Consider the following 72,089-nt stretch of genomic DNA (forward strand, 5'->3'; position numbering starts at 1 on the left):
GGATACACACCAGTATAGCTTTGTAAAAGGCATATCCTACCTATTCAATGTAACTGAGTTTGTCCAAAGTATAATTGAGGCCATGGGTAAAAGGCATACAGTCCATGACGCCTGTCTGCCTGCATGCCTGCACCTTACTAATGTGTTTAACACTATCCCCCATGCTTGCACTACTAACAAACTCTCCAGCTCAACATTTACCCTTACATCGTTTGATGGGCTGTCCTACAGAATCATACAATTAAAGTGATGAGTATTCGCTGTAGAAAGGAAAATGTCACTAGTGCTGTCCACTGTGCTTTGTCCTAAAGTACCTCCTCTTTAGCATATATTTCAGTGACATGAAAGGTGATGTCAACAAACAATAACAACCAAGTTGACTGATGCCTAAAAACTGAGGGTGTGTCTTAAATCTCAGCCTGATACTTAACATTTCTAGCAAGAGCTGGACAATACAAATGGTTGGTGTGTTACTCATGAGATTATCCACAACTTGAAAGAATGCAACATGGTTTCCTTTAGTAAATTGTGGCTCACCACTGCATGTTATATTGATAACATTCCATTTAAATCTGATGTGGTCATCGGAGACCTCACCTGATAAAATCTTCTTTGACTACTACACCTCTGCTGTGCTTAGATAATCATTCGACCTTTCGCTAGTTGTAGTATGTCTTCAAGGTCCAAAGCAGTTATGGTCCCAATTTATGGCCTTATTAAGGCCATCTAAGTATATAATGCTGCCTAGGGCTAAACCTCTTTAAGCACCTAAGCCAACTAAAGACACCTCACTAAAATGGTCTCAGGTTTCCTTTCTCCCAGCTACTCTGATAGAATAAATCTTTCTTCCTCTAGTCCTCTAGTCAGTCTCATATATGATCCTGCACACTGAGCTCTGCTTAGCCCTCCATGCTGTGAATGTTCCAGCAATCTGTGATCACCTTTAACTAAACAGAAGCAGTGGTAAAGCAAACACCCATTATAGAGACCAAAACCTATAGTGTCACACAAATAATAACAGTTGGTCTCACGGATATTTAACCCATGTATCCCCATTTCTTGACCATTTTTATTTTGTTTCATATTAAGCGGAATACTTAATAGACAACCTTTAAAACCAGCATGGTTAAGTGGGTGGGTAATCATTTTTTTTTTATGTGGGATATGTGAGGGAAATCTACTTAATGGTAAACATTATTCATTTCTCAGCAATGTAATTATTGAGGCTTTTGATGCTTGTATTAGTCATAGGTTTACTAAGAACCCTTTAGCCTATGTGACATAGCTTTCACTCTAGCAACTAAAACTAATGACAGCACTTTTATATTTATGAGAATGGTCTGAATTTGGTCTCAAAACAAAAACAGTTACTGATTTGATTTCATTGAGGACATTTAAATCCCATGCATCCAAACAGTTGAATAATTTAGTTAGATGAATGCTAACCTTATCTGTATGTAGCATGAATATGGGGAGATGTAGCCAATAATGTTATCTGTGAGCAGCTTAAAAATAGGGTTATGTAGCTATCTAGTCCAGCAGCCTTTCAAGCTTTTAGGTTAATTGTTACTTCTACTAACCTCTTCCTTAGCTATTTCCTGAACCAGTTTATTTTTTTAGCAAAGCTGAAAGGAGAAGTCCTTTTGAGCTCTTCAGATAATTATGTATTGAATAATCTAAAATTTTACTATTACTTTTATTATAACTGTCATTAAATATCTTCTTAAATAATATTAAAACTTCACTAATGCCCTCAGTTTATTTGCTTCCTATGTTAATTTTTGAATAACATTTTTTGGTTTATCTGTTTTTCAACATGTCTAATACATCAAATCAGGAGGTAACTTTTTGTTAAAATGAGATCACATTTCCTTTAAATCTTGTAAGCATTTTAAATGCCCCTTATTGGATAATATGTAAAATACCCTCTCTCTCTCTTTCTTTCCAACTCTCTCTCTCTCTCTCTCTCTCTATATATATATATATATATATATATATATATATAGGTCTAGTGTTTTCAATGAAATTACCTTTAATCGAATTTTACTTACCCCATTCCATTTCTATGAAGCTGCATTCCACTGAACGCACAGGCTGCCAAAATCCTTTCTTTGTGAAAGGAACCACTTGGCCACCATGGTGAACTTTGCCCTCTCTTCAGTGTAGTGTGATCTCGGAGTTGATATATTTAAGTACGGGTAGTGAGGGATGAAGCCCCCCACTTTGGTGGGTTTACTTTGGCTACATTTAGGTTTATTCCCATGGTGGCAAAGTGGTTCCTTTTACAGGGAAAGGATGTCGGCAGTCCATGTGTTCTGTGGAATCCAGTTTCATATAAATGGGATTGGGTAAATAAAATTTGGTTAACTCATTCACTCCAATGGAACTCAGCAAGTTTGCACTGTAACTTCCAACGGGCAGAGTCTAAGCCTTTTGTCAGAATCAAATTATGTCCTCACATTTCAAACAAATGTTCATATCTTTGGAACCACAGTGGTTTATGAAAGAAGTATAAATGGCAAATTCTTCAGCACAAGCTATTATTATCATGGTAGTAATCTTTAGGTTCTAGGTCTTAAAATGAATTTTATAAGTAACAATAAACACAGTGGGCTGGATTCACGAAGGCATGCACGGAGTCTAAGACTAGAGTAAGACTCCATGCAGCCAACATGTCTGCCGAGCGATCCAGGAACAGCCGGCAGGGGCGTGCAAGAGAGCTCCTAAAACGACTTTTACAAGGACAGGGTTAGTTTATGCAAATTACCTCATTTGCTGCTGAAAGCTATGCAAATGAGGTAAATTTGAGCCAGGAGACACTAACCTGTCCGAGCAAGAGTAGTGTTATTTGCAGAAATGTACTCAGTTGGCAACTGAGTACCGTTCTGCAAATAGCAAAATGGAGCCATGACAGCTCCAAATAAAGGATGCATCCAGTTGAGGAAGCATGCCAATGTCCAAATATATGGCCATTGGCATTTTTTTCTGTTGCAAAATAAAAAAAATAATATTTTTTTTTACCTTGATCTCCGATGTTTAAGTGTAGCACAGCGCCGCACAAACGTGCTGTGCTCTAAAATCCAGAAAAACAAAAAATAAAAGCCGCAAATAGGGAATTTATTCAAAATATTCATCTGCCATGCAAGTGAATGGCAGGCTGAAGATAACATGGCTATTGAGTAGAGGTTGCTAAGGGGGGAAGCTCAGTCTGAGAGATGTAACCAAGCATTAGTAGGCAATCCTATGCAAATGAGGATAAGGATAGTGAATCCCAATATTTCCTGCTATGTGAACCATGTCCCTAGAGTGTAAGAGTAGGAAAAGGGGAGTAACAGAGTAGAAGATGGGTGACATCATGGGGGGGTATGTATCAAAAAGACTGTAATCTTATTGGAGCAGAGTGGCATGTGCTTGCTGTGGGTTACTCAGGACTAAAAGAGGTATGTCTACAGTTGTCTAAACTGAAATCAAGAAACTGAAGGTGTATGCCGTGGCTATCACTAAAGTTTCTTGCAAAGCTGCTGACATTGTGTGCATGTGTGTGCGCGCGTGTAAACCCGTCTAAGCTTGTGTGCATGGGTGTGCACCCGTGTAAGCCTATGTTAGGCCGTCTAAGCTAGTATACACGAAAGTGCACCCGCCTAAGCCTGTGCAAGCTTGTGTAAGCCTGCGTGCACTCGTGTGCACTCGTGTGCATGTGTTTGCGCTTGTTTGTGAGGCGCTGCCCCCTGTGGAAACAGAAGGGGAAAAGGAAGGAAAAGAAGTAGTAGAACATTAACCAAGGAGAACTAGCAGAGCTGCCAGGTGAAATCAATCAGAATCATCCAATTACACAGGCAGTACAGTAGCCCGCCCAGCCCAGCACCTAAAACTCTGCAAACAACATTCCCCCATGTTTTTCTCAGAAACATTGCAACACTGCAGTCAACAATGAGAAGTGAAAACTTAAAAAGCTTAAACTGAGACATAAAAATGTTAGGGGCTGCCATTGCTGTTATAATGCAACATGTGCAAGATGCTGAGGGTGGTGCCATTGCGAATGTTGCTGAGCAACCCACAGTGAGGAGACGGAAAAGAGTGTACAGACCCAGGATAACCTACCAGGGGCTACATGAGCTGGAGATAGTGGAGCGCTATAGAGTGGACAGAGAGCTCCTGCAGCAAATTGTTGAGCTGTGCAGGCCACGCCTCACACACAGAACCAACAGAGGGGAACCCATCCCAGTTGAAACCAAGGTATGTGCTGGCCTAAGAATACTAGCAACAGGTACCTTCCAGAGACCAACTGGTGATATGATGGGGATTTCACAGGCATCAGCATCAAGGGTACTGCACCAGTTCCTGAATGCCATGTCAGCACATGTCAGTGATCATTTATATTTCCCCAATTCCTGTGAGGTATTGGCCAGCAATATGCATCTCTTCCAGAAAATAGCGGAATACCATGAGGTAGCGGGTGCAATTGACTGCACACACATACACATCAAAGCTCCAGCTGGTGAGCAGGGTAGGGCCTACATCAACCGCAAGGGCTTCCACTCCATCAACTGCCAGTTCGTGTGCGATGCCCAGGGCATAATACTGAATGTGTGTGCTGGCTGCCCTGGAAGCTACCATGATTCCCATATCTGGCATCTGTCTCAGCTGTACCAGACATTTGCAAATGTGGACATCCCTGGCGGTCACCTAGTGGGGGATGCTGGATACGCACTGGAGCCGTGGCTGATGACACCCATCAGAAATGCACACACACCTGAACAAGAACTCCATAATGAGGCACATGCACAAACATGAAATGTAATCAAGCGTGTGTTTGGGATGCTCAAGTCATGGTTCCGGTGCCTGGACACCTTTGGTGGAGCTTTGCAGTACTCACCAACTACATGTACCCAAATTGTTATGGTATGTGCCTTGCTACACAATATGATCCTGCAAAAACAGCTGCAGCAGGAACAGCATGGGGCAGGGCCAAACAGCCCCCCACCATTGCCAAGGCCTGCACAGGCACATCATGACTTGGAGGAGGAACAACCTGAGCCTGCCCCAGTAGGCAGAAGTAGGCATGCCCAGTATGCCTTATCCATGGCAAAGAGGCAACACATAGCACATACACTGGCTCAGTAGGAACCCTGGAAATGATACCTCTCACTGACTCGCACATAAAATAAAAGGGATGCCCAACTTTACACTACCTGTTTCCAAACATGTATAGGGAGTGTAGTATGTGCATCCGACATAGGCAGCCCTGCAGCACCACCTGAGGCATGATTGCCATGTTTTAAGCAATATAAAGCAGTGCTAAGCAGCTTTTACCAATATCTAGTATATGTAAACAAAATTGCTCGTGCAATGTTGGCCAAGGTCGGCCAAAGTTGAGCAAAGTCAGTTAAACATGCTCATATCTGCTTTACTGTTCCTTAAGCAGTCTGGCCTGATCAGCATGAAAATAAATAGCAGTGACAGGGCTTGAACCCAGAATATGGTGCACTATAATCACAGTACTGAACCACTAAACCATAATAGCTTTACAGTGGTACAGACAGAGCAGGACAATTGTACACAAATACAAACACAAAGCAATGCTGTATCTTGCCCCAATGAGGCAATTGGGTAACCTCACCCACACGCCTATGCAGACAGAGAACATCAGGCCAGGTGTTGTGATGTGGGTTGTGTAGGCTATGAAGTCGCAAGCTAATATATGTGGCAATGGACGCTAAGATCTGTAGTACAGTAGTATGCCTCAAGCGAGTATGATAGGCAACAGTACAGACTGTAATGGTGTCCTGTACATAGCAGTGCAGGCACAGCAAATGTGTATAAGTGTCAGGTGAAACCCAAATCCTGTGTACACCCACAGTAACAATCCTGTGTGCCCACGGGTAGAAATGTACAAAGAATAGCTGTCCCCTGTATGTAGAAATGCTGATAGGTCTATGCAAAGTGTCTCATCGAAGCCCTGCAGGCACAGCATGATCCCTGTTGATCTATGACACAAAGGTGAGCCCTGCTGTAAAAAGACACCTTGATTTACTATACACATATAGTATAAATGTGTATACTGTGTATGTTCACACACTCCAACAAATGTAGTGGATTTCATTCAGCATCACACTGAAAGGTCATACTGGGCATGCTCACACACAAAGAAACGAAGCAAATGTCAGGCAGGAAGATACTGAAAGGTCATACTGGGCATGCTCACACACTTAGGCTAAATACGGATGTGATAATAAGGGATCCATGGACAAATGTGTATAGTCATCTCTACTTCCAGAAACATATTCACAAAGTGGTCTGAAAATCCTGCTATGTGTACACACAAACTGCCAAAGTCTGTGCATGTAGGTCAAAGGAGGTTGCCACTACTTAGAATTCATCAGACCTGTCAGAGAGTACCACAACACACTTGCGAGGAATCTGACTAGGCACGTTCATCAACTAGAAAGACCAATGAAGAACCTTAAAAAGAGGATTACTGGCCTCAAATAGTTGCCCCATGCAACAAGAATGAATGTAACCCAAGCAGTACTCTGTTGCATACTGTCTACGCAGGAGATCTCTGCCCAACAGACAGGTCCATGTCATGGTTACACTCAGATCTGTTCTGAGTTACAGCTCAATGGCACTAAATGTACAGAGCCAACTGATATTGGCAACATCCTGGCAGATAGGATCAGTGTTAACTTTACCCCCACCCCCCCTCACTCATGAAAGAGCACGTCTATAATGGAAGACTGCAAAGTTGCTGTCATCACAGCTGCACAGGTAAAAAAACACTCCCAAAGCCAGTATCACAGCAGCCATGGGACTAGATAACTTCCCAGGCTGTGTAGTATCTACTTCCCTGAAGTAAACATTAACATGGAAGTTCGGTGGCTAATGAAATTTCCAGAGGACTGCAAACTAGGAGCCATCATTGTAAACACTAAAGATGTGGACATCCTGCAAAAGGGCCTCACTGAGACAGATGTCTGTTGTCCAAGCCATGGACTGTAGCTCAATGCCAAAAGGTGCATTATCATCACCTTTGTTAAAATCTCTGTAGCCAAGAACTACAACATAGGTGGTACTATACCTCACACTGTAAGTGTGACAAGAGACCCTGGGTCACAGGTGGACAGTGGATACAACTGTGATAAGCACATTCCCACAGTAGTCAGGAAACCCTCTTATGTGGCACACCTCATCACAAAATGTGTCTCATGCAGAATAAAAGAGGACATTGCTCCCCTCTACTCACCACTCACTAGAACTATAAAAGAGTACAATGCCACTGTTGCTATGTACCTCACAAGACAACTACAACAACTGGAAAGCCAGCAGCAATACCTCACAAAGAGCATTAGTGGCCTGAAATACATGCCATACACAGACCATCACAAAATGCTCCATCCGTACTCCCTTGCATATCGCCTACTCAGAGGTGTTCACTGCCTAACATACAAAGCTATATCAAACATACAGCTGTTGAATATGATCCACGTAAAACACTCACAATCACCCTGACCTTTGGACCCAAGACCATGAGTGAAATACAAAGGGAAGTGGTGTAGCCATTTACCTTATGGATATCCACACCTCCAGGTTACTGGCACAGCATGAGGCCTTGGAGACCATGCAAGTGCAACTAGCATTGGGCAAAGCTGCCCATCAGATTGTAGCCTGCTACAGATCATGTACCTTGTCTCAGGAACCTCACTCAGTATTCTGGAGAACAATGGCAAATATAAAGGTCCTATCAAACACCATTATATGAGGAGATTACAACTACCCAAACATTGAATGGGTGAATTACTCGTATACAACGTCCTTTGCCCAATGTGTCCTAGAGTTAAGAAACTCTAACACCCTAGAACAGCTGGTCAGCATGGCCACTAGAGGTGACAACATACTGGACATGATCATCACGAACATGGGGTACCAGTGTTCCACAACAGAGATAAACCCCTCACTGGTGATATCAGATCATTAAGTAATCACGCTGGACATCCACATCCCGCCCCCACACCCAGTTAATGAAACCACTGTGAAGACATTTTCAAAAGCAAACTGCACACTTCCCAAGACCAAAGTGGAAAGTTCCAAAGCACTCTTGCTATAGGATAATGGTATATAATCTGCCAAATCATTTACATGTGCATCCTATGAGCATCTACAGGGATGCATGGATCGAGACATCACAAATAAAACCAAGATGCACTTCTCCAAAAATAAGAAAACAATCTGGTGGTCGTCACCCATAAATAAGCTAGACAACAGAAGTAGGAAACTAACACCTGATAGAACCAACTTCACTAAAGGAAAGGCATCACTGATCATTATTAGGATGAAACAATGATCACTCATAAAATAATCCAAGGACAGTTTCTAAAGACCAATTGCCAAGGAATGTAAGAATAACAACCACAAAGCCTTCAGTAGCTATACCAGACATGTAGGTGTCAACTTCAAAATATGCTGTCAGCTACTGAAAAAAGTAATGACATACACCAAACCAACTTTCATTGCCCACACCCAGGAAGACAAGTTCAGTGTAAACACCCCCCAATCACCCCCAAAAGGGCCTGTGTCCATCACAGAAGGATGCAGAGACCCAGACATCATAGACATGCAGATAAAGACAGCCCTCACCAAAGCTAAGAACATAGCATCAATGTGACTGTAAGTTGTCCCAGGCTGCGTCTTACACTAGGCCCATAAGGAACTACACTCACCTACATTCACTGTCCAGACTCAAGCGTACCAAAGGCTATGTACCCAAAGAATGGCATACACTAACAGTCATCCAGCTCCACAAAGGGTGTGCCAAAACAGAACCTGGAAACCATTGCCCAACATGTGTACTCAGCCTGGTCTACAGAGCTATTGAGTAAATCATCATGGAACCCATACACTGAGACTTTGGAGATCTCCAGACACTGGACTCTACACAACTTTGCCTTGTTAAAGGCAGAGCCTGGCTCCCAAACCTAGTTGCCTTATTTAAAACAGTTACCATGAACATAGATGGAGGTGAAAGTAGTCCACACAGCCCACCTGGACCTCACTAAGGGCTTACCACACCATTCCCCACTCTGTCATCATGAACAAGTGTACCAGCTTGAACATGAACAGCTATGTCACAGGATGGGTGGCCAAGTGTCTAACAGATCAAACACACATGTTCATAGCTGCGGGTGTCATGTCCAACTCTAAGCCAGTCACAAATGGCATCACACAGGTCTTGGTCCTGGGACCCCATCTGTTCAGTCGATACTGCTCAGAGGTACAGGCAAGCACGGCAGGTGTAAGGCTGAACAGGTTTGCAGATGACTGGAAACTGTGGTCCATAACTGACTGTACAGCTGACACAGACATCCTCCAGAAGTGTCTTACAGAGACAGATACCTGGTGTCAAAACAATGCCCTCAAGCTGAATGGCAAAGAATGCATAGTCATCCCCTTTGGGTAATACAAAGTGCACACAAATTACCACATAGGTGGTAATCCAGCATGTATGGAGAAAGTCATTATGGCCCTGGGGACACAGGTAGATAGTAAACTCACCTTTGATGATCACATGGCCAAAGTGTTTAGACATTCCTTCAATGTAGCCCATCTAATGTCACCTAATGTAACACACTTCATGTAGTCTGATGATATCACCATCCTACAAATATACCTGTCAAAAAGAAATCACCTAGTAATATGTATAGCGTGTCGTGTTAATGTGTGCTCCTCTAGTATCATGAAGTAGTTAGGTAGGGGCTTGAATTCTGCACCGAACAACTGTGTGTATGTTCTTCTTGGGAAGGAGCAACCTTTTAGGAGAGTAGTGAAACACCTCAAAAGTGGTAATCTAACCTTTGTCAAGTCTGATGATGTCACCATCCTACAAATACATCTGTGGAAAAAAGAGCTCCCAGTAATTTGTATACTGCATCATGTTAATGTGTACTCTTTTAGTATCAAGAAGTAGTAAGGTAGGGGTTTGAATCCTGCACCGGACAACTGTGTGTTTTCCTTGGGAAGGAGAAACCTTTTTGGAGAGTAGTGAAACACCTCAAAAGTGGTAATCTAACCTTTGTCAAGTCTGATGATGTCACCATCCTACAAATATACCTGTGGAAAACAGAACTCCCAGTAATCTATATAGCGCGTCGTGTTAATGTGTAACTCTCTAGTATCATGAAGTAATTGGGTAGGGGTTTGAATTCTGCACCAAACAACTATGTGTGTGTGTATGTTCTCCTTGGAAAGGCACAACCCTTTTAGGAGAGTAGTGAAACACCTCAAAAGTGGTAATCTAACCTTTGTCAAGTCTGATGATGTCGCCATCCTACAAATATACCTGTGGAAAAGAGAGCTCCCAGTAATGTGCATAGCGTGTTGTGTTAATGCGTTCTCCTCTAGTATCATGAAGTAGTTAAGTAGGGGTTTGAATCCAGCACTTGGTGAGTATGTGTGGTGTATGTGTGTGACACTGTTGGTCAATGTGCTGTGGGTTTTGCTTTTACCACTGAATGACATATCAGTATGCATTGCACATGTGAGCTAGCTGTGTGTCAAATACATATCTGTACATGTTACCTCAATGATTGCATGTGGGGGAACCCTGCTTTCTCCAAGAACACAGCTGTCATCCTTGCCAGACTGTGCTGCTGCTTCCCAGACCTTAGGTCACATCTGTATGCTTGTGACAAGGCCAGCCACTGCAGTGATCCCTGGCCTAGGTCATCTGTGTCACACAAAGTCATTACGGTTCCTTTTGGAATGTGTGAGTGAGGGTCTATGGCCGAGGTATATGTCAGACCTGTTCAAACGCAGCAAAGTCTGTCCATGATGACTATTCATAACAGGTGTAGAACAAACTATGTGGATATGCATGCAGATCCCTTATTGCTTATGTGATCCACCAAGGGATTCCAAAATACCTTTGGAAATGTAATTATCAAAGGAGAGATGACATAACACTTGGTTGCATGTACACATCGGTACCTGTTCATCATGTTGGTGGCTACTACCTCTGTGGTACTGTGGGGATAATATGTTCCTTAATGGTGGATGACTGCTTAGTTTGGCTTATAGCTTTACAGCTTGGGTTTGACAACAAACATCTGTCTGTATGATACCCTTGTGGAGGATGTGTGTGTCATCTGGAGAATGCATTATAAGCCACAATATGCATTACCAGATGTGGACGGACATATCCCTACTGTGATTGCTTGTACCTAAGAGAGCTATATGCCAAAGAGGAGTGGTCTCAGTAATGGGTGCAGGTGAATACCAGTGGTTACCGGCATTGTGTAGTACCTGAAGGATCCAAATGTTGCTGTGTGTCCTACATCTGTGTGTCGCTTGTCAAGACATCATCTAACGATTGGTTATGGTCAGGCTGTTGAAGTGATGTATATCACCAGAATGCAAAACAATGACAGATAGTAACAGTATCACCCACAGCACAGTGTCAAACCATGTCATACACATATGTGTAGTCAGGTTCCGGAAAGTGTGTAGTACAATGCATACTGGCCACCAATAGAAACTATGGAGTGTTACTGTGTAATACAGAGCATGTCACCCTGGCCATGTGTCTACTATGCACGTACATGCAGACAGTGCACCTCACCATGTTCGCAATTGTACACCTGCAAATCTGTGCTACACACATCCCACACATACTGTCCACTCTCTAACACATGCTGCCAATACTGCACACATCAGCCAAGTGGCATATGGCCGGGCAATACACAATTGGAACCAACACTGGTGTAAACAACACTACAATGACAATCATAGCTTTAATGCATCATGCCTGCTCAGCTACACCTTCAAGCATATCATTACACTCTACAGCTGACAACATGCTAACATTGCTATACTGCTATATAGACACCCTGTGCATCAGCACCATGGTAGCCTGTTCCTGCATCGATGTTACAGATGGCAGGAGGTGGCACAGGTTTCATCATATGCACAGGGTATGTTGTTGGTTTGCCAGAGGCCTACAGTGAGCCATCCAATTAACATGTATGTGTGTGTGTGTGTGTGTGTGTGTGTGTGTGTGTGTGTGTGTGTGTGTGTGTGTGTGTGTGTGTGTGTGTGTGTGTGTGTGTGTGTGTGTGAGGGGGCAAGAATACTGGAATGGGCCAATGTTGTTGTAATGTGTGTGGGTATGTGTTAGCCCTAGGTGTCTGGAGAATGTGTGTGTGTCTGCATGCATACAGTTCCACCATGTGGCTGCCATATATTGGTATTTGTGAGACAGCCACAGACTGTACCTGCGAGGCTTTACAGATCACCATCTCTGGCCACGGATACGGTACCTGTGCCTGGCAGGGGTGCTACTGACACTATCAGGTACTAAGCCAGACTGGGTAGTATCTCCAGAGGTGGATGGATGTACACTGGACACAGGTCCCTGCTGGGACTGTCCAGAGCCACATGCACATGGTCTTCTAGGTCATTCTATGGACAGCCCACCCCAACATTGCTGAGGCTGGTACTGGCACTACAGGAGCGGCTGTGGCTTGAGGGACATCTGCGGCAACTGCCAGCTATTAATGTTGCTGGCATATGTCCACATCGACATCTCAACTGTCCCGCACTGTCCTGACACATGGACATGACATTGCGGAGGATATCTAATGTGTCTCCCCAACATCTATCAGTGACCTCGGTGTAATGATGGATGGCACCTGTTAGGTCACGGATACTGTCAATGACGGTGGTGTTATGTGCCCTCTGTGCCCTTAGTCCCTGTCTGGTGTACCGTTCCATACGTGCCTGTGCCTCCATGACAGCCTGGAACATGCGTGACGTTGTCAGACCTGTGACACATCTGCCAGTGGCATGATGAGCAGCAGTGTTCCTACGAGAACCCCTGGACATCTACCTATGTGGTACCCTTCCAGACATTTGGGTATGGCTGCTGTGTTGGGATGCATGTGCCATGGATACCACACTGTCCTGGCCAATGCCAACTGCATGCTGCCCCTCAGCTATGGGCATTAGTGATGGATGTATTGGCAGTATGACTGTATGCATGGATGGGGTGGACAGCTGCGTACTGTCGATTGGTGGCAAACGACAGACCCTGGCAAACATGCCTGTGCCTCAAAACACTTATCTTCATTATCACTATGTGGCTTAGTGACATCAGTTTCCCTGCTGCAGTGAACCAGCCCTAACACAGCACCTGTGGGAGGGAGACAGGAAACACACTTTACGACCTGTACATGATGTCGGCACACATGCACACATGCACACATGAACACATGAACACATGCACACATGCACACATGAACACATGCACACATGAACACATAAACACATGAACACATGCCCACATGCACACATGAACACATGCACGCATGCACACATGAACACATGAACACATGAACACATGGACACATGAACACATGCACACATGCACACAAATACACTCCTCACTACAGCAGATACCCACACACACCACCAGCAATCCAAAACATACTTAATAGTGATTGAAGGTGGGTTACAGTATCACAAGGAAAACAGTCATATCACACGTTTCAGCATGCAGAAAGTTTGTTGCTGAAGACCATGCAGTGCAAGTGTAGACAGCCCGTGTTAATAACAGTATACATGACTTTGATGCATGTGTGTTGTTGCTCAGTGATTGGCCTCACCCTGGAACACAATGTGTACATGGACACAACATTGCTGTGCAAGTATTAAAAGGTCTGCAATGTCCTGTGCACCATCACTCACAGGTATACATACCATGGCTGGATGTGTATCTTGTATGTCACATAGATATCCATTTCTGATTACAGTGTCTGTGTCTGTAGCAGATAATTGTGGACACAAGTTTAGCACATGCATGCTATGTATACACACAGGATGAGTGATGCATGTATATGTGATGGAATACCATTGCTCAACATGGCCATTGTACAGTGGGTATGGTGAGTGTAGGACATATTGTGTACATGCCAGTGCCAGCCATGACATGGCATGCTACAACATGACTGCAACATTAAACATCACAAATACCCAATGTGTGTCATGTGACCTATAAACTCAATAGCATTACAAGACATATATGTGTCACTTTGTACAAATGGTGATTGCTATGCATATTGTGTATAGGTGAATATGTTTGCACACACACAACATTGAGGTGCATACCAAAGACTACCACGTGTAGTACTGTGGTCACTGTAACTGGATGGGGTGTAGTACCATGAGCCATCATCATCATGCATCATGTGGTTACTCAAGGCTACTAATGTGTGCCAGACTGCCACCTATCATGCTGTACCTGCACTTCAGTACTGTGGCTACAGTCACAATTACACAGCCACTTGTTACATGGGTTTGTAAGGTGCCCAATAGGGAGCATTGCTTAACATGAAATGTGTTATGTGTTGAAGAGTGTCGCACAGCCCCATGATAGGCCTCAACCCCTCAGGTGTATTATGTGTGCTGTGTGGATGACATGTGGGATACTGAAGTGTGACCTTACAGCGGGTGTCTGGATGCGCTATGTGTAGCATGTTAAGGTGCACTGCATATGACAAAGTTGTGTATGTTGTGTACATGTGTATCAACTATGCCTATCCAATGTCCAATACGTTGTTGCTTCAGTGCCACAACTGTGGCATTGCTACTGTGAGTTTACTAAACTACAGTAGTACAACAGTCGACAGTCACAGGCGTACAGATTATATTCGAAATATCAGTATTGCACAACACTATGCAGCACAACTGCTAAACACACAGTACACATCTCACATATGCATAATCTACCAATACAGGTAACAGTAGTCTACAGATAGGGCATGTTACCTGCACGCTCCATTTCAACATGCTGGGTGGCTCCGGCCTCCATGATAACACATGTATGTTGCCGTTCCTGTTGTTGGCCAGGAGCCACCATGCTTATGAGCAGCTCCTCCACTCTGGTGAGGGGGAGATGAATGGCTACCCCACCACTTGTGGCAAGCTGTTGTCGACGGATATCAGACGCACGGTGCCAGACATGTCTAATTAAATCACTGCAGTGATGGCGTACCTGCTCATATGTCCGGTTATGCATGCCTATGTCATTTACCCGACGAACAAGATCTTGCCACAGTGCAGTCCACTCATGCTGGTTCTGGTTGGTTCTAGAGAACAGCAGGGTGTAATGCTGCACCAGGTTGCTGTGTATTTCCGCTTCCTCTGCAGCTGTATAACACGGGTTTCGTTGGTGGGCCATGCCCCTGGAAGACAATTAAACAAGATGTGTGAGCAAGTCATGTGGCAGACTTAACATTCTTAAGTACAGATATAGCATCCAATTGGTTGTCAGAGGATACACATGTTCAATACCATATATTAGTGCTCAGGCCACAACTGGCTGACAGTGCCTGGCACGCTCTATATATCAAACCATGTTCTACACAGCAGCAAAGAGAAGCCAGTATGTAAGACTATACACCAGTACATGGCACACTGTATGTGACACAATGCACCACCTAGCCACAGGAGGTATATATCAAGCTAATGCATAAAGAAAGATGCCATCCATTGCAATGAATGTAAAGTACAGTTACAGTATTACCAGTATACCACCCTAGTCATTGATGCAAAACCCTGCCTAACATATGTGCACAGTTGTTAATATAGGTGGCATACTGCTGTACTAGACTGTACATGTTGCTAGATACACACGTATACCCTGTAACACACATATGATTGAGGGCATGGTACAGGCATAATTACACACACATCAGACATACATGCAACACACAAATGTATGCCAAGCCAGATGAGCTTTACCTGTGTACCATACAGTACTGTGTGTCACTACTTACAAAACCTTATGCCTGAGGTATGTAATCTGTGAGGACTACAGGGAACACATAAAACAGTGTTTCCAAGCAATGTGAACATACACCATACTGTACTGTTTAGGCCTACAGCTTCAGGTAGTACTACAGTTCATATGGGAGTTGGATTCACCAGCAGTACCACTCACTAAGCATACATGTATTACTTTAGCCTACAATGGGACACCACAGTCGACAACAAGGGACTACGTCACACCATATGCCATACTACTTTTTCTGCCTAGCAATAGCATACACACCTTTTGCTGGGATCACAGCTAGGACACAAACTACCATGACAGAAACAATTTCACACTAAGCTATCACACCTTTACAGACATTGCACACATTCACCAACACATTCACCATCACACTCAGTCAACCTCACAATTATTGCACTAAGTACATGTGTGTGTGCATCGTGTCATAGGTAGGTAATACGCTATTGGCCCTTGGGCCTACAGCAGCCTAGCCATATGCTACCCCGGCCTTTGATACACATGTAATTTAATTTCACTTGCCCCTGTCAACCAGAACCACAGAGGTGATTCCCAGGGTGTATTTTCTATCTCCCAACCAATCATCAGGAGTATTTATGACAACTGCTAATGAGGAGCTTTGATTGCTTTTGATAGGTGGTTTGTTCCAGAATATGGCATGTCTCTGAGATAGGAATCTATCCCTCCAGCATGTGCTGTTTAGTGAGCTGACAAGGTGTAGGGCCCTAGAGCATGTATCTGGGAGGGATTGTAATATGTTTACGTGGAGGATGTCCAACAGCTATGGGTGTGACATAGCTCTGTATGTTAGGCAGAGGTCACCTCTGGGTAGGCGGTATGCAACACAGTCTAGTTGTGGTTTTGTGAGTTGGTCTACATAGGGCATCTGTTTGAGGCTGGTATTTCTCTTTGTGACGTATGTCTGTGGCCTTTCCAGTTGCTGTAGTTGTCATGAGAGGTACATACCACATGGGGCATTGTACTCTATAATGGGTTTTAAGTGTGATGAGTAGAGTGGAACACTGACCTATATTTCCCTAGGTGACACACCTTTTGTGATGACATGTGCCACGTAGACAGAATACATGACTAGTGTGGTACTGTGATTATCAAAGGGGAGGCTACTGTCCACCTGTGTCCTATGTTCCCTTATCACACTTTTGGTGTTAGGTAGACTACCAGCTATGTGGTAGTTAATGGGTACAGTGTTTTGGCAAGAAGGGATGGCACTGCAGTGTCAACACTGAGGTTCAGTCCATGCCTTGGTCACCAGGCACCTGTCACAGCAAGTATGCCCCATGTGTGTCTCTCTCTCTCTCTCTATACATATATATACAGATATATATATATATATATGGGTCCATATGAATTGATTGACAACTTAAAAACATCGACAGTGACTTCACCGACAGGTCAAATAACGCGACACATCGAACACAGGTAACGGATGCAAATTCGCTACTCATGCCTACCATGGTTTAGTAAGTGTGGCAGTGTCATGCAACCATGGTAGGCATGAGTAGCGAATTTGCATCCGTTACCTGGTGAACGTCTGTGTTTTGCGATGTTGGTTATTTGACTTGTCGGTGAAGTCACTGTCGATGTTTTAAGTTGTCGATCAATTCATATGGACCTATATATATATATATATATATATATATATATATATAGTTATATATATAGTTATATATATATATATATATATCTATATATATATATATATATATATAGATATACATACATACATATAAACATCCATTACTGTACATATACATGTACATATAGGCACATATACAGTCCACTTTTCATGGTGGGAATATCAATTCTAGATTCATAGATTAGTACTAAGCTAACTGCCCTTGTGAGCCATTTTAAGCCTAGCCAGTTGTCCCTTGTGAGACTTAAACCCTGTACCTTGTGTTTGTAAGGCAAACACCTTAACCATTAGGCCACCCTCCCAATCCCAAATGGGCAGTTGTGAGATATACAGTTATGTAATAATATTGCACAGTGTTGTGCAGACTGCATTACAGGTGTCCTTAGCCCATGTAGCTTTAGCAGGCCTCACTTGCTGCAACACTGCAAAACTGACGAAACATACCCACAGCATTTAACTACCACATGTCATATACTGTTTTCTTTTACACACACTACAACCTACATAGAAATATGCACATAACAACCTTCAACAACATACACACACACACACACACACATATATATATATATATATATATATATATATATATATATATATATATATATATATATATATATATATATACATACACCCTTCACAAACAGTTGCAGTTTGTCCCTTGCCCTATGCACATATACAGATACATATAGATACGTACTGCTGCCACATATGGATGTGGATGATTCACAGTGTGTAGAGTACTCTTCAAAAACATCTACTACATGCCAGCAAATACATATGTGTTACAAACCTTTCCTTTGTATTTTCTCTTTCGTCTGTTTTTAAAGGAAATTATTATTTTTTTTTTTTTGGGGGGGGGGGGTTCTCTGTTGATGTTGCTCTTTTTTTTCTGTGTCTGTCTGTTTCTGTCTCTTTGTCTGTGTCTCTGTCTCTCTCTCTTTGTTGCTGCAATGAGATTATTGCATGTGTGGACAGTAAGTACAGCTTGCTTTTCTAGGTATCTGCACATGTGCATGTGATGGCCTCTGCACCAATTGGTGCCCACCATTTACTAATTGCATGCAGCCTGCTGTGTGGTAATTGCAGTACTCACTGTCATAGCAGCCCACTGCTATAAACTGCAAAGTTAGGTAGGCGCAGCCCTTTCAGCTTTCCAAAGTGGGGCCTATGCTTATTTGCTGTGGACACCGTTGTGTCAGTCAGAAGGTTGGTATACTTCTTATATCTGAAGCTAGGATTGTAGCCAGTGATTTGCATGTTGTACTCAAACCTGAATGTTGCTGCTTCTAGTACACACTTGTCAGCGTAGAATTTTAGTCACAACTCCAAATGCTTACACAAGATACATGGGAGTATGTACTTTCTTTTCGAATTAGACAACTAACTGCCATACAAAAGTAATTATTGCAATGTATTCTTCTGGCACATGAACTGTTTGTGAACTACTGTACTGTAAATATTAATTAACTCATTTCTGAACAGTTTGTGATTTATTTGTGTTGACATTAGCACAGGCTGCTCAAGACAACTGGACAAATTTCAGTACTGAGTATGCCTACCTACATCCTTGGTAGAGCCTGAATACACAGGTATATTGTTCTTTTGGGTAGGGGTGCAGAAGTACAGAGAGCATTATATATTATTGTGTGATGTTTATCTTGCTGAACATACAGGGTTGCTGTGTACCTGTTAGTCTGTCAAGGCAAGTAGTCTGCGTAGCTCCCACCTGTGGACATATCCAGATGGTAGCCGAAAGTTAGCCTATTATTCTTTGTGTGTGCACCACACTGTTCTTTTCAGCACTGGAACAATGGCATTGTCACAGTTGGTTGCTACCAGTACATGGCTGCATCCTTTGATATTTCTGTGTTGTACTCCTACATAAGGGTATGCTTGTGGGACTCGTTCCAAAGCTATTTGCAAAGTGTGTAACAGCAGAAAAACTGAAATTCAAATATGCCAGTGTTTATCCTGCTCTGATACTGTGTGCGGTTTGTAAAGTGCTACTGTAACATTATTTCCTGCCAGCATGGCTGGTTCTCTTTTCACAGTCATGTCATGCAATTCCATAACAACTGCTGGTAAAGATCCACAGAACAAGATTTGTGTTATGGCATTCCTATTTTCCCCTTTACATTCACTCATTGTAATGCATGATATATTTATTACATCACCAACTTGTTGTATGTCTACTTTGGCTTAGTGGTACTTCATGCAGTGTAGTGTGTCCGGGGTTCGAGAATAACAGAGGTGTTTTATTTTGCTGCTCAGCAGAACAAGGGCTCTGCCATGCAGAGTGACTAAGGCACTTTTAAGCAGTTGTAAGCAGGTCTGTGTGAAGCTTAGCAATACTTAGCTAAGCACACACATGCGCACACTCACTCAAACCTGCTAACTACTGCTTAAAAGTGCTTACTCCCACTAACCCCCACGTTCATTTCTTTGAAAGAAAAGAAAATGGGGAGATAGGAAAGTGGTGAAAAAGGGGGCACAAAGAGGGAAAGACAGTAGGGAAACCAGCTCGGGATGTGCAGGACGGGCGTAGGGAAGGTCCATAGCTGCCCATTTCTTTACCAGCAACAGCTGTGCATATGTTAGAAATTTGGAGTGAAATTTGAAACCTTCCACCCCTGAGAGAGGGGTGAGGACAAAAAAGTATGTTGTACTGCCAATTATAATTATCAGCTTACATGTGCAGCGGACATGTGTGCAAAATGGGCAGCTATGTATGGGACGTAATTTTTTTGTGGGAACAGATTGCCCTTTTTTTTTATTTTTCAGGTGAGAGTGGAATGTGAGGTAGAGGAAGTAGGTATATTTGGGAAGGTAGGTTGGGGAGGTAAACAGATAAGACAAACGACACATACAGGGCAGAATATGACACACGGGGTGGGTGAACACAATTGACGGGGAAGGATTTTTGGAAATTGCAAGCCCATGAGCTCACAGATGGTACGAGTGGAACTGAGATCCCCACCCATGGGCAGTCACCACTGCACCTTCACAGCCTGGAGGGTGGCTGTGCTGGGGGCTGAGTAGGAGGGGCAGGCTCACCCATGAGTCGTGCCACTCTTGCCTCGAGCTGGCATAGGGGATCAGCGACTGAACACTGGATCTCCCTACGCACCACAGCCTGGACCCTTCGGAGGGTGACAGGTGTCCCTTCTCTGCCCACACTTGCACGGGGAGATGAGCCCCATCCCCTGCAGTGCTTCCACCCAAAGGTGGCACAGGACCAATGCAGGAGGGGAGCAAGGGCTGGGCACCAGACCTGCTGGGGCCAGGTGCAATCGCCAGCTGAGGAGGGACAGGTGGGTCTGCTGGGACCGGCCTTCTCATACATCCTGTGTTTAGGTGTATTCAATTACAACATAGACAACAGCATTCCAAATTATTTGTAACAGCATGCAGTAATATTCCCATTAACCCAACACACCAGGGTTCCAACAGTTGAACAGCAAGCATAACACATGCATATATTGAACAACAGTGGACATTCCAACAGCATGCAGGAATGACTGGTGGCAACAGATCACCAAGATTGTGGTGTTTGAACAGGGCACATGCATCAAAGTAAATGCAGATATTTATAGAACAATAGGACATATTTCCCAACAAATGTTTTGAGATTAGACATACCCATTGAGTTGTGGAATTGCATTGTTTATGCACATACAGTAGGGTGTAAAAAGATATCTCCATTAACATCTTATAAGTACTTATAGTTTACACAACATTCCTATTGACTGCAGGTGTATATCCCCTACATGTATTATTACACTTGCCAACATGCATTAGGTTGTGTAATGGGTTTGGCTAGTTCATTATATACCTTACCTATATCTGACATACTAACTGTCCAGGATGCAGATGTTACTGCTACATAGTTATATATTTTATTTATATTTATATATCTACCTATCTGGATGTGTTCACGTGACATTTTCAGTTATATTTCTACAGCCCCCTACATTTCTAACAGCACACTCACATTTCTGGGGAACACATTAACAAGCTACTCATATGCCAGATTTACCTATGCATGCCAGGCATTAACCAACTGTTGAGGACTGTATATATGCTTCACAGCTACTGGCACTTCCTTCATCCACTTTATATGGGACTGCCCAACTGTGGGTTGACAGCGCTTAATACAACAGTACTATGTATATAATGCAAAAGTACAACAACATTTCAAAGTAAGTGACACAGACACACTCCAAATATTATACCTTTATTAATTATATTACACACTTTTCTAGAGGCTCTCTCATTTATTTGATATTACAGTGCATGCAGAAGACTTATTCAAGATGTATTATACCTTTATTAATAGGTTACAACACTCTTTTTCAGGCTTGCTCACTTATTTTATATAACAGTACATGCAGAGATATTATTCAGGACTTATTTTACCTTTATTAATGGGTTACAACACTCTTTTTCTGGCTCTCTGACTTATTTTATATAACAGTACATGCAGAGAAATTATTCAGGGCATTTTATGGCTTGATTATTGGGCTACAACACTTTTTTTCAGGCTCTTTCACTTATTTTATATAACAATATATGCAGAATAATTACTAACCTGCCTGGTGGCACAGCTTTAGCAGCCTATCTGCATAGGCTTGCTGATTCACAGCATGGACACCTGCAGCTGTGAAGTAAATGAAGGGATATTGAGACATACCTATCCATTATATAGACTACAATAGCATGTCTTACATACTTCATGCCATGGCTACCTACTCAGTAGTGGGGCATCTTGCATGTCACGGGCCTCCTGTATCCATCGGTTCAGTAGGGCCTGCTTTCGTCACTTCAGGTCTGCATGGTGGTGATGGACCTGCTCACCAGTCCGAGGGACACCTGTGGCACTGGTGAGATCATGAGCTAACCAGTTCCAAGCCTCTGCTTTGTACTCCGTCCCTTGAAATTGGCCCTGCAGGAGTCTTGACTCATGATGATGGACAAGGAGCCAAACCATGTATTTTGACTCCTCTATGCCCCAGCGTTGCACTCTAAAGTGAGTACCCTCTCCAGCACCAGCCATTCTGACTGCAGATGAGAGCTACAATCAGTTATGGTGTGTATTCCCGCCTATGGAGCTTAAATATGCCCCATTTCCCGCAGTTATTTGTGATGGGCCATTTTTGAAAATTCTCAGCTCACAGCAAACCTGCTTAGCAATGGTTAAACTTCCATTTATAAGTATATGTATGTTAACAGTGTATGTTTATGCTATGCTGTTATGGTTTAGTGGTTCAGTGCTTTGATTATGGTACACAGTGTCCTGGGTTCAAGTCTTGTCATTGCTTTTTATTATGACTGTCCAGGCAGGCTAGGGGGTGTGACTGTGTTTAGGCAACTTTGCTCTACATTGCTCCATGTTGCCCATGGTGCACTGGTTAGCGCAGTGCGCAGCTCTCCGCAAACCTATTGTGCTAAGTAAAGTGCTGCTTAGCTATGGGCAACTATATTGCACTATGTAAAGCGCTGCTTAGCTATGGGCAACTTTATTGTGCTAGGTAAAGCTCTGCTTAGCTATGGGCAACTATATTGCACTAGGTAAAGCGCTGCTTAGCTATGGGCAATTATATGTCAATATCCTTAATGCTGCTCACCTTCTTATATTTATATATATACATTTTGTTCACTAATACATAGGCCATTTCAATGCTTTTTACTAAAATTTCATTCATATATGTCAGGAATTATTTTATATACTAATTTAAAACATAAAATAGACAAGGGAGTGGTGGGACTAGAACCGGGAATGCCTCCTCTTTGTGCGAAGGCTCTACCACTATGCTATTACTATTTGGCTTACTTTGCATAAACATTTCTTATTATGCTCTTCGATGTTGAAATTGCTAACTGTAGCTAAGCAATGGGCACACCCGCGCAAACACGCGCAAATATGGGCAACTATATCAGGAATTATAAAAAAAAAAATAGTTTACATTTTACAATTAAAAAGGGGTTTAGTATGTGGTGATGTGTAGTGTTTGCTATGTGTATATTTCAGCGGACTCGCTCATTGCACTTGTCATCGCTCGGATGTAATGAGTTAAAGGCAATTTAGTTTAAAGAAAGTAGACATATATATATAGATATATATATATATATATATATATATATATATATATATATATATATATACATATATCACATGCAAACACACACACACACACACACACACATATATATATATATATATATATATATATATAAAATATATGGAGACAGAGATAAAAAATAAATGCTCCCTGATTTTGTGCAAAGCAGATCTTTATCTTTATTTGACTATACATATAGTAATACCGCATTAACTGCACACACAGTTGTTGTGTATCCACAAAATTTAATGGCTGACAGAAATCTTTCACACACTGTGTTTATTTGTTAGACTTTTGAACTGACTATTCTTTTTCAAATCATTACACTCTTCTTCATGAGGAGTTTGCCTAAGCAGATGTCAACGGAGTGCAGTGTTTTGTTGCCTATTTTTTATTTATATTTATTTGTTTGTCTTTTGTTGACTGAGTTAGTACCTGTAGGCTCTTTTCAGCTACTAGACCAAGGTGGTATCTCTACTATTAGTGAAAATTTGGTCAGGGCATCAGAGAGCTTCCCATACTCTTTACACTTGGTGCCTTGGGATCTTTTACATCTATCACCAACTCAAGCAAATAGACCCTCGGTTTAACATCTGCTAAGGAAGACACACTCAGGAGTGCAACACTCCCTTATGGGGCACTGCAGTGTCAACAATCAATCTACCGGTATAGGGTGAGCTCATGGATTTTACATATCTCTATGGTTTTGCTCAACATTAAATCATTGTCACAAAGCAAAATCTTTCTCGCTGTAGCATTATTAACACCACACACAAACCTGTCCTTCATTAACTCATCATTCAAATCACCAAATCTGTACATTTTAGCCTTATTTCTGAAGTCAATTATATAAGCTGCAAAACTTTCACCTAGCCTTTGGTCTCTTGTATAGAATAGGTGCCTCTCTAATGTAACATTTGTCTGGAGGTTGGACATTTCTCTAAATTTATGTTTCAAGCAGTCAGGGTCCACCTTTGTTTCAGCCAAAAGTATGGTGGTTTTCCCCCTCTCCTGAATATACTGCTGATGCAAATGAATGCTCTCTCTCAATGGCAATCAGTTTCATTTTAGATTTTCTTTCCTTTCCTCTTCTTTTCTCTTCATTTCACTTCCTTTTCTCCTCAGTATTAGCCAGATATGTTACTGTGCTGGTTACATGCAGTAAATTATTGCACATATTATAAACATCCTATTCTGAATAAATAGCAAATCCTCATTTTATTATATCATTGCAGCTATCCATACATGGATAGCAAACCTGTTTACCTCTGAGCAAACTAGGTTAGCATGATTGTGCGGAATGCCACAATGATTACCAAGGCTTATCATACAGCAATGTATATGGTCCAAAAACATTATAGGACAGTGTATACAGTGCAGAGTGTTGTGGAATCCCATTCCAGGAATTCTGTACAAAAGTTGTGTAAATTATCTGTAAGGGTACATGGTCTGCCATTTAAAATAAGCAGTCTAGGAAAGTGTGTGTATTATATAGGGACACACAGATGAATTGCAGGAATGAACACATGGAAAGAGGACAAATGAGACATCGTAATGTGCAGCAGATGAAGGCATGTATATGGATGACAGTTGCAGCAGGAACACTAATCACATATCAACATGGTACAGAATGGGCTGCACAGTGAAAATGTGTATTATGTGACTGTAAGACAAGGTGACATACAATGTAGAAGATGTCTTTGTGATATAACTATCCTAACATGAACAATGGAAAGGATATCTATCAAGGAAGTTATATACAATTGGAGTTGGATGTATATTGTGAAGCTGTGCAATCTGATTTGCCTGAATATGACAGTAAAGTTAGCAGAGGTCTCCAACAAGTGGGACACAGTTACAAGCTCATGAACAACAGTAAACAGAAGCAGGCACAATCATGGACAATATCAGAATAATACCACCAATAATCCCATGTCTCTGAAACAACATACGTGATTCTGAGTGATCATAGATGATTCTGCATGAACACACTTGCACAACAAATATGACATTTGCTGGAGGTCTTAGGAAGGACACCACTATACCTGTATGTGAAAACAGTTTTTGTACTTACTTTTCTCACTGGCATTGAGAAAAACAACTCTTGTACTCACTTTCCTCACTTATCTAGAGGAAAATAGTTTTTTATTCAGGCATGTCAAAGGGTCAGCTCCCAGTGTTCTCCTCTGTCTATCTGATGAATCCGGGCATCTTGAGGCAATGTAGAAATTGTCTCATGTACACAGACAACCCTCTCCTCCTACCATCCAACACTTCAACCTGTGAGAGATGCACTTATCTAGCCAAACTGGAGGTAAAGCTCTCACCAACCAAGACCGAACCTGATAGTCATGAGGAGAAGGTAAACATTTGCACCACACCACACTCATCATATAGTCTCACTACGTCTACACCACCAAAATCCACACATAGAAACTCAAAACATTCATGGAGGCTCTCAATAATAATCTGCCTAAGCAACAGAGACCTCCAAAGCAAAAACACAAGCAACCTCCATCCCCCAACACAACCCAAATGACACATAGCCCACAGATTCAGTGTGCCACTCAAACACAGCCAATAAGGCAAAGCAACATACCCAACACACTAGTCATAGGTGACTCTATAGTCAGGCACACTGACGTCCCACTCACCAGACTAAACAAGGAGAAGGTTACTGTTAGCTGCCTGTCAGGTGCCAGGATCTGCCACATAACCCACGCACTCAGGTCACTCCACAACAAGTACAAATATGACTCTGTCATTGTCCATGTTGGTGTGAATGACCTGAGACATACTTCCCTGGACTACATGCAAAGAGACATGGAAGAGCTCTGCAATCTTGTAGCCCAGGCAGGTATGACCCTAGCCCTGAGTAGCATTCTGCCATCGCCCAGAATGATACCACAGTACAAGGACAAAATGATTGATTTCAACAATTGGCTAAGCTTCTGGTGTCATTCAAACGGGATCCAGTATCTGTCTGCATGGGATGACATGGTCGACAGACCACAATGTTTTGCCACAGATGGCCTGCACCTGTCGCCCCTAGGATTCCGGATACTGGCTAAGGCTCTTGCTGCCCCTATAGTGCCTTTTTTAGGCAGGGTTCAAGTAAAAAATTCACCACCATAACAGGAACAAGCAAGCAAAAACTGAGGGTAATGCTACTCAATGCTAGAAGTCTAAATTTCAAAATGCACTCACTCGAGGCACTCCTTAAAATGGAGAACATCAATATCTGTGCAGAGACTGAGGACTGGTTCAAGGCTCCAGACAGCACCCCTGCACTACCAGGCTATAACTCATACCACACTTTTTGGCCATCTAACCTGGACCGAAACACCAAAGGTGGGGGTGTGTCCATATTCATTAAGGATATCCACACCTCCAGGCTAGTTGCTCAGCATAATGCATCCGAGGTTATCCAAGTGCAACTAACTCTGGGCAAAACTGCAATCCAAATTGTAGCTTGCTACAGATCCCCCACCATGCCACAGGATTCCCACTCCTCTTTTCTTGACATACTGGAAAATATTAGGGTTCAACCAAACACCCTAATAATGGGCAACTTCAACTACCCCACCATTAACTGGGAAAACTACTCATGTACTAACTCCTTAGCGCAACGCTTTCTGGAATTCATAAACTCCAATGCCCTAGATCAACTTATCCACACCCCCACCAGGGGCAACATTATCCTAGACCTAGTCATTACCAGTATGAGTGACCGGTGTTCCACACCTGAAGTCAACTCCTCGTTGGTCCGATCTGAACATAAGCTAATCACCCTTGATATCCACATCCCACCCCCCCCCCATTAAGGAAACCACAGTAAGAAATTTCTCCAAAGCCAACTTCATGCTTCTTAAGACATAAGTAGTGAACTTCATGACACCCATGCAGATGGACAATACAGTTACAACTGCTGAATCCTACACAAATGTGCTCTATAATCACCTACATGAGTGCATGGATCATGCTATCCCAAACAGAACCAAGATGCTGTCCTCCAAAAAAAGGAAGCCAATCTGGTGGTCCCCTGCCATAAACAAACTGTACAACAGAAGGAAGAAACTGTTGCAAAAGAGAGTAAAATCCCATGAGTGGAGGAGCTCCCTGGTCAGCCTCAGTAAGAAGCTGAGATCCCTTATAAGATCCTCCAAAGCTAGCTACGAAAGTAAATTGCCACTAATTCCAAGGACAACCACAAAGCATTCTATAGCTATGTCAAGAATCTCAATGGCAACACCCAGATCTGCTCTGAGTTACAGCACAAAGGCATGAAAATTACAGAACCAACTGATATTGCCAACATCCTGGCAGATAGGTTCAGTGCTAACTTTACCCCCCCCCCACCCCCTGAAGGGCCCATATCTATACAGGAAGAATGCAGAGTCCCTGTAATCAGAACTACGCAGGTGAAAGCTGCACACTCTAAAGGCAAAAACACAGCATCCATGGGACTGGACAACATCCCAGGCTGCGTTTTACACAAACTTCAGAATGAACTGGCTCCCCACTTAAGCACCATGTTCAATAATAGCCTCGCATCAGGCTTTGTGCCCACTGAATGGTGCACTGCAACAGTTATCCCACTCCACAAAGGAGGAGCCACCACTGATCCCAGGAACTATAGACCTATTAGCCTGACAAGCCTGGTCTGCAAAGTCATGGAACGTATCATCATGGAACTCATAAACACAGACATTGGTAACCTCCAAACTCTGGATCCTACCCAGTTCGGGTTTGTGAAAGGCACATCATGCTTTCTGAACCTGATCGACTTCTTTGAGGCAGTCACCAAAGCCGTAGATGAGGGTAAAGTGATTCACACAGCCTATCTTGACCTCGCCAAGGCTTTCGACACCATCCCGCATTCTGGAATTATAGCTAAACTCAATAAACTAGGCATAAATCCCTACATCACAAGATGGGTTGCCAATTGGCTCACTGACAGAACCCACACTGTAAAAGTTGCAGACTCCAAATCTGACGTCAAACCAGTGACAATTGGAGTACCACAGGGTTCCATCCTGGGACCGCTCCTGTTTGGTATCTACTTCTCTGAAGTACAGGCTAACACAGAAGGCCTCTGGCTAATGAAGTTCACAGATGACTGCAAACTAGGAGCCATAGTCAAGTCCCCAAATGATGTGAACATCCTACAGAAGGGCCTCTCTGAGACAGATGCCTGGTGTCAGAGCTATGGCCTCAAGCTCAATGCCAAATAGTGCAGTGTCATCCCCTTTGGTAAAAACTCTGTACCCATGAGCTACCACATAGGCAGCAATCTACTTAACACCGAATGAGTGATAAGAGACCTTGGGACCCAGGTGGACAGTAGTCTCTCCTTTGATAGTCACATCTCCACAGTAGTCAGGAAGTCCTTCTACATGGCACACCTCATCATAAAAGGGTTCTCGTCCAGGTAAAAAGAGGTCATCGTTACCCTCTACTCATCACTCATTAGTCCCATTATAGAGTACAACACCCCTTTTGGAATGTACCTCACAAGACATCTGCAGCAGCTGGAAAGGCCACAGAAGTACCTCACAAAGAGGATTACTGGACTCAAACAAATGCCCTACACTGACCACCTCAAAAAACTCCAGCTTTACTCCGTAGCATATCGCCTACTCAGAGGTGATCTCTGCCTAACATATAAAGCTATGTTAAACCCAGAGCTGTTGGACATGCTACACCTAAAGAAATCCCAATCCCTCCGAGCTACACACTCTAGGGACCTAAACCTAGTCACCACAATAAACAGGACATGCTGGAGGGATAGATTCCTATCCCAGAGACTTCCCATACTCTGGAACAGGCTACCCATCTATATCAAGCAAAGTTCTTCATTAGCACTCTTCAAGAAAAATCTTGATGAGTGGATGGGAAATAGGAAATACACTCCAGGGATCACTAACTTTCTTGGGTGGCGTAAGCCAGGGAACCTTGTTAGCTAGGCTTGCGTAAGCCCTTGGGCCAATAGCCTAGTACCTACCTATGAACCTATGTGACATTCTGATCAATACAGGCTAGCCAACTGGTGTACATGGCATATATATATACATATATATATATATATATATATATATATATATATATATATATATATATATATATATATATATGCGACGCCCCTGCACTGGCCCAGTAATCAAGGAGCCACAATCCTCAGGACGTGCACACACTGGTTTCTCTCTCTCAAACATATAAATTAAACTATCAAAATTATCCCCCTCTGTAAATTGTGGAAGAAATTTACTGACCTGTATTGCTTCTGGGGTTCAGTTACTCTCTTCCCCATTACCTCCATGACTCTGGCAAAGAGTCAGCATCTACTTTTCATGTTGCCTCTGCCTCTCCTTCTCCTCAGCTTCCAGGCATAGCAGTTTCTCCCTTTCCTCAGTCTCTAGACACCTCAGTTTATCTGCTGTCTCTATTTCCAAATGCTTGGCCTCTAGCTCATGTCTCTTTAACTCGAGATGGATTTTTAAGTCCTTTGTGGAAAGGTTGAGCTGTCCATTTTCTGACAGTTGTACATCCCCACAGCCAGTCTGATCATCCTCCTCGTTGCTATTCTCTGATACAGCTGTGACTAAAGCTGCAATCATGTCTGCCTTAGTCATGTTGGCATGCACCAGTCCTTTAGCTTGGCACATCTCAGCCAAGTGGTCCTTGTCAGCTTGCCATACTCCTCTGCTGACATGCTTGCCTGCTCTCCCTGACTAACTAAGCTAACAAAAAATAAATAAATAAAACAATTGTGATATGTACTCTGAATGTTCACTGCGTGGCTGAGTGCAAACACCTTCAGTGGCCACTGTACACAAGCTACAGGAATTCAATATCCATACCACTACAAGCCAACTAATATGTGATGTGGCTAACTCACCACCATTAACCAATTAATATGTGATGTGGCTATCCCACCACTGCTACCAATTAATATATGATACGTCTGCACTGGCCCAGTAATCAAGGAGCCTCAATCCTCATCACTAGCACTAGTGAGGGATGTGCACAATGGGAGGATAACAAGTACACACAAAGTAAAGTACAATTTCCCTTAAAAGCACACAGAGAACACAATCAGTCTGGGGCTGGTTTCTCCCTCTCTCTCCAGATCCCTAATAAGACCCCCACTGGCACAGCTGTAGGGTTAAGATCTCAGCTGAGTGGTCAAGCCAAAACCTATAGCACCCTCTCTGCCCAACCAGTGCTTCATGTCCCTGCCCAAGACACACACACACACACACACACACACACACACACACACTGAGATTTGATTTATATGCAAACACACAGACACTTCTGGGGAAGGCTGGCACAGGTTCACTAGCTATGCCTCCTTCTGCCCAGACAATACAGTAGTAATCACTGCCACCAACCACCCTTACTTATCAACTACTTTAAGGCCCTTCTCAAAGGGTGACCAATTCTGCTGTGTAATGTTACTGTTATCCAAATGGAAAGTGTGACCAAACCTTTAAGGCTATTCAAGAGTGGCCTGTACATTGTCCCCAAATACATATGCAAATACTCTAAGAGATTAAATATCTCTAAACAAATGAGCCACAATTAAAAGGTTTAAATATATTTAATAATAAATAATAAAAGAACACAACAATACTCAACAACTCAATACAGTGACAACAGAGTTCAGAATCACAGGAAATATTTTAAAACAACATTGCAGGGCAGTCTCACATAAATACAGAAAACATCAAGACTGATCTTACTATTTTTCTATCTTTAAGAGAAATACTATGGTATAATTCTTACTTACAGAACAAGGCAAATACAGATGAGAAGTGCTGAAGATGAATGTGTTCACATCCAAGACAAGATACAGAATGCACTGACTCACTCTCTGAGATAGTTCTTAAAATTACTATCACACATTTTTGCTGGGTTATCTCAGATTACATTGTTCTTGTCATCTCTGCCTTAGTTTCCAGGCTAACAGGAACTTAAAATATAATACCTCTGTTTTAAAAATACTTATTTTTCAGAAGTTGCCTGGAACTGGAAGTCATAAAACCAGTTAAATACGTTTACCATTGAAACATGTAATTATTTCTGGACAATAGAAAGAATTTTTAGCTGCAGACATTCGGTCTCTCTTTGCTGTATTAACTAACTTCATAGCTCATTGTAAAACGCTTTACTGATTTTCCCAGAGTTTGCAAGTTAACTCTGTATGCTCCAACTTTTGCCATGAAAACATATATTTGCATAGGCATATAGTCCATAAACATTTCTGGTCTTCTCCAGCAGAGTGCACTGTGGTTACATTTTTGAAGCTCAGCACATGACATACACTTTACTTACATCTGTAAGACAAGCCCATGGATCATATTTACAAATGACATAGGATTATTTAAAAAATTCTAGCTAGCTGGGCTGGCAGTGTCACATTTTTATATAAACCATATTAATATTTTCAAGTGACATATAATTATTTACAAATTTCCAGCTAGTTGGGCTGGCACCTGATCACTGGACTCGAGATATTGGTCACTTCACACATTTCAACATATTTAGATGCCACATATGTGATCCAGCATTTACCCACTTGGTGATATAGGTATCAGTGGCCTCATCTGACAGTGTTGAGTGAATATCTCAGTGTGGATGTGTCTCAAATGGCTTGGCCTGATCAAGTTACACAGGATGATAGTGTCATCATGCATGCCTTAGATTACTTCTTTAAAGACATCTAACAGATGTAACATAGATGGAGATAGCATTAACTACTGACACATTTGTTGCACATAGCCAGGATATTACTAGTGTCCATTTAGAAAAGGTCCACAATTACATGTTGGTCTAACTCACAGATGAGGAGAGTCAGGATGTGTCTATACATACGTGCATCAGATGCTGTCCCGTCCCCCACCTCAGATGGATGCATGTTGATGTACACCCTTCTATTTGAGTATATCCCATCTGGAGGGTGTGTTGAAGTGTGTATATAATCGTGTCAGGTAGGCATATATTCAGAATTATGCTATAGGTGATCTGTGATGTTGTCATGGCCTACTGATTCTGTGTGACAGGCCTGGATGAAGGTAAGACAGTGCACACTGCCTACTTTGATCTGGCCTAGGGGTTGGACACAATTCACAACTCAGGTATCACTGAGAAACTCTCCCAGCTAGGGATTAACAATTATGTCACTAGATGATTAACCAAATGGCTCACTGACAGAGCAGATACTGTGAAAGTTGGTGAATCAACCTCTTCCAGTAAAGCTCCCACCACTGGCGTACACCAAGGATCTGTGTTGGGCCCTTTACTGTTTCAGGTTAAACTATACAGCCTTTGGCTTCCCAATTTTGCAGATTTTTTACATATTGGGTGCAATCACTGAGTCCAGAAATGTTGTTAACATATTACAAGAGGGGCTTGCATGGACAAATGACTGTTGCCATAGCCACATGGTCTACAAATAAACGTGAAAATATACCATTGTTTTTGCCTTCAGCAAAGTGGTATTCCCCAATAATTACAACATTGACAACACTCCCATATGCTCAAATCCAGTGATGCAAGACCTAAGAACACATGCAGATATCATTCTCATGTTTGACCACCAAGTTTCCACAATGGTATGGAAAGTCTACGTTGTGCACACCATAAGTCAGCCCATCGTATCCAGATCTGAGGATATTATATATAACATCACCATACTTGAACATCATCAGTACACTAATAGAGTATAATGTTCCCTTTTGCATGTACCTCACCAGACACCTGCAGCAGCTGGAGAGAACACAGGGGTTTCTCACCAAAAAATACAGGTCCTACAAACTATGTCATGACATATATGGATAGACTGAAAGCCCTGTCACTGTAATCTGTATCGTATAAGAGAAGGTGACTTGTGCCTGGCCTACAGACCAGTCTCTGACTTTGTCCTGATGGGAATACTGCACATCCACAAATCTGCTATAGCTGATGATATCAGCAGAGTCTGGTGAGAGGAAGATGGCAATAGCAGTTTCCCACATGCTGGTGTAAAATGCCCTCTGTAATGTCAAGCAACTGTAAAGATATTAAAGTTCTGCATGTAACCAGACTGAAGAGTGTGAAGAATGTAGTATATGGTGGTTGTGTTTCCAATGTGCATGCATGCCTCAAGAGACAGGTTTACAAACTATATGCAAACAGGTGTCAACATTACTACCAGTATTGGAAAATCTGAATGTGTATTGTTATTTTAAAGATGTACATGGTATATAAGATAACATTTGTTATTTATTTATGTAGTGTAGATGATTTATTTGTGAACATGTACTGAGAGAGCAAGGTTGCAATGCATGGGGGGAGGTAACACATGGCTGCATTGTAAATAAGTGTCTTTTTCTTAGATAGCACCTTCATTTTGTTTGTGTTTCTATGTGTAGTTTCATGTTATAAACATTAAATGGACAGTAAACAGAAGTAATACATGCTGTTGTCCACATTGTATAGTGCACCGTCGAGCAGCAGATTTGTGTGATGGTTGGCAAACTGCTTACACATGTGAGATACACATTTATACCACTTTCCCTGTTTGCTCATAGTTAAGCAGTATGCAAATTTGCTAAAATTCTGAGAGTTTTTAGTATTGAGGGTATGAAACACACCTGCTGCTTAGCTAATGCTGTAGTAGAAGATGTAAATGCACTGATACATTTCTTTTTGATCCCAGATGATATAGAATTTGAATCCAGGTGTATGCAATACTTTTAAATAAGTAGTGATAATGCAATGAAATTATTCTTTATACTGACAGTGTGTTTAAGTGCCATTGGACAGCGGTAACTGCAACACAGAAGATACATTCACCATCACTTGGCATTGGTGCGTGATGCCTAACTCCACACAAACACAGAGGCCAAAAAATAAAGGGCTCCATTGTTTTTTGGTACTTATGTATGTTGTGTATATTTCTATTTTTTTACCAGATTATAGGTGTTACAATGGGGTAGATAATAAAGTGGTGAAATGGGAGTCAAGTAGGTGGAAGAACAAAGTGAAAGCAACATAGGAATTTGCAGGAAGGAGGTAGGGAAGAACCATAGCTATCCATTTATACAACAGTGTAAAATGAAAGTATGTACAGAAAGAAGGGTGACAACAATGCAATCATGTTGTGTAGTCAATTTGACCAAAGCAAGTGTGTCAAGAAGACATGTTTGCGACAAGGCAAACTGTGTATGGGATGATGTTTTTTTTGTGGGGACAGGTGCCCTTTTTTTTAACTTCAGTAAGAGAGGAATGCCGGGTAAGTGGCTAAGTAACGTTGGTATTTCCAGTTCGGGTAAGTTGGGCAGGTGAGGAAGCAAATGCAAAAAACAGGACAAGACAAGACACAGAGATGATGAGGAACACAAAAGGTTGGGGGGCACCATGATTGAGATGAGGGAAGGGTCAACGCAAGCCCATGTCTGTCAAACATGAGGAAAGTGAGAATCTGGTCATCACCATCCTCTTACTCCACTGGCAGCTGGAGTGCTTATTGTCTTCTCCTCCTATGGATCATGAGGGAGAGCAGCCTCTCCATCTGGTGTAGCTGTACACCAATGGTGCTGTGCATGACCCTATGCACCAACCCTGGCATCTCCTGGCATGTGATGAAATCACCACCTCCATCACTACTCCCAGAAGGTACCACAGCACCAGCTGCAAGGGTAGTACTATATGATGTCAAAGGTAGTGAAGGGGCAGCAGAGGCAGTACTGCCAGGTTGGGTCCCAGATATGCTGGTCATTGGTGGTGGAGCCGGTGTTGCAAGGGCAGGCTGAGCCACTGGGTTTGGAATGCCTCCCTGTGCTGTGATCCATTTAGTGATTTGTTACAGATGGATGACTTGGAGAGATTTTGACAACACATAATAGCAAATAAAAAAAAAACAGATAAGGGTTGGGGTGAGAGGAAAAAGAGATAAAATTATTATCATCATATGTGACATACATCTATTTTATCCAAAGTTTTATATTTAAGTATATTTCCTAACAGCTACAAACTATATGTATGGATTGCTCCAAATAATCCTTGCAATGTACAGATATTGCACATATGCTTGGTCCAATTATACAGTTTACAGTTAACAGCAGGGCATCTATGCCATTTGTGTAGAATTTAATTTATGTAATATTATTAAAGAATTGCAGTATTGCGTAGTTGTTACTTGTGGTATTTGAACCCACATCCTATGACTACAGTCTTACACTTGACTCCTAAAGTTGGTTTGCACTACAGACTGATGCATGCATGCCTGCTTTTATGGTTAAGATATATCAGCATGGGCTTAACTATTTACTACTATTTCAGAATTAGCTGTGAAATGAAAAGAAAAGAACAGAAGAGCGTTATGTATATCAGTTTTGCCAATATTTAGCTTTCTATGTATTATAAATTCTCTTTAATAGTGCACTTACACAATTGTGGGATGTTGCTAGATCAAAACTCATCCAGCCACTGGATGAGTGTATTTCTCTGGCACCTTTTTTTTTGTTGAAGTGGTGCCTACACTGTTCTCCAGTGTGTGGGGTACCAGTTGCATTGGATACAGCCTTAGCCAGACTATTCCAAGCCTCAGACTTGTACTGAGATCCAGAATAGTCCTGCTGCAGATCCCTTTGGCTGTGGTGCTTTACCAGGAGTCCAGTAAATATTCTGGACTCCTAAACACACCACCTATGCACCCTAAATTGGGCACCTTCCCCTCTAACACCAGACATGTTTAATCCAAGCAGTGTGATAGCAAATAATGATTTCATGCCAATTCCTGTTATCTTGCTTACTGGTAGTGTGCAAACTACAGCAGTAATGTCACACAACCATTTATGACTATTGCTTGCAGAAATGCAGCTCTGTCTTATCCCTCTGAGCTTGGTGCCCATTCTAGTCTTATCTGACTAGCAATTATGAGATATGTGGTCTGTAAGCATTCTGTATCATTGTCCTTATAATGTGTAAGGATATTAAATGGCAAAAATATACAGTTGTCATGAAATGAAGGGAGGGTTGGATGTTGCCGAATAGAAACTGTGAAATGCGTGCTGCTTACATATATTTGAAACCTTGATACAATTATTTCTACAGTTTGTAAGTCTAACTTGGCTGATACACCCGCTGGAGGTAAGGGAGTCTTAATTGATGTGTTTTCTTTCTCCCTACCAAATATTCACAGTTGCAATCCATTAGCAACAAACACTGAGGGAGTGCCTGTACTATGTTTACATGTACTACATAGATCCAAATATTTGGGACTCAGTAATTATAATTGAGTTCACACCTCATTTGAATCTTCACAGTGCCCCCAGCCCTGAATCTATACTATAAAAAGGGAACTGTGTAGCCAGGAAACCAGAAGGCAAGGAGACTTGTTTATGTGGATAACACAGAAGAAGATATTACTTTGGAATTTATCTGCACAAAAGACTACTGTTCTCGATGATGTATGTCTGCATTTTTCAATTATATATTGGTTATATAGAGGTTTACTATCAAAATGAAGAATGAAAGTTTGGCGAACATAGGAATGCTGACCATCAGCTGGAGCGAATGCCGCTGTGCATTCGCTTATGTGTGGTCACTGTTAAGAGTAGAGATCATGGCACAGTACAGATTGGGAAATTTATCCTTTTCCTTATCCCTTGACTGGATTACATTATGATGTTTGTGATTGTGATTTTGATAGTAAACTATATCTATATATATATATATATATATATATATATATATATATGTATGCGTCTATATTATATTATCGTATGATGCTATTTCATCGTACCAATAATATCTAAACAACAAAATATCAAACAAATGCAACAGCAAATTTTTTCTCAGGGAAAAAATTTGCTGCTCCGTAAAAAAAAAAACCTTAAACACAAATTTAAGTTGGGGGCTTCGCCCCCACACCCCCACTACTTAAATATGCCAACTCCGAGATCGCACCATAGTGGAGGAAATGGCAAAGTCCTGAAGACGGCCTACCAAATTTTTTCCGTGGAAAAAAATTCGATGTTCCGTGGCTTCGCTATTTTGCCATTTCGACATTATCGGATTGACTAAATAGCATTCGCTATTTAGTCCATTCGATACTGTCATATAGACCCATATATATATATATATATATATATATATATATATATATATATATATATATATATATATATATATATATATATATATATATATATATATATATATATATATATATATATATATATATATATATATATGTATATATATATATATATATATATATATATATATAAAATATATGCATTAGCAAATGGTACTTCTACCAGTATGCACTTCTTAGAGGTTACTGATTCCATAGGCATGTTTGTCAGAGCATTTTACTTTCTCAGATGCACAGCTTTATTAACTGTCATCACAAGTGCTAATGTTGCAAATGTTTTTCTCTTTACACTTTTCTATTGTTATTTCAGTAAAATGTAAATCTGCCATATTGTCAATGGCACAGGGGTGTTAGCCTTCGAGCATGGCTAATACACACTACTGGGGGAGTGCTGGCCACAGATAGATGTGACTGGTAATTGCATAAACCTGAATGTTCTGTGGTAAATGTGTACACATATTTTTGAGGCAGTTTATTTGATAGAACTTTTAGCAGATTGACTTGATTTTTTCTTAGCAAAATGTGTCATTTGCCTATTATTTTGGGGGTGGAGGAGCCAAGTTCAATTTCTGTGTTGGCACAAACACAATTTGCTGTTGTTACTCTCATTGTTTTGGAGCCAACATTGCTTTGTGTGTGATTGTAATATGTTACAACCACATAATTCCTTTTTTTTATATTTGAATATCTTGACAGTTTTTTGTTTCTCCAGGAGGTAATATTGAAATGCAATCTTTTATGTGTTACATCTAAGCAGGTCTTTTATTTATGTGATACTTATGCGTATTATTGCCTGTACGTCATTTTGTCGATCGCACTTTGTGTGATTTACATTTGTGTGAAAGTACCATTTTGCACAACAAAAAAATGGATGCCACAATGCCAAACCTTAGAACAGCGAATGCAATACAGCATTCGCTGTTGTAAGGTTCAACACTGTGATACAGATCGCACTATAGTGGGGATCAGGAAATGTACCCTTTTGGAGTTTGTATATTTAAGTAGCAGGGGGTGTGTGGTGCAAAGCCTCCTACATGGGGGGAGCAGGGGTGCCTGCTCCCCTGCAAACATGTTTTTTACTGTGCAAGTCACAGTAATACTGTTCCCAGAAGTGTGGTGAATGTTTGAATCATGTTGAATTTGAACATTCACCACTTCGGAGTTTGGCCTTATTTGTGTTCAACATTATAAATTTTGCATTTTTGTTTCAAATTAGTAGCAATTCACTGTTGTCTAATCCGACAAAATAATAGTAAACTGTGTTATCCTTCTTTTATGTTTTATGTCACGTAGGACTACAGAACCCAGGTGTTCCAGTCTCTTTGAATCCCTGTTCAGTGACCCTGAGAACAAAATCATTGTGGAAGCATTTAGGCCACATGGTGCCTTTCTACTTGATATAGGACATTGGGATATGTCTGGCAGAATGCAAATTTGGCAGATGATTATGGCTGTTGTGAATGCAGTAGGTGGCTAGAGCAGGACATATGATCAGATGTGCCATAGTGCCACTAACATGATTTCAATAGCCTGGAGGACAACAGCTGCAGTGGCCCATGATGGATGGCTACTGGTGGGGGGCTGCTACAGAGCCACCACTGACACCAAATGAAGAGTTCCTGTCTACTGCCAGGGATCCAGAGATCAGTGGAAAGTGCGCAATGGCGTGTCATTGATGTTGGTGTTGCTGTTTCAGGGAGAAAAAGTATGTCCCAGGAAGAGCTTCCAGAAACCTATCTCAATTATTAAATACTTCTTGTATAGTAAAATATTGACAGCAATCCTTAAGTTCTGTTTAACATAATTTTTTTTTTTGGGGGGGATAGTTGTAGACACTTTGGCTGGGATGTGTCATCCAAGTTAAAAGTATTATTAATGAATATATAAACGGCAAAAAGTTTTAACCCCTGTGTTACTGTTAATTGTGATGATGGTGTCCTTATCATTTGCTTAACTTCTTCCAAAACCATCCTCCATAGGGAGCCTACAATCATCTACAAAACATTTTTATGTACGTACTGATGAGCAATTCAAAGAAATATTTATTTTATCCGTATGTGTGATGTGGGTGTCAGGACTGTTATGCGGATTGCTGTACTGTCTGTAATAATGGCACCGCTGTTAGTTTGTTAGCATATATTGGACTATAATAGCATAGGTATTATTGTCGCTCCTATGTTTGTTGCTTATTATCACAGGTAATCCTGACAGTGGAAGTGTAAGAGTCTTACCATCTGATGTCAGAGTATCAGTAGACTGTGATGATGATGGTGGCCAAACAGAGGCACAGCCGGGTGGAACAGAGGTTGAATCTGACACTGAGGTTGAAATTGAGCCATACCCTGTAATTCCATCGGACACAGCCAGTAGACCTCTGGCGACCCATTCCAGTGAGACTTCAGATATTGGACAGGTGGAGGGTGAGACTTTCAATCAGGGTAGTGTGGTTACTGTGGCTTCAGTGTCGTTGACTCTGGCTGCAGCCAAAGTGTGGGTGAGGTGCCATGCAGCAGGGTTGATAGGGGTGCTCGGAGGAGGCCTGCTGTCCATCCTCCACCTGATCTAAGTGAATCTTCCCATGCAACTCAAAGTATTTTTAGGGCCATCATGGAGGTGCAGGCACTTATCAATAGGTCCACCAGAGAAATGCTTAGTGTTGTAGATATTGCACAGACTGACATGCGTGACTGCCTTTACTGTGTTGCCAGTTTAATGGATCAGATGAATGACACCTTGGAGTGGGCAGTGTCATGGTAGAATATTTGATGGGAGGGGGACGGCATCCACATGGGTGTAGGTCAGCCACATCATCTGATGTTACCCAATGTGGCCATGGCCAATCACAATCCCATAGTGGCACTACTTTCACTGCTCTATCAGTGGTTGAGGTGTCTATAACTTGACATGGCATAGAGCTAGCACAGGGCTTGGCTATGTTCTTGCAGACACTCGCATACCAATTTCACTTGGAAGGCCCATACAGACACACACACAAGAGTTACATGGTTCAGCCATGAGATTTAAAGCTCATTCTGTCTCAGTGGCCATTTGTTACTTTATCAAATGTCTGCCTCTTTCTCTTTCTTACTCACATAGGATCATGGGAAGTTATTAAGCTAATGGACGTAGGGTCCTTACAAGCCATGCTAAGTTCTACCCTTATTTCCATGATCAGCACCTAATGCCCATGTCCAAGAGGGACACAGGTGGAGCCCCTGGGCTAAATTTATAGTCACACATCCAATCCTCCAGACTGCGCTTGAAGAGTGCCAGTGAGCTGCTCTGTTTGACATGAAGTGGGAGTCTGTTCCAAATGTGTGGTAACCTCGGGGAGACAAATGTGTCCCTCCAGTAGGTTTTATTAATGTCACATACCAGATTAAGGTCTTTAGAGTGAGTAACCCGTATACCATTTGATTTGTGGATGTGCAGCATTTCCAATAATACAGGTCTGAAATTGCCTTATAAGTAAGGCAGAGATTGCCTCTGAGTAGTCTGTATGAAACAGAATAAAGTGACAGTAATTGCAGATGATCCACATAGGACAGATGCTGAAGACCTTGAATTTTCATTGTAAGGAGTCTTTGTGGTTACTCAAGTTGCAGCAGAACAAACCAAAAAGGGCATCGTACTCAATTATTGGCCTGATGAGAGAAGAGTACAGGGAGGTTATAACCTTTTTTTCTGGAGGCAATGCTCTTACTTATGAGATATAGAATGCCCTTCTTACCAATGTGGAGACTTGGTGATCAAAGGTAAGATTGCTGTCAACCTGTGCATCCAGTTATCTCACTACTGAACACCCTAGTTCCTACTGGTGTGGTTGTTAGCAGGAACTTCGCTCTTACCGAAAGGGATGATAATACATTTTTTTGCATTGTGTTTAAGGCCATGGCTTTTGCACCAATCATTTGTTTGTGTAAGACCCTCTTGCAGGATGTTGACATCATTTGAAGTTTCTATGACCGCTCCCAGTTTGCAGTCATCAAAAAACTTTGTCAGCCACAGACCTTTAGTTTTTGCTTGTATATTGGAGAAATACATTCCAAACAGTAGAGGTCCCAGGACTAAGCCATGTGGAGCACCACTGGTTACAGGTCTGCTGTTGGAGGTGGATTCCCCTATTTTGACTATATGTGTTCTATCAGTGAGCCAGTTAGTGACCTATCTAATGATGTTAGGGGTTGATACCTAGCTAGGTGAGTTTGTCAGTAATGGCTAAGTGGGGGATGGTGTCAAATGACTTAGCCAAGTCTAGGCTGTATGCACAGATTTCCCCTTGTCTAGGGCCTTGGTGACTGTCTCAAAGAATTGCAACAGGTTTAACAGGCATGATCTCCCTTTGACAAATCCAAACTGAGTAGGGTCAAGTATTTGGAGATTATGTATATCTTTGCTGGTAAGGTCCATTATTATTCACTCCATGGCCTTGAAGATAAGGCTAGTCAGGTTAAAAGGGCTATAGTTCCCTGGGTCAGTGGAAGCACCACCTTTGTGCAAGGAAATAACAGTGGCCATTTTCCATTCATCTGGGATGAAGCCAGTGCTTAGACTATGACTATAACTGAAAAGAATATCCAATGGTGTTGCCAATTCTGGTTGAAGCTTATGTAGGACACAGTTAGGGATGTTATCAGGTCCTATAGATACTGTGTTTTTGGCCTTAGAGAGGATGTCTACAACCTACTCTTTAGAGGTACAAGGTAGGAGGCAGGTGCTAGGGATGTCATGGGGTATGTGTGGCGGAGACAGGGATGTGACATTTTCACAGAACTTGTTGGCCAACTGGTTAGCTATGTTCATGGGCTCAGTATTTGTGGTATCATTAACTACCAGTTTGCCACAAATCTGGGCCTTTCCTTTTAAGTTATGGATGTAAATAAAGAATGCCTTATGGTTGTCCTTTGTTGTGGAAGCTAATCTGGATTTCTAGCTTGCTTTGGAGGACTTCACAAGAAGTTTTATTTGCTTGTTTAAGCTGATGAGGGAGTGTGTTCAGTTTAGGGTTCACTATCACTCTTACTCTTGGATAGCAATTTCTTCCTCTTATTGTAAAGTCTGTTAATGGCAGTTGTCCACCAGGCAGGTTTGCTCTTCCTTGAGGAGCTTGTTTTGGTCCTATCGGGTATGGCATAGTCAATGCAGTTATACAGGTGTTTGTATAAAGCATTGGTACAGAACTCAGCATAATTGCCAATTTCATCTGGAGGGCTGCAGTGAAGCTATCTATAGCATCCCATAAGAGGTTATAGTCTCCTTTGGAGAAAATTTTTAGTTTAGTTGCTGCTGGGGGGGTGACAGATGTGATAGTTACTTCGAGTGAGACTGATTTGTGGTCAGATCTCACCAGGGAAGACCTCACAGTGGGGGTGCTACAGTGTTCCTCCATATTTGTAAGCATCAGATCCAGGATACTGGTACCCCTTGTGCGGGTGTCGACCAGCTGGTCCAGGGCAATGGAGTTACTGAAGTCAAGGAACCTTTGGCAAGTGAGTTTAAGCATGACTAATTTACCCAGTCAATAGATGAGTAGGTAAAGTCAACCAAAACCATGGTATTCAGATGTATCTTGATAGATTCAAGTTGGTCCAAACAGGCAGAGTGGGTGTTCTGATTCATGAAGGTGGGTTCTGTATCAGGCAATGACTTGAATAGGTGTCCTACCAACAGTTAATTGCACCTGAAGTATCTCCAGGGAATCATACTGTTTAACCACTGTGGAGGTATATTTATCTTTAATGAGTATTGCTACACCATCTCCTTTAGTTTTCATGTCTTCAGTTTGTGATGTGAATGTGTGGAAGGAGCTGTAACCTGGCATGGCTGGGGTGTTTTCCACAGCCTTTGAACCAGGTATCCATGACTACACACATATCTGCATCTTCCAAAATGAGAATTGCTTCCAGTGAGTGCAGTTTCATGTTAAGACTCCTACCATTTAGCAGCATAACCCTGAGGTTGTTTTCGATGGAGTTTTTATATCAGGAATTTTGTCCTTGAGACACTGCCTAAAAAGGCACTACAGCGGTGGCAAGAGCCTTAGCCAGTAGTCAAAATCCCAGGACTGACAGATGAAGACCATCTCAGGCAAAAGCATCAAGGTCAGTCGATCATGTCATCCCAGGCTGACAGATACTGGATCTCCTTAGAATGACACCAAAAACTAAGCCAATTATTACACACACACACTCTCACTTACCTTTTGTGTCAGCCTAGGCTTCCTGCCCCCCCCCCACCCTCACACACCACACCCTGTACAAGTGATGACAACTGTGCCATATACTCGTTTTCTATCTTTTGGATTCAGGGATAAATAAGATTTGTGTTGGATGGTTAGTGTGCATAGCTGACTTGGTGCTTAGTATATCTGTGTTTGTAATGTTGTTTTGCTAATTGTACGTTGACATATTTTGGTCTTACAAAGTTAGACAATTGATATAATCAAAACAGTTTTTGTATCAGTATTTTTAAGAATCTTCTGAGAGTTATGAAGTCTGAAACTGAAATGTGTCTCATTACTTTCTAAGTTCTCTCTTTAATGATTTTCCAGTACAAAATATGAGGCCAAACTTAGGACATTCAGTGACCATCAGTACTTTTAAGAGGTATGAATGTGTGAATCTTTGATGCTTGAGGCCTATTATTTGATGCATGTATTCACATAAATCTCTGCTGTCATATGTTAGTCATTGCTGTACAAATCACCCACTTTTTACTTACATTACCAAGTAACAACATGCAAGGATATGCCATTCATTTGTATTATTACACAATTCGGTTTTAACACTCCAGGCTCAACACTCATCTTGTTAATCCAGCAGTTGCTATAGTTTTAGTTCAGGGCTGAGTCTATTTGATGCTAGGGGTACACAGCCATTACTTGTGTAGGTAAAGGTTGTGAGCATGGCATGGCATCGGTGTTACTGTATGCATGTGCGTAGGATGAAGGTTTTCACCCCTTAGCTAGTGTGTGACTGTGTTATGTGTTGCATCTTAGCCAGTGCAAGGGCATATTGAGTATGCCTATTTTGCTACACCCACAGCAGCTGCTGGTTCCCTCTCTGACTCCTATCTGCATGTGGCTGTGATGATCTTGCCATTCCTGGCGGGATGTGTGCCCCTTCCCCTTGTTGATCCTGCTGAAGCTATTTTCTTAGGATGATGTTGTGAAGCATGACACAGATGGTGAAGATTTCAGTACATGTACAAGGATTGTACTGCAGGGCACCCCCAAATGAAACTAGGCAGAGGAACTGTGACATTTCTCGTTTGAGTCTGTGCCTCATTATGGAGTTCTTCAGCAAATGTGTGTGTATTTCTGATGGGCATCATCAGCCACGGTTCCAGTGCATAACCTGCATCCCCCAGTAAATTATCCTGTGGGATATCACCCCTAATGAACATCTGATTAGTTGTGAGATGTGCCAGATACGTGAGTGATACTGTAGTGCTCTACAATTTCTACCTCATGCAGATTGTGATAAGTTAACTGGGGTCTGAAAACTCTTCTCCTTCTTGGCCTTGGTCTATTAGTAGCAGCAGCAGCTTAGACTTCAACTTGTTGCATATGCACATGAATTAAAGCAACAGCAGCCTCTAATATTGTTTCTGTGTAGACTCCTTTCATTGGCTGTACTCCAATAGGTTTTGGAATTCGGAGGGAAAACCAGCACTGACTGTACATGGTTGCTTTATATCTAGTTGAATAGCTCCTCCATATTGGATTGGTTGATTAGCATACAGTTCAGCTGCTTATGCTGTAATTTGCATGCCACGATGTTTACCGTGGTTATGCAGCTCTGCACACCATGTAGAGCTGCTTACTGAATACAAAACAGTGAGCACACAGTCTAAGTGGATTGTGTAGGGTTTATCAAACCTGGCTAACTATTTTAAGTACCTCCCGGATTCATGAATCCTCCGTGTAAGACTAAATAAATCTTACTCCGAAACTGCAGTTGAACAGCATGACGTCAGGGTGCCATGCATATTCATGAGGGCACGCTGACTCCACTCCAAGTCCAACACGGACCGTGCAGGAAGGCAGGGGGCGTGTCTGACTGCTGAGTAGTCCAAAGGTCCATGCCCCTGCAAGTGTCTGAATTGTGAAATGTCAACACACATGAGCGAGTCTGCTCAAATGTCTACATACCCAACACTACACTCCCTCACATTGTAAACCCCTAGTACAGTTATGAAAAGTAAAACTTTATTTTTTTTTTCTAATTCCTGATATAGCTGCCTGTATTTGCGCGTGTTTGCGTGGGTCTGCCCATTGCTTAGCTGCAGTTAGCAATCTCGATATTGATGAGCATAATAAGGAATGTTTATGCAAATTAAGCCAAATAGCAATAGCATAGTGGTTGAGCCTTCGCACAAAGAAGAGGCAGTCACGGTTCGAGACCCACCACTCCCCTTTCTATTTTATGTTTTAAATTAGTATATGAAATAATTCCTGACATATATGATTAAAATTTTACTAAAAAGCATTGAAATGGCCTATGTATCAGTGAACAAAATGTATATTTATAAAGGATCCTGACATATAATTGCCCACAGTTAAGCAGCGCTTTACCCAGCGCAATAGAGTTGCCCATAGCTAAATAGTGCTTTACCCAGTGCAATATAGTTGCCCATAGTCAAGCAGCATTTTACCCAGTGCAATATAGTTGCCCATAGCTAAATAGCGCTTTCACCAGCGCAATCGGTTTGTGTGGAGGTGCGCGCCACGCCAACCAGCGCACCGTCGGGCAACGTGGAGCAACGTAGAGCAAAGTTGCCTAAACACAGCCACACCCCCTAGCCTGTCTAGACAGTAGTAAAATAAAAAGCAATGACAAGGTTAGTACCCAGGACACTGTGCACCATAATCAAAGTACTGAACCACTAAGCCATGACAGCTTAGGATAACAGCTGCTGTTAACATACATATACTTATAAATGGTAGATTAACCATTGCTAAGCAGGTCTGCAGTCAGCCGAGAATTTACAAAAATGGCCAATCACAAAAAGGTGCGGGAAATGTGGCATATTTAAGCCCCATAGACGGAAATACTCGCCATAACTGATTGTAGCTCCCATCTGCAGTTAGAATGGCTGGTGCTGGAGAGGGTACTTGCTTGCATGGTTTGGCTCCTTGTCCACCATCATGAGTCAAGACTCCTGCAGGGCCAGTTCCAAGGGATGGAGTACAAGGCAGGGTCTTGGAAACGGTTTGCTCATGATCTCACCAGTGCCACAGGTGTTCCTCGGACTGGTGAGCAGGTCCATCACCACCATGCAGACCTGAAGAGCTGGAAGCAGGACCTACTGAACCAATGGATACAGGAGGCCCATGACATGCAAGATGCTCCACTACTGAGTAGGTAGTCATGGAATGCAGTATGTAAGACATGCTAATTTAGTCTATATAATGGATAGGTATGTCTCAATATCCCTTCATTTACTTCACAGCTGCAGGTGTCAGTGCTGCGAATCAGCAAGCATATGCAGATAGGCTGCTAAGGCTGCACCACCAGGCAGGTTAGTAATTATTCTGCATGTATTGTTATATAAAATAGGTGGGAGAGCCTGAAACAAAGTGTTGTAGCCCAATAATACAGCCATAAAATGCCCTGAATAATACCTCTGCATGTACTGTTATATAAAATAAGTCAGAGAGCCAGAAAAAGAGTGTAGTAACCTATTAAAAAAGGTAAAATAAGTCTGGAATAATATCTCTGCATGTACTGTCATATAAAAAAGTGAGTGAGCCTGAAAAAGGGTGTTGTAACCTATTAATAAAGGTATAATATGTCTTGAATATGTCTTCCGTATGCACTGTAATATCAAATAAAGGAGAGAGCCTGTAGAAAAGTGTGTACTGTAATTAATAAAGGTATAATACTTGGAATGTGTCTGTGTCACTTACTTTGAAATGTTGTTGTACCCTTGCATTATACAAATAGTACTGTTGTAATAAGTGCTGTCAACCCACACTTGGGCAGTCCCATATAAAGTGGCTGATGGAAGTGCCAGTATCTGTGAAGCATATATACAGTCCTCAACAGTCAGTTAATGGCTGGCATGCATAAGTAAATCTGGCACACGAGTAGCTTGTTAATGTGTTCCCCAGAAATGTGAGTGTGCTACATGAAATGTAGGGTTCTGTAGAAATTTAACTGAAAATGTCACATGAAAATATCCAGATATGTAGATATAGAAATATAAATAAAATAAATAACTATGTAGTAGTAACATCTGCATCTTGGACAGTTAGTATGTCAGATATAGGTCAGGTATATAATGAAGTAGCCAAACCCATTACACAACCTAATGCATGTTGCCAAGTGTGATAATACATGTAGGGGATATACACCTGCAGTCAATAGGAATGTAGTGTAGACTAAAAGTACTTATAAGATGTGAATTGAGGCTTCTTTCTACACCCTACTGTATGTGCATAAACAATGCAATTCCACACCTCAATGGTTATGTCTAATCTCAAAACATTTGCTGGGACATATGTCCTATTCTTCTATAAATATCTGCATTTACTTTGATGCATGTGCCCTGTTCAAACACCACAGTCTTGGTGGCCTGTTGCTACCAATCATCCCTGCATGCTGTTGGGAATTCCACTGTCATTCAGTATATGCATGTGTTATGCTTGCTGTTCAACTGTTGGAACCTTGGTGTGTTGGGTTAATGGGAATATTACTGCATGCTGTTACAACAAATTTGGAATGCTGTTGTTTATGTTGTAATTAAACACACCTAATCACAGAACATATGGGAAGGCCGGTCCCAGCGGACCCACCTTTCCCTCCTCAGCTGGAGATTGCACCTGGCACCAGCAGGTCCGGTGCCCAGCCCGGGCTCCCCACCTCCATTGGTCCTGTGCCATGTTCGGGTGGAAGCGCTGCAGGGGATGGGGCTCGCCCCCCCCATGCAAGTGTAGGTGGAGAAGTGCCATCTGTCATCCTCTGAAGGGTCCAGGCAGTGATGCGTAGGGAGATCCAGTGTTCAGTCACTGATCCCCTATGTCAGCTTGAGGCAAGAGTGGTGCAACTCACAGGTGAGACTGCCCCTCCTATGCAGCCCCCAGCACAGCCACCCTCGGGGCTGTGATGGTGCAGTGGTGACTGCCCATGGGTGGAGATCTCAGTTCCACTGTTACCATCTGTGGGCTCATGGGCTTGCGATTTCCAAACATCCGTCCCCGTCAATTGTGTTCACCCACCCCATGTGTCATACTCCACCCCTGTATGTGTCTTGTTTGTCTTGTCTGTTTACCTCCCCAACCTACCTCCCCAAATATACCTACTTCCTCTACCTTACTTTCCACTCTCACCTGAAAAAAAAAAAAAAAAAAAAAAAAAAGGGCAATCTGTTTCCAGAAAACAAATTACGCCCCATACATAGCTGCCCATTTCACACACGTGTCTGCTGGACATGTAAACTGATAATTATAATTGGCAGTACAACAGATTTTTGTTGTCCTCACCCCTCTCTCAGGGGTGGACGGTTTCAAATTTCACTCCAAATTTATTGCATATGAACAGCTGTTGCTGGTAAAGAAATGGGCAGCTATGGACCTTCCCTACACCCGTCCTGCACATCCAGAGCTTGTTTCCCTACTGTCTTTCCCTCTTTGTGCCCCCTTTTTCACCACATTCCTATCTCCCCATTTTCTTTTCTTTCAAAGAAATTAGCGCGGGGGTTAGTGGAAGTAAACACTTTTAAGCAGTAGTAAGCGGTTTTAAGCGAGCATGCGCATGTGTGCGCTTAGTTAAGCATTGCTAAGCATCATGCAAACCCACGCAAACCAGCTTACAACTGCTTAAAAGTGCCTTAGTCACTCTGCATGGCAGGGCCCTTGTTCTGCTGAGCAGCAAAATAAAACACCTCTGTCAGTCTGGAGCCCCGGACCTTGGACACACTAGATTGCATGAAGTACCACTAGGCCATAGTAGATTTACAACAAGTTGGTGCTGTAATAAATATATCATGCATTACAATGAGTGAATGTAAAGGGAAAATAGGAATGTCATAACACAAATCTTGTTCTGTGGATCTTTGCCAGCAGTTGTTGTGGAATTGCATGACATGACTTTGAAATGAGAACCAGCCATGCTTGCAGGAAATAATGTTACAGTAGCACTTTACAAACCCCACACAGTATCAGAGCAGGATAAACACTGGCATATTTGAATAGGGCAGAGGCCATACTTCCCAACTGTGACTGCTTTTCAGGGATGTCCCTGATTCCTAAACAAATGTTAGCTTTGTCCCTCAGAATCCCTCTGAAAAGTACTGATGTTAGGCAGAAAAGTGGGGAATTACACTTAATGAATAATGTCAATAAGTAAGAGTAGACACTGCTTGCACATCAGAAAAGGTGTATTAATACATATGCTGTGATTCTCTCATAGTCTCAACTTAATGTCTGTAATATATTACAGGTGTACCCTACTTATATGTATCTTTCCCTGAGGCTGTTCAAATATATACCAGAGTGTATCAGAGGCCTGGCAGAGGCAAAAACACACAGGCATTTCAACTTGTCTGCTGTTACACGCTCTGCAAATAGCTTTGGAAGGAGTCCCACAAGCATACCCTTATGTAGGAGTACAACACAGAAATATCAAAGGATGTAGCCATGTACTGTTAGCAACCAACTGTGACAATGCCATTGTTCCAGTGCAGAAAAGACCGGTGTGGTGCACAGACAAAGAATAATAGGCTAACCTCTGGCTACCATCAGGATATGTCCACAAGTGGGAGCTATGCAGACAGACTACTTGCCTTGTTAGACTGACAGGTACACAGCAACCCTGTATGTTCAGCAAGATAAAGATCACACAATAATATATAATGCTCTCTACACTTCTGCACCTCTACCCAAAAGAACAATATACCTGTGTATTCAGGCTCTACCAAGGATGTAGGTAGGCATACTCAGTACTGAAATGTGTCCAGTTGTCTTGAGCAGCCTGTGCTAATGTCAACACAAATAAACAACAAACTGTTCAGAAGTGAGGTAATTAATATTTACAGTATAGTAGTTCATAAGCAGTTCATGTGCCAGAGGAATACATTGCAATAAGTACTTTTGTATGGCAGTTAATTGTCTAATTAGAAAAGAAAGTACATACTCCCATGTCTCTTGTATAAGCATTTGGAGGGGTGAGTAAAATTCTACGCTGGCAAGTGTGTACTAGAAGCAGCAACATTCAGGTTTGAGTACAACATGCAAATCACTGGCTACAACCCTAGCTTCAGAGATAAGAAGTATACCAACCTTCTGACTGACACAACGGTATCCACAGAAAACAAGCATGGGCCCCACTTTGGAAAGTTGAAAGGGCTACACCTACCTAACCTAGCATTTTATAGCAGTGGGCTGCTATGACAGTGAGTAGTGCAATTACCACACAGCAGGCTGCATGCAATTAGTAAATGGTGGGCACCAATTGGTGCAGAGGCCATCACATGCACATGTGCAGATACCTAGAAAAGCAGGCTGTACTTGCTGTCTACACATGCAATAATCTCATTGCAGCAGGAGAGAGAGAGAGAGAGAGAGAGAGATAAAGGCAGAGACAGAGGCAGAGGCAAAGAAACAGACAAAGACAGACAGAGAAACACAGAAAAAGAAAGAGCAACAGACAGAGAAAAAAAAAACATTTCCTGTAAAAACAAACGGAACACAGCAATACAAATGAAAGGTATGTAACACATATGTATTTGCTGGCATGTAGTAGATGTTTATGAGGAGTACTCTACATATTGTGAATCATCCATATGTGGCAGCAGTATGTATCTCTATGTATCTGTACATGTGCATAGGGCAAGGGACATACTGCAACTGTTTGTAAAGGGTGTACATATTTACGTTGTTGAAGGTTGTTATGTGCATATTACTATGTAGGTTGTAGTGTGTGGAAAAGAAAATAGCATACAGTGCTGGTATATGACATGTGGTGGTTAAATGCTGTGGGTATGCTCTGTCAGTTTTGCAGTGTTGTAGCCAGTGAGGCCTGCTAAAGCTACATGGGCTGAGGACACCTTCAATGCAGTCTGCACAATAATGTGCAATATTATTACATAACTGTATATTTCACAACTGTCGCATAAGTGATATTCCCACCATAAATAGTGGACTGTATATGTGCCTATATGTACATCTATATGTGCAGCAATGGATGTTTATATGTATGTGTGTATGTGTATATTTATATATATATATATATATATATATATATATATATATATATATATATATATATATATATATATATAGACATATATATATATATAGACATATATATATATATATATATATATATATATATATATATATATATATATATAGATAGATATGTAGAAATATATATAGATAGAGGGAGAGAGACATGGGGCATACTTCGGCAGGTGCCTGGTGACCAAGGTATGGACTGAAGCTCAGTGTTGACACTGCAGTGCCATCCCTTCTTGCCAGAACACCGTACCCATTAACTACCACATAGGTGTTTGTCTACCTAACACCGAAGGTGTGATAAGGGAACATGGAACACAGGTGGCCAGTAGCCTCCCCTTTGATAATCACAGTGCAACACTGGTCATGTACACTGTCTATGTGGTACATGTCATCACAAAAGGTGTGTCACCTTGGGAAATATAGGTCAGTGTTCCCCTCTACTTATCACACTTAAAACCCATTAGAGAGTACAATGCCAACTACAACAACTGGAAAGGCCACAGACATACCTCACAAAGAGTAATACCGGCCTCAAACAGATGCCCTATGCAGACCGACTCACAAAACCACAGCTGCACTGTGTTGCATAGCGCCTACCCAGAGGTGACCTCTGCCTAACATATTGAGCTATGTCACACCCATAGCTGTTGGACATCCTCCACGTAAACATATTACAATCCCTCCCTGATACATGCTCTAGGGCCCTACACCTTGTCAGCTCACTAAACAGCACATGCTGGAGGGATAGAGTCCTATCTCAGAGACATGCTATACTCTGGAACAAACCACCTATCAATAGCAAACAAAGCTCCTCATTAGCAGTTGCCATAAATACTCCTGATGATTGTTTGGGAGATAGGAAATACACCCCGGGAATCACCTGTGTGGCTCTGGTTGACAGGGGCAAATTAAATTAAATTACATGTGTGTCAAATTCCAGGGTAGTGTATGGCTAGGCTGCTGTAGGCCCTAGGGCCAATAGCGTATTACCTACCCATGACACGAAGCACACACACATGTACTTAGTGCAATAATTGCTATGTGAGGTTGACTGAGTTTGATGGTGAATGTGTTGGTGAATATGTGCAAGATCTGTAAAGGTGTGATAGCTTATTGTGAAATTGTTTCTGTCATGGTAGTTTATGTCCCAGCTGTGATCCCAGCAAAAGATGTGTATACTATTGCTAGGCAGAAAAAGTAGTATGGCATACGGTGTGATGTAGTCCCTTGTTGTTGACTGCGGTGTCCCATTGTAGGCTAAAGCAATACATGTATGCTTAGTGAGTGGTACTGCTGGTGAATCCAACTCCCATATGAACTGTAGTACTACCTGAAGCTGTAGGCCTAAACAGTACAGTATGGTGTATGTTCACATTGCTTGGAAACACTGTTTTGTGTCTTCCCTGTAGTCGTCACAGATTACATACCTCAAGCATAAGGTTTTATAAGTAGTGACACACAGTACTGTATGGTACACAGGTAAAGCTCATCTGGGTTGGCATACATTTGTGTGTTGTATGTATGTCTGATGTGTGTATAATTATGCCTGTACCATGCCCTCAATCATATCTGTGTTACAGGGTTTACATGTGTATCTAACAACATGTATAGTCTAGTACAGCAGCATGCCACCTATATCAACAACTGTGCACATATGTTAGGCAGCGGTTTGGCATCAAAGACTACTGTGGTATACTGGTAATACTGTAACAGTACTTTACATTCATTGCAATGGATGACATCTTTCTTCATCCATTAGCTTGATATATACCTCCTGTGGCTAGGTGGTGCATTGTGTCACATACTGTGTGCCATGTACTGTTGTATAGTCTTACATACTGGTTTCACTTTGTTGCTGTGCAGAAGATAGTTTAATATATAGAATGTGCCAGGCACTGTCAGGCAGTTGTGGGCTGAGCACTGATATGTGGCATTAAAAGTGTGTATCTACTGACAGCCAATAGGTTGCTATATATGGCATGTTATTGATGTCTGTACTTTAGAATGTTAAGTGTGCCACATGACTTGCTCACAATTATTGTTTTATTGTCTTCCAGGGACATGTCGCACAATCGCAAACCTGCATATTCCCCTGAAGAGGAAGAAATAATCCTAGACACCCTACTACAACATCACACCCTGCTGTTCTCCAGAACCACCCAGGACCAGCATGGGCACACTGCACTGTGGCAAGATGCTGTCCATCGGGTGAATGACGTAGGCATGCATAAGCGGACTTATGAGCAGGTATGCCATCACTGCAGTGATTTAATTAGACATGTCCGGCAGCATGCCTCCGATGTCCGCAGACAACAGCTTGCCGTAGGTGGTGGTGCAGCATCACACCTGCCCCTCACCAGAGTGGAAGAGCTGCTTCTCAGCTTGGTGGCTCCTTGCCAACCACTACAACAGACATGTGTCATCATGGAGGACAGAGTCACCCAGCAAGTTGACTCAGAGCGTGCAGGTAACATGGCATATTTGTAGACTGCTGTTAGCTCCATTGTTAGAACATGCATATGTCAGATGTGTACTGTGTATTTAGAAGATGTGGAGCCTCGTGTTGAGCAATACTGATAATTTGGAACATAATCTGTATGCCTGTGACTGTCACATGTTGTACTACTGTAAAGTTGCAAACTCACAGCAGCAATGCCATAGTTGTTGACACTGGCAAACTGTCTCATATCCTTGTAGGTCCCTCTGGTGTGACAGCAAGACAGCAGACCCATGCTGGTGTGTGTTCTACATTTAATATAGCAAATAACATGTGCATGTCATAGGTGAGTTGTAGGCCATATACACATCTAAAACACCTACACATAATGCATGCTCTGCATGTTTTCTATGGGACTATGGACATCCCAGTAACATGAGCAGCTGCCTCAAACACATGCAATACACAGAGCATCCCAACCAATTGTGGTACACTGTAGTGGACATTGTATAGGCAGAGTCAATACACATGCACACAACATACACCACTTTGTCATACGCAGTCAGTGTTAATATGATGCACATGATCTATTTAGATACCTGCTGTAAGGTCAGACTCCAGTATCCCAAATGTCATCCACACAGCACACATACTATACCTGAGGGGTAGAGGCCTATCATGGGGCGGTGCGACACTCTTCAACACACAACACATTCATGTTAGACAATGCTCCCTATTAAACACCTTACATATCCATGTAACAACTGCCTGTGAAATGGTTAATGTAGACAAAGTGCTGCAGTTTAGGTACAGCAAGATAGTTGCCAGTGTGGCACACATTAGTGGCCTTGAGTGACCACATGATGCTGCCTGATGATGGCTCATGGTACTACACTACATCCAGTTACAGTAACTACAGTACTACACAAATAGCATTCATTGCTATACACCTGACAGTTGTGTGCATCCGGCCATGGTATGTTTACCTATGAGTGATGGTGCACAGGACATTGGAAACCATTTAATACTTGCACAGCAATGTTGTCTCCATGTACACATTGTGTTCCAAGGTGAGGCTAATCATTGAACAACACACATGCATCAAAGACATGCATACTGTTATTAACAAGGACTCTCTACACTCGCACTGCATGCTGTTGAGCAACAAACATCCTGCATGCTGACACGTGTGATGGGATTCTTTGGCTTGTGATACTGTACTCCACCATCAACCACTAATGAGTATGTTCTGGATTGCTGTGTGTGTGTGTGTGTGTGTGTGTGTGTGTGTGTGTGTGTGTGTGTGTGTGTGTGTGTGTGTGTCAACTTTACTGAGTCGTGTATTGGTGTGCATGTGTGCATGTGTTCATGTGTGTATGTATTCATGTGTTCATGTGTTCATGTGTGCATGTGTGCTAACATCATGTACAGATTGTAAAGTGTGTTTCCTGCCTTCCTCTCACAGGTGCTGAGGTTGTGTTGGTTGAGTGCAGCAGGGAACCTGAAGTCACTGCCACAAATAGTGGAAATGATGATACATGTGTTGTGGCACAGGCAGGTTTGACAGGGTCTGTCGTTGGTCCACCAATCGACAGTACACAGCTTTCCACCCCATCTATGCACACATTCATGCTGCCAATACGTCCCTTATCACCAATGGCCTTAGCTGAGGGACATCATACAGTAGGCATTGACCAGGATAGTGTGATATCTATGGCACATGCATCCCCTCACAGCAGCCATACCCAGACTCCTGGAATGGTACCACAAATGCAGATGTCCATGGGTTCTCATGGGAGCACTGCTGGTCATAATGCCCCTGGCAGACGTGCTCCCACAGGTCTTACAACCTCAGGTATGTTCTGGGCTGTAATGCAGGCACAGGCACGTATGGAACGGTACACCAGACAGGGACTAAGGGCACAGAGGGCCCATAACACCACTATGAATGACAGTATCCGTGACCTTGCCGGTGCTATCCATAATTACACTGAAGTCATTGATAGACGTTGGGGGGGCACTAGATGTCCTCTGCAATGTCATGTCCATGTGCCAGGACAGTGCAGGATGGCTGAGACATCGATGTAGATGTATGCCAGCAACATCATCAGCTGGCAGTCGTCGCAGACAACACACAAGTCACAGCCGCTCCAATAGTGGCAGTACCAACCCCAGCAATGTTGAGGCTGGACTGTCAATAGACCATCCTAGAAGACCACGTGCACGTGGCTCTGGCCAGTCCCAGCAGGGACATGGGTCCAGTCAACATCCCTCTGCTTCTGATGATAGTACCCAGTCTGGCTTAGTAACCAATACTGTCCGTGACACCCCTGCCAGTTACAGGTACTGTGTCCGTGGCCAGAGACGGTGATCTGTACAGCCTGGCAGGTACAGTCTCTGGCTGTCCCACAACTTCCCATATTTGGCAGCCACAAACTGTGTGCATGCAGAAACACACACATAAACCAACCACCTAGGGCTAACACATACACACACACATTACATCAACATTGACCCATGCTGTACTGTTGTCCCTCACACACACACACACACACACACACACACACACACACACACACACACACACACACACACACACACACACATCGATTGGATGGCTCAATGTCAGGCTCTGGCAAACCAACAACACACCCTGTGCATATGATGAAACTGTGCCACCTCCTGTCATCTGTAACATTGATGCAGGAAAAGGCTAACATGGTGCTGATGCACAGGGTGACTTAATAGCAGTGTAGCAATGTTAGCATGTTGTCAACAGTAAAGTGTAATGATATCCATGTAGGTATATCTGAGCAGGCATGATGCATTAAAGCTATGATTATCAATGTAGTATTGTTTACACCAGTGTTAATTCCAAAAATGTATTGTCCACCCATGTGCCACTTGACTGATGTGTGTAGTTCTGGCAGCATGTGTTGGTGAGTGGACAGTACGTGTGTGATGTGTGCAGTACAGATTTGCAGGTGTACATTTGTGAACATGGTGGAGGTGTACTGTCTGCATGTACGTGCATAGTGGACACATGGGAAGGGTGACATGCCATGTATTACACAGTGTTAACACATCATAGTTTGTATTGCTGGCCAGTATGCATTTTACTACACATATGTTTTAACTTGGGTACACATGTGTGTATGACATGGTTTGACACTATGCTGTGGGTGATACTGTTAATATCGGTCATTGGTTTGCATTCTGGTAGTATACACAACTGCATATAGCCTGACTATAACCAATCATTAGTTGATGTCTTGACAACTGACACACACATGTAGGAAACACAGTAGCATTTGGATCCTTCCAGTACAGTACTATACCAGTAACCAGTGATATTGACTGCCACCCATTCCTGGGACCACTCCTGTTTGGCATGTAGCCCTCTTAGGTACAAGCAAACACAGTAGGGATATGTCCGTCCACATCTGGTAATGCATACAGTGGCCTACAATGCATTCTCCGGATGAGACACTTATCCTCCACAAGGGTATCATACAGACAGATCCCTGTTGACCAACCCATGCTGTAAAGCTATAAGCCAACTATAGCATAGTCATCCACATTTACTAAACATTGTATCCCGACAGTACCACATAGGTGCCCACGACATGTAGAAGGGGTACTGATGTGTACATACAGCCACATGTTATGTCATCTGTCTTTTGGTATTCACATTTCCAAAGGTATTCTGAAGTCCCTCGGTGTATTACATAAGCAATAAAGGGTCTGCATGCATATCCACGAAGTTGTTGCACACCTATAATGAATGTCCATTATTGACAAACTTTGTTGCGTTTGAACATGTTTGAAATATACCCCAGGCATGTACCCTCACTCACACTATTCTATAGAAACTGTTATGGGTGTGTGTGACACAGATGACCTAGGCCACAGATCACTACAGTGGCTGGCCTTGTCACAAACATACATATGTGACCTAAGGTCTGAGAAGCAGCAGCACAATCTGTCAAAGGTAACATATGTATTCATGTAGAAAGCAGGCTTCACACCTATGAACTAACTGAGGTCACATGTACATATATGTATTTGCCACACAGAAACCTGAAGTGCGCAATGCACATACTGTTGTTTCACTGATATGTCATAAAGCAGTAAAAGCAAAACCCACAAAAAATTGATCAACAGTGTCACACACAGCAAATGCAGGATTCAAACCCCTACCTAACTATGTTATGATACTAGAAAGATATGCATTAACATGACATGCTACATGCTTTATTGGGAGTTTTCATTTCCATTGCTGTATCTGTCGGATGCTGACATCATCAGACTTCGCAAAGAGGAATTTACCTCTTTTAATGTGCTTTCCTAGTGTCTAAAAAGGGCACTCCTCTCAAAGAAAATCACATACAACCCCCCCACACAGCAATTGCAAGATTCAAACCCCTACCTATGTTATGATACTAGAGAAATACCCACTAACACGACACGCTATATGCTTTACTGGGTGTTTTTATTTCTCCTGCTATATTTGTAGGATGCTGACATCATCAGACTGGACATGGTAATGTGTGTGCACTTTGTTTTATACAATCCCAGGACTGCACCATGGGGCACAGCTTGAACAGGACTCCACAGTTCTTAGCTTGTATGATCTATCTGTGGACCAGTTGCCAATCCAACATATGACAATACATATTTATGCACAGATTGTTGATTTTGTGGATACGACATGTGTCTGGGATGTTGGAAAAGGGCTATTCAAAGTCTATGTGGGATGTGTGTAGCTCATTTCAGTGATGTATGTCCTGGGTGGCCGCCTTGCAAACAGTCTAGCAGGTTTGGGAACCATGATCTGCTCATGACCAAACCAAAGTTGGTAGGGATGTGTGTTTGTCGGCTTCCAATAGCTCTGTTTATGACTTCAATCATGATGGACTCCACGGCCTTGCAGATCAGACTTCATAGGCTTATAAGACTATAGTTCCCATGGTCTGTTGTGCACCAACACTTGTGGAGTGTGCCATATGTTGCTGTAACCCATTCAACGGTTTCATATCCTGTAGAGAGGGTGAGGCTCAATAGACTGTTCAGGTGCAGGGTCTGTTTGTTCTGCAGTTCACTTATGACACATATAGGGAAACAATGTAATCCAATTGATGCCATGTTTTCAGCTTTGGAGGAGCTGTTTACCCATTCTACATGTGATATCTCCTAGTATGATGATAGGGCCTTTTGTCAGTGGGAGGTGGGTATGTATGTATGGGCCTGTCTGACAGGATGTTGCCATTGTCAGTCATTTACAGTTGGCCCTGAATCAGGACATATATGAGTGTACATTGCTATTTATGACATAGCTGAAGGAAGTGTCATGGTTCTGTCTGGACTCCTTCGCAGATAATCTTTCCAAAACACCAACAAACTTAAGCACTAAATCCCTGTTATACTCTTTTACACACTGAACACCCTACTGATCCTTTTTGTCATTCAAAAGAGTATTTCATCATAATATCCTGACATATCCAAAGGTCAGTTTCATGTGTACTCTCCAGTCCAGCTGGTGAATATGGGACTTTTCAGGCAATGTTACAACTGCCTTATGTACACAGACAACCTTCTCCTCCTCCCAACAAACTCAGATATATTTGAGAGATGCAACTATATGGACTAACTGGAGACTGAGTCCTCTTGACCCATGACTGGCACAGTCTATCAGGTGGTGAAGGTAACCACACACACCACAAATCCAGTCTCACATAGACCTATACCAACAGCAAACCAAACACATAAGCACACAAAAACATACTCGGAGGGTCTAAATAAAAATCTGCCTAAGCAGCAGAGACCTCTGAAGTAGACACCCAAACAACTGCTACCCCACAACAATACCCACATATCACATAGTTCTCAAAGTCAGTGTGCCACACAGTCACTGCCCTTATGGCTAAACAACACACCTAATACATTTGTGATAGGTGACTCTATTGTCAGACACACTGACGTCCCACTCACCAGGCTGAACAAGGAGAAGGTCACTGTAAGCTGTCTGTTGGGTGCCAGGATCCGCCACATAACACATGCACTCAGGTCACTCCAAAGCAAGTACAAATATGGCTCCATCATTGTCCATGCTGGTGTGAATGACCTGAGACGTTCCTCCCTGGACTACATGAGAAGAGACATAGAGGAGCTCTCTGATCATGTAGCCCAGGCCGGTATGACCCTGACCTTGTGTAGCACCTTACTGTCACCAAGAATGATGCCACAGTATAAAGACAAAATGATCAATTTTAACAGTTGGCTAACATATTGGTGTCATTCAAAGGGGATCCAGTGTCTGTCAGCCTGGGATGACATGCTCAACAAGCCACGTTGCCTCACTAGGGATGGCTTGCACCTGTCACCCCTGGGCTTTCGAATACTGGCTAAGGCTCTTGCCACCCCTATAGTGCCTTTTTTAGGCAAGGCTCAAAAGGCAAACCCACCTCCATAGACAATGCAGGGTAAGAGAAACTAAAGGTAATGCTGCTCAACGCCAGAAGTCTACACCTCAAAATGCATGCACTCAAGGCTCTCTTCAGTATGGAGAATATTAATATCTGTGCAGTAACAGAAACCTGGTTCAAATCTCCTGAAAGCACCCCAGCACTACCAGGTTATACTTCATACCATGCTTTTCGGCCACAAAACCCAGACCGAACCACAAAAGGAGGGGGAGTATCCGTATACATCAAAGATACACACACCTCCAGGTTAGTAGCACTGCACAAAGCATCGGAGACCATCCATGTGCAACTAACAGTGGGAAAAACTGCCTTTCAGTTTGTAGTCTGCTACAGACCACCCTCCCAAACTCAGGGACCCCACTCAGCTTTCCTGAGAACACTGGAGATTATGAAGGTCTCTCCAAACACCATTATATTGGGTGACTTTAACTACCCAGACATTGACTGGGAATACTACTCAAGCCCCAACACCCTCGCCCAACAGTTCCTAGAATTTATAAACTCAAATGCTATGGAACAACTGGTCACCACCCCCACAACAGGGGAAAACATATTGGACCTGGTCATCACCAACATGGGGACTCTATGTTCCACACTAGAGGTATACCCCTCATTGGTAAGGTCAGACCATCGAAAAAAACTGTAAAACAAACTTAGTCCCAAAAAGTCCAAGAAAGAAAAGCAAGTGCACTGATGCAAACCAATGAACTCTTCACAATGGGAATCCACAAAATCTTCAACGTTGTGTGAATAAATTACTTTATTATATGACAAAATCAATGAACTGCACAGGTTCAGTGCAAATTTCTCCCCCCCATCCCCCCCAAAAGAGCAAATGTCCATCACAACAGAGTGTAGCCTCCCTGACATCACAGATGAACAGGTGAGAGCTGCCCTCTCCAAAGCAATAACACAGCATCAATGGGACCGGACGGTGTCCCGGTGTAACACAAGCTTCATGAAGAACGTAACCCTCACATAAAGTCACTGTTCAATATCAGATTTAATACAGGATATGTACCCAAGGAATGGCATACAGCAACAGTGGTCCCGCTCCACAAAGGTGGTGCCACAATGGACCCTGGACACTATCGCCTTATAAACCTGACTAGCCTGGTCTGCAAAGCTATGGAGCATATCATCAAGGAACTCATAAACAAAGACATCAGGAACTTCCAGACACTGGATCCTACCCAATTCAGCTTTCTTAAGGGCAGATCTTGCCTCTTGAACCTGGTAGACTTCTTTGAAACAGTTTCCAGGGCCATAGACATAGGGAAGGTAGTCCACACAGCCTACCTAGACCTCGCAAAAGCCTTCGACACAATACCCCACCCAGGCATCATAAATAAGCTCACCAGCTTAGATATAAACACATATGTTACAAGATGGATTGCAAACTGGATCAGGGATAGCACCCACATGGTCGGAATTGCAGGTGCCATGTCAGACTCTACACCAGTTACAAGTGGCATCCCACAAGGCTCAGTCCTGGGACCTCGCTTGTTCAGTATATATTTCTCTGAGGTACAGGCTAACACGGGAGGACTATGGCTGACCAAGTTCACAGATGACTGCAAACTGGGTGCCATAATCGACTCTCCAGCTGACACAAGCATCCTCCAAAAGGGTCTTACAGAGATGGATAACTGGTGCCAGAGCCATGACCTAAAGCTAAATGCAATAAAATGCATAGTCATCCCCTTTGCGAAAAACAAAGTGCCCACAATGAACACATAGGTGGTAATCCATTACGTACGGAAGAAGTAATTAGGGATTTGGGGACCCGAGTGGATAGTAATCTCTCCTTTGACAATCACGTTGCCAAAGTGGTTAGAAAGACCTTCTATATAGCCCACCTTATCACGAAAGGTTTCACATCTAGATCAAGAGAGGTCATTGTGCCCCTCTACTCATCAGGCCCATACTTGGATACAATGCCCGATTTGGGATGTTCCTTACCCGACACCTGCAGCAACTGTAATGACCCCAAAAGTACCTCACCAAGTGGATCAAGGGACTCAAACAGATGCCCTACGCAGTTCAGCTAAAGAAACTCCAGCTCTACTCAGTTGCTTACCGCCTACTCATATGCGATCGGTGCCTGACGTATAAAGCCATGTCCAACCCAGAATTAATGGTCATGCTCTACCTCAGGATATCCAAATCCCTTAGAGCTACACACTCCAGGGACTTAAACCTGAGCACAGAAATAAATACGACATGCTAGAGGGACAGATTCATATCTCAGAGGCTCCCCTCACTCTGGAATGAAATCCCAGTCCAAGTCAGGCAGAGCCCCTCACTGACCCTCTTCAAGAGAAATCTTGATGAGTGGATGGGAGATTGTATGTTTACCCCTGGGATCTCTTCTGGGTCCCTGCTAGACAGAGGCACAATAAACTAACCATAAAAGGGCTATCATGTGTGACCTACTATTCAAAGGCACAGTCTACTAATCTAAAAGGGTGGCAAAAGCAAAACACACTCTGGCTAGGCTTATAATTCCCCTAGGGCAGATAGCCTAGTATCAACCTGTGAACCTATGATAATGTTTGGAGTGCACATTGTTTACTGATGATACTGATTGCAGGTTTTTTTATCTTCTTTGCTTTCCCACTTTCTATGAACAACCTAAGTATCTGTAGTACATATTTGATTATGACAGGGTTCCAATATATTATATATGTGTCTGTTGTCATATAACTGTGTGTACAAGGCAGGATTGGTGAATAGTGAGAGGTTCCTGGGTTAACACATGCAACTGCCAGATATGCGTGACCCACTGCTGTACTCAGACATGGCCTAAGTGTGTGAGCATGCCCAGTTTGGCCTTTCAGTGTTTTGTTGCCTGACATTTGTCTCATTTATTCATGTGTGAGCATGCTCAGTGTGACCTTTCAGTATGTTGCTGTCTGAAGTCCACTACATTTGTTAACGTGTGTGAACATGCCCAATATTAAAATTTATACTATATGTGTGTTGAAAATCAAGTTATATTTTTACTGCAGGGCTCACCTTTGTGTCATAACTCAACAGGGATTATGCTGTGCCTGCAGGGTTTCCATGAGATACTTTGCATACACTTATCAACATTTCTTCCTACAAGCTGACCACTGAAATGCTGTTATGGTTTGGTGGTTCAGTACTGTGACTACAGTGCACAGTATCCTGGGTTCAAGGCCTTTCACCGGTTTATATTTTCATACTGGGCAGACCAGACTGCTTAAGGACCAGTAAAGCAAATATGAGCATGTTTACCTGCTTTTGCTCAACTATGTCCAACTTTGACCGAACTTGCCCAACATTGCTCAACATTAACCAACATTGCTGAACGTTGCCCAATATTGCTCAACATTGCCCAAAGTTGTGCTAGTTAGTATTTGCAATTTTATTTACATATACTAAATAGTGGTAAAAGCTGTTTAGCACTGCTTTATATTGCTTAAAACATGGCAATCATGCCTCAGGTGGTGCTGCAGGGCTGCCTATGTTGGATGCACATAGTACACTCTCTATACATGTTTGAAAATAGGTAGTGTCAAGTTAGGCATCCCTTTTACTATACATGCAAGTCAGAGAGAGGTTTCATTTCCAGGGTTCCTACTGAGCCAGTGTACGTGCTATGCGTTGCCTCTTTGCCAAGGCCAAAGCATACTGGGCACACCTCCTTCTGCCTACTGGAGCAGGTTCAGGTTGTTCCTCCTTCGAGTCTCGCTCTGCCTGTGATGGCCTTGGCAATGGTGGGGGGCTGTTTGGCCTGGGCCTATGCTGCTCCTGCTGCAGCTGTTTTCGCAGGATCATATTATGTAGCATAGCACATACCATGACAATTTGGGTACATGTAGTTGGTGAGTACTGCAAGACTCCACCAGATGAGTCCAAGCACCGGAACTGTGACTTGAGCAGCCCAAACACATGCTCAATTACATTTCGTGTTTGTGCGTGTGCATCATTATGGCGTTCCTGTTCAGGTGTGTGTGCATTTCTGATGGGTGTCATCAGCCACGGCTCCAGTGCATATCCAGCATCCCCCACTAGGTGACCATGAGGGATGTCCCCATTGGCAAATGTCTGGTACAGCTGTGTCAGATGCCAGATATGGGAATCATGGTAGCTTCCAGGGCAGCCAGCACACACACTCAGTATTATGCCCTGGGTATCACACACGACCTGGCAGTTGATGGAGGGGAAGCCCTTGTGGTTAATGTAGGCCCTACTCCGCTCACCAGCTGGTGCTTTGATACATATGTGCGTGCAGTCTATTGCTCACACTACCTCAGGGTATTCCGCTATTTGCTGGAAAAGATGCATATTGCTGGCCAATACCTCACAGGAATTGGAGAAATATACATGATCACCGACATGTGCTGACATGGCATTCAGGAACTGGTGCAGTACCCTGGATGCTGATGCCTGTGATATCCCCATCATATCACCAGTTGGTCTCTGGAAGGTACCTGTTGCTAGTATTCTTAGGCCAGCACATACCTTGGTTTCCACTGGGATGGGTTCCCCTCTGTTGGTTCTGTGTGTGAGGCATGGCCTGCACAGCTCAACAGTTTGCTGCATGAGGTCTCTCTCCACTCTATAGTTCTCCACTATCTCCAGCTCATGTAGCCCCTGGTAGGTTACCCTGGGCCTGTACACTCTTCTCCGTCTCCTCACTGGGGGTTGCTCAGCAGAATTCACATTGTCACCACCTTCAGCATGTTGCATATGTTGCCTTATAACAGCAATGGCAGCCCCTAACATTTCTTTGTCTCAGTAAAGCTTTTTAAGTTTTCACTTCTCTTAGTTTACTGCAGTGTTGCAGTGTCTCTGAGGAAAACATGGTGGAAAGTTGTTTGCAGAGTTTTAAGTGCTGGGCTGGGCTAGTGTACTGCCTGTGTAATTGCCTGTTTCTGATTGTTTTCACCTGCTAGCTCTGCTAGTTCTCCCTGGTTAACTTCCTACTATTTGTTGTGCTTCCTTTTCCATTTCTGTTTCCACAGGGGGGCAGCGCCGCACACACAAGCGCAAACACGCGCACACCAGCTCACATGCGCACACATAAGCATAATTCCTGCTTAAACACATGCACACAGGTGCAAATGTGCTTACACAACTTTAAACAACCTTACACATACTTACTATAGCTTAAACGCGCACAGACGGGCGCACACATGTGCACACAGTCTTACTCGGATATACAGGTGCGCACCCATGTGCAAACACGTTGCAGGCACTTCAACAAGAAACTTTAGTGTTATCCATGGCATACAACTTCTATTTCTTGCCTTTAGCTAGGATACCTGTTGACACACCTCTTCCGGTGATGAGCAAACACATGCCACCCTGCTCCAATGAGCTTACATTCTTTCATACATACCCCCCTCATGATGTCACCTATCTTCTACTCTGTTACTCCCATTATCCTACTCATACACTCCACTGACTGTGCTCATTTGCTATGTAAACTTGGGATTCACTATCCTTACCCTCATTTGCATGGGATTGCCTACTAATGCTTGGTTACATCTCTTAGACTGAGCTTTCCCCCTTAGCAACCTCTACTCGGTTGCCATGTTGTCTTCAGCCTGCCATTCACTTGCATTGCAAATTATGATTTGCTATAAAATCCTTATTTGTGGCTTTTAATTTCTGGTTTTCTGGTTTGCGCGGAGGTGCTCTATGCTTAAACTTCAGAGATCGAGGTAAAATTTTTTTTTTTAAATTTTGCATCGGGAAACATTGGCAATGACTGTATATTTGGCCATTGGCATGCTTCCTCAACTGGATACAGCCTTTATTTGGAGCTGTCATGGCTCCGTTTTGCTATTTGCAGAACGGTACTCAGTTGTCAACGGAGTACATTTCTACAAATAACACTACTCTTACTCAGACAGGTTAGGGTTTCCTGGATTGCAAATTTACCTCATTTGCATGGCTTTCACCAGCAAATGAGGTAATTTGCATAACCTAGCCCTGTCCGTGTAAGAGTCGTTTTAGGAGCTCTGTTGCACACCCCCTGCCGGCTGTTCCTGGATCGCTCGGCGGACATGTTGGCTGCATGGAGTCTTACTCTACTCTTAGACTCTGTGCAAGCCTCCGTGAATCCAGTTCTACATTTATTCAAAATTCCTATGAATTTTTAACATTAAGCATCTGCAGTCAAGTACTTCCATTATTTAAGTTAATCAGACTATTCCTCTTTACTTAGATGTTTTACCTCATTACTATGATAACCAAAGTACCAAATAGTAGCCTACTTTCTAGACTAGTGAGTTAACTAACATATAACATGTTAAGGCCTAATACAGCTGTCTAAAATTCTCCAGCAACAAAATTTATTATCAAATTAATTCAAATCTTTGAATATGAAATTTCAACCACACTGTCTTAAATATCAACAGTTAGAGTATTCGGAAACCATTATTCCACATATTTATGCAAATAAAAGTTAAGCCATCCAAAATCAACACATTTGATGTAAAAAACCACAAACAAGAAAACCAAAAACTCAGCTTGTGTGGAAAAACAACAATTCTAGAAGAATCACCCCTGAAATATTTGATTGCTTCTGTGCTTTCTTCTCAAAATACACAAGACTTCTTCAGAATACATTTTGTAACTGACAGCACTTTTAAAATACACAAATCAATTAAATAATTACAAATGCATGTATGTACAAGCACCAATCATTCTGAGAGCAATAAAAGCCATTTAAATACATAGCTTTTACATCAATTAATTAAATATACAAAAATAATAAATTATAATAAACTTAATATAGTATATTAAATCACTTAGAATTTGCACAACATCCTTGATTAAAAAAAACACTTAATATTCACCACTTCATTCCTAGCTGGATATCTATCTGATCTCACACAGTGATCTGACACTTAGCTTCCCTAACCCCTAATCTGTTCCTATAATCCTGGTGCCTGTAATCACAAGGTCCATAGTCAATGACTAGAAATAGAACCTTCTTTTTTAACCCATCATATTTAGGGTATGTCTATGCAAGATATTATTAACACATTTCTTTTCGGTATTATAGTAATGTTCTCTTATTCTAGTTGAAAAGTTCCTAGTGGTCATATCAATATAAAAATTGTTACAATGTACATAAAAGTCAGACATACTACCCCTTTAGAGTTGTAATTAAAATGGGAAGGACAATAAATTGTTTTATTTAAATGTGACAGAAAATGAGAACTCTCACAGATATGGTGGCACCACTTATAACTTCCACGAGCATATATACCTACTTTCTCATTACCAATTGTCAAAGGTACTTTAGTAGTTTCAGTTTGTAATAAACTCTTAAGATTAATACCTTTTTTATATGTGATACTGGGAGCATACCCTACTATTATAGTCAAGTAAAATTTGTCTCTAATAATATCCCAGTGTTTCTTAATAATCTATTTAATATTTTCACTATCCAATAACATACCTAAGCTATACCTGTTACCAAAAAGGGAACATTATCATTTTTAATTTTAATGCTAACAAAGCTTGCAAGTAGAACAGGGGAACACAAAGTAGTTGTATTAGTAACAATCTCTGTTGTTAGTTTATTTAAAAATTTGAACTATAACTTCTATCCTTAAACAGCCTGTAAACCTATTCTGTTTCATCTACAAATATGTGTTACTGGGTAGTTAAGTGAGACAGTCTTATCATTTGTCCTTTAGGAATGTTATTCTTCATATAAAAAGGGTGGTTACTTTTAAAATGCACATAACTATTGACAAAAGTATTCTCTCATTGTCTTCTACTTTCATAAGTCTGATGCATCACTTTCACAGTTAACAACCTCAAAAAAAAAAAAAAAAAACAGTATTTACAAAAGACCCAACAGAAAATTCTAAAAGTTAGTACTACTATTTAAATCTGAAAGATAACTATAATATTCTTTCTGTGTTCCATTCCAGATAAAAAAATAAATCATCCATACAATGTTTGTGAAATAAATTTTCTTTTAAAATATAATAATCCCACCATTGCAAAGGATTGTGTAGTAGTAACCCCCATAGCCACTCCCCTCTAATTTTTCAATAATACTTGAAGTTAAAATAAAAATTTACTGTCAAGCAGTAATTCAATAAGAGTGCACATTGCAGTACCATAGCAAGAATGGGGTGAACGGAACATGTGCCTTGGGTGTAAGGTATCCTGAAGTGCTGTCCCTGTGTTCTGCTTTCTGTACTAGCTGGTAAGGAAGCAACTTGCAAACATTCTTTTTTTTTTTTTTTTTTTTTTTTTTTGAGTGAGGCAGGGAGGGGCCATGTATTTCAGACTGCCAGACTGTGTTCCAATGAAGAGATGTAGCAGGAAGTGGGGCATGTTTCTGGGAGGGTATGTATGTGCTTCAGACTGCTGTGAGCAGTCTATCAAAGCTGCTCTTCTTTTCAGTCTTCCAGTGAAAAGGTGTGGCAGGGTGAAGCATGTGTATAGGAGAAGGGAGTGTATCTGGGAGACATGTGATCCAGACTGCCATCTAAAAATCCAAAGAGTCACTCAAGTAAGTATATACAGTGGATATATAAAGTGTACACACCCCTGTTAAAATACCAGGTTTCTGTGATATAAAAACACGAGACCACAATAAATCATTTCAAAACATTTTCCACCTTTAATGTGACCTATAATCTGGACAACTGAATTGGAAAACCAACAACTCTGTTAGGGGAAAAAATATAACAAATAAAAAATGGACAATAAGCTGGATGCATAAGTGTGCACACCCTTAAACTAATACTTTGTTAAAGCACCTTTTGATTTAATTACAAAAATTCTATTTCACTGGATAACATTCTTTCCCTGACTCCAATGTAATCTTTCTGGGACATAATGACGAACCCACACCCTTTATCTGCCTTGCTAAATCTCAGTCCCTTGAGCAATTCATTAATTCCTTTCCTATCCTCCAAATCTAAAAGGGATGGTGGACATTTGACTTACCTTAACAATTTCCCTTTTACCAAGTTCACTTGGTCTATCAAATTTGAATGAAAGGGATTTAGAGAGCTTGTTTTCAGTATTAACAATCTCCAGCTCACCTCTTCATGCTCTCTTTTTCTGTTTCCATTTTCCTTTTTAGAAGAGTACATCAAAATAGTTTTGGAAATTATTTCATTTTTAGGGAAAGAATAAAGATGATGGAGAGAGATGAATGGTGAGAGGCTTAAATTATACCATTGCAGGAAAGAGGTGAGGTAAGACACTAACAAGTGAAAGCAGAGGTGTGCATCTTAACCCAGCTAGTTCAGATCACCTACAGATAATTATATTGTGCTGATAATGCACCAGTATCAAGTATTTGGCAACAGCCTTAAGGAGGCATTACTAATGCTAACCTTGGAAGATGTATTATACAGAAACAGCTTGCAAATATTCTATCCAAAAGACTAATTCATATATAATGATTTGTTTGTTTGGTGAACTGGGTCAGCCTGGATAAAAAGAAGCTCCAGATTAGTGATATGTCTTGCAGCCCTTTGAAGCAAGTGAAAGATCTTAGCTAATATGTTTAACTTTGTATAGAAAAGGATGGAAACTGGACTAGGTAAGCAGTTAACAACGATTGGAAATGATGGCATGCATGTGTGATACCAAAGCAAGCTGTGGCACTGTTATAGAAGAGCCAGTGAAGAATACATCCTGGGCTCTAGTGTTAATCATTGATATATGACTCACCTTAATACAGTTACAGCTCATTAAAAAAAATAAAAGTAGATTTCAATTGAAACAGTGAAAATATACCGTAAAATATTTCTGTAGGGCATTTAGGAAGCACTTCTGCATTTCCAGTGCTGAGAGGTGGCACTCTGCATCCCCTATTTATTTATGACTCCAATTTTGCACCTCCTGGTAGAAAGGTGAAAACATAAATAGTCCATAACTGTGAAGTTGCCGCTTTAACTATTGCAATAACTTTAGTGAAATCAACATCTGTTCAGTAAAATACATTTCAGTGAACTTAAGCAGAATCCATATCCTATACAATATGACAAGACTAGAGAGAATCCCAAAGAGTATTAATAAAAAGGAAAATATATGGGCCTAAGAGGTTTATAGTCACTATCACAATCAAAGTAATGGAAATAAATGCCTGCCTAAAAAGTTGATAAATGTATGCAAGAAGGTCTTGTACAAGAGACTGAAAGTGATTTATGGATAAAAAGACAATAAGTAAATATAAAAATAGGGAAAAGGATTGGTATATTGGAGGATTAGCAGTATGATGTGAATAAGGAAAAAGAGGCAGTTTAGAAATGAAGGAAAATATTCCTTCAGGAACGGTTGAGGATAAGAAAAATGACGTTTTATGAGCAGTTAACAGATAGGTTAGGGATGCTAACAGAGACAAGTAAAATAAAAGAGAGCTCTAGATTATGAGTAGTGGGTTTAGAGCAGTAATGGTGTGGTAAGGTGAATGACAGTTTAGGAGGATGAGTGAGTTAATCAGGTGGCTCAGGTATGTGCAAGGTAACAGAACTAAGCATTTGGAGATATTAGTTTATGTGGCATGTCCTTTAGATGAACAGTTGCTTTCAAACTGTTTTAGTAAGTATTGTTTTGACTATGGCCTGAATAGTAACTGCTAAAGTTTTAGGGCCAGTACAGATTAGCAATTGCTAGTAAAGCAAAGTCTGATAGAAGGGGTTTGTAGGGAAGGACCACTGTGGCTTGGCTTCTTAGATTATAGGTTTGAGTGGAAGCAAAAGGTTTGGAAGCGAGAGGGGAATGGGTATATAGGCTAAGTATTTTGAACAGAAAGGAACCAAGAAGATGAAAATTTGACCTACCCTGAAATGGAATCCTTTAGCCTCTGAAAGAACAAGGCAGTGGTGTTCATTCCATGGTGAGTTTGTTAAGAATCAGCATACTATATAAGATATTGTCTGAAAGGTGACAGTATTTTCGACAATAGAAGATGGAAGCAAGGAGAGACTATACTCAACTGCTGTACAGGATACACAATTTATTTAACAGTATCTTTGAACAGAGATTTAGTTTTTGCTTCCTGTCCTGTAAAGTTTATCAAAAAGTGTGACGAAAGGGGTAAGTTGATACAGGGGAATCTTGAAGATTGTTCAGCCCTCCTTTACCAAATTTTCTAAGGGATTCTCTAATCCCTCATCCAATTTTGGCAAAAAAAAAAAAAA

Source organism: Protopterus annectens, chromosome 2.part0 (assembly GCF_019279795.1).
Source record: "Protopterus annectens isolate FY-2018-M chromosome 2.part0, PAN1.0, whole genome shotgun sequence".
Lineage (NCBI taxonomy): Eukaryota > Metazoa > Chordata > Ceratodontiformes > Protopteridae > Protopterus > Protopterus annectens.